Raw genomic sequence first — 72089 nt, 5'->3', positions numbered from 1 at the left:
TGCTGAATCAAAGTTGAAACTCTGTTTTTTGGGACCCTAAGGAAAATGGGGCTGACAGTGGCTAGAGAGATGAGAGAGACTGAAGAGTTTGCCTTTGAATTAAGCCTTGGTGAATGTGAATGATCTTTCATTTCTGATGGTTTTCAGCATTTGTTATTCTTGCATGGCAGCATTTAATTAAATACAAGGTGAGAGTCTTTTAAGATATATGATTTGTTTCATGCCCAATTTTGCCAGCCATGGTAGAGTGGGGGGTGGGGGGGAAGTCTGGTCTCCCTGGCAGAGAATAAACTCCTTTAGTGCAAGCCCTGTCATCTTTTTCTCTTGTATTCCTCAGGCACACAGCATGTGCTCAGTTAACCCTGGTTGGGTCATGGGCACATCATCGTCATCATCATCATCATCACGGTTCCTTCAAACAATCTCAAGTGGAAGAACCCAAGACTTCCTTTAAAATAGGGAGTGCTGTTTACAATCATAGTAGATAATGTGGTGCATTTCAAGATACTACCGTTCTCTTTAAAGCTACTCAACCACTAGAGTCTGCCTAATGCCCCCAGAGGACTCTCTGCAGAAGCCTCTTTAGAGACATTGAGATCTTGGAACCTAAATCTAGAACCAGAGTAACCTGATGTTGGTGGCCTTAAATCAACCTCTTTCAGAGCCCAGCTAACTCAGCCCTACGGTCTCGTGTAATCAAAGGGGAGGATCTTTTAGAGCAAATGGGCAAAGCCCACGTGGGATCTACGAGCAGTCCCTGTTACCTCTAATTCCAGACTGAGGCTGTACATGATCACAGAAGCATTTTTCTCTATTCTATGTACTCGGTACTCAGTTGATGCTTGTTCTGTTACGTGGTAAGCTGTTTGTGGCCTCAGGAAACTCTGGCCTCTTGACTGATGATTTTTCCTAGGAGTTGTTGTAGCCAATCTTCTAGCTTGATAAAATTGTTGGAAAGGATGGATGAACCATTCACGGGTGATCCCAGGCAGGAGGATGTCAGTGCTGTAGTCACCTCACACTGGAGTGTCAAGGCCATATTAATCTCCAGCTACATGAAGTTTTCTTCTCAGGAGGCTCCTTGCCTCTCTCAGTCTTTAGAAGTCAGCAGAGCTAGATTTGGTTTATTAGATATCAGTATATAATGATTCTTTCTGCTACTCACCTTGCACAATGGGCCAGAATTGAGGGCTGGCCACTGCAACGTCTCCTCGTTGGCTCCAAGATTCAGCTATTATGTCATGCAGCAATGCCCTTTGGATCAGGAAAGCCTCACTGTCTAAGGACTTGATTTTCTGGACTGCTAGCTTGTGTTCAAGGATGTTCATTTCCTGAGAATGGCACTGAGCAGTTTTAGGAAATGCTGATACAACTGTAGCAATTTTTTCCAATTTGTTCTTGACAAAGAACTCTCTTCAAAATTGAGTTGGCTTCTTTTCTCCTTTTTTTTTTTTTTTTGAAAATGCTGGTAAACACAATTAGCCTCATTAACCTCAGTTTCTGTTTCATAACTGAAAATTAGCCTACAATCACTGGTTTGCTGGAAAGCACAGTTATAATTAGTCTTTGACTGATACGAAAATTCTTCCTCTTCTTTAATTTCTCTGACATCTCAGTGCACGTGAAAACATGTCTGAACTCTCCCACACCGACCCTGGGGAGGTGAGTAAAAAATAAATCCAGTATTTAAATCCAGGATCTCAAGCTGAAACATGAAAACCAATATTCTTGCACATGGAATCTGGAGATGAAGAGGCATTTGTTGAAGAGGCAATGATGAGAAGGTAGACTCTGTGAAGTGTATTCCCAATGCCGCTTCTAGATGTCTAAAGACGGTGCTAGTATGCTAATGAATCTGTCATTCATAGGCAAAGTAATATGATTACTTACAGAAAAAGGATCTGGGGCAAAGTAGTTGCTCCCTTGGCACAGGTGATATCTCAGCCCTTTAAATCCATTTGTTTACCAGCTTTTCCATACCTTTCTGCGGGCAAGAGAAGAAGTCACATTTCACAGTCAGTCTTGGCAGTCGTTCCTTTTCAGGCTAGCTCCTGAGGACTAGACCTTCAGGTCTTGTGATGGGACAGCTGGGAGGATTAGTCTCCTGGAGAAACTCCATTGCCATCATTCCTGCAGTAGCTGGTAGCCTAAAAAGGGGTCCAGTTCAGGAAGGATGGGGATGTTCATTTCCTTTTTATCAACAGACAATCTGCTGAGATAAAGGGAAGGTAATCTGAAGTAGGTCAACATGGTCTTTGGGTCTGAGTTTAACAGAGTGTTGTCTGGGAAGCCAGACCACGACGGGCATCCATTTGGTGGAGTCCATCAATCTGGATTCATCACTGAGACACATCCAGCCCACATACTGATGTGTGCCCTTCTGGGTTGTTGTTGTCTGTGGGGACAGCATGATAGAGATGACTATCTCAGTGCTCAGAAATCCTTCTGTGTGTATATGGGGGTGGCTGTGAAGGGCAGCAGGTCCTTAGGCTGAAGCATGTGTGACTCCAGATAAGCTCATGGTGTAGTAGTACCCAGAATGGGGAGGTGGGGATCTATGTGTGGCAAACATCTTTTTTTTTTTTTTTATTGATCTCAGTTTCCTCTTGATGGAATGAGTAGTTTGGAGGTTATAATCCCTGACACCCATCTAGCGCTGGCGCTCATTGAGTAGATACTGAGCAAAGCCATAGTCTCCAGCCTGAACAAACAAGCATTGGACTTCTTAACATGGACACGATTCCTTCCTTTGTCCCCTTTACCTCCCCCCCCCCCCCCCCCCCCCCGCACTACTTTGTTCTCTTAACTCTCACTTCTTAACACGGACATGATTCCTTCTTTTGTCCCCTTTACCTCCTCCCCGCACGACTTTGTTCTCTTAACTCTCACTAAAGATACTTAACTTCCAAGTTGTCTTTCTATAGACCTAACAAATGCCCCCCAACAAGCATGTGCTCAAGGACTGAGTTGTTTCCCTGCCAGTGTGGACTCTGGCCGGAGGCTGTGAAATGGAGTTGAGCCGTTCTGTCTCAGTGCCCAAACTGCAAATTAGAAATCTTATAATTCAAATTGAAGTTCTCCTGTGTTACTCCCTGCACCTCTTATTAAGCCCCATAATAGTGAAATAAAAGAGTCACTAAGTCAGGAAATAATCCAGGGCAGTAAAGTAGCTTTTATTAGGCACCTAAGGCATCAGATGCAAATAAAGTGATGAGAGAGGAAATTAATATTATTTTCTCTGTGCTTGTTGGAGAAAGTGGCGTGTGACCCTTGACTGAGTAGCAATATCTCTGAAACATCTTCCTTATTCTCTTCAGCACTGTTTATGCGAGAGGCTCTGTCTATTCAATAGCCAGGTTGGAAATGATCAGGTCGGGCAAGATAACTGGGTCTAATGACTGAAAGCTCCACGATAGAAGTGTCTGAGTTGACAACTCTGTTTGAAGAATTCCCAAGAATGGGCAATTTAGGAGCCACTGATTTCCAAGAATGACACTGAGACGCTTCCTTGCAGAGACATGTTTTTGTTTAGCTATTCCCCACCCGATTCCACCTTATCTGGCCTCACAGCCATATGCTTCATCCATTTAATTTTCTGTTCATTTCAAAGAAGCATTGCATACCGGCAGAAAGAGAACAGAGCTTGAAGGTGGTTATTTTGACAAGACACTCCGGAATAGGGACCTCCCTCTTCCTCTGGCATTCATTTCTTGCATGCTTCTTTTGGGTAATTAAACACACAAAGGTCACCTAGCATCCTGGCAATTTCAGGAAGTGGGAGGGGGGAAAGTAAAGTAAAAGCAAGCCATCAATATGAGGAAGTCAACACTGCGTTTCTGTTTTTCTTCCAGTTTCTCTAGAAAGGGATGAGTTATTTATTGATTATTCATATGCCACCTACTTCCCCAAAGATTTTTGAGGCAGTCCAATGTGATAGCATCTCAGTAACACCCGTGTGCTCCTAAATTGAGTTTCTCAGCAGCAAAATAACAACAACAAGCCAATACAAACGTCTAACCTGAGTGCTTCTGAGTTCCAGTGAAATCAAAAATGCGTCTCAGCAACAATGTCTGTATTCACTTGTTCCAGCTCCCCGTTCCACCATCCAGTCATGCTGTCTTTATTTCCAGAAAGTATTTGCCTCCTTGCCCTGCTCAGTTGCATGTGTTAAAACAGGTGAAACTACAAGGTTTGACTCTTTCCATGTCTTGCACCTCTTTGTCTCAGCCCAGTGAGGAGTGCAAACTGCATTCCATAGCCCCAATGTCTAAGGAGCCTTGTATCAGAATGAACCCTCTTTCAGTAGGGCTGCTTGTCTAGAGAACAACCACCCTTCCAAATCCATTCTTGTTGCTGATCTCATGATAGGGGTCATTTTGAAACTCTGAGCCTTTTTTTATTGAACTGAGTTATTGCCATCCTGTGAACATATCTTGGGCTTTCTGACTCCATGGTATTATTCATGCTATTCCTTTGGCCTGAAATCCTCCATGTTTATACTGCCTGTCACAATTCTCCTCGTTCTTCATGGCTTTGTTGAAAGATGACTGCCTCGTGAAGCCTTTGGTATCAGTTATGAATTGTCACAATGAAGCTGAGTAACAAACATCCAAACTGTGGTAGCAAACTGCAATAAACATTTATTTGTCCTCACAAGTCTACAGGTCTCAGCTGGGTTCACCCACATATCCGCAGACCGCTCTGTGATGGCAGAAAGTTCTGCTCTTCTTGGCTGGGCTCTCACGTGTAAGGGGGGTGGCTGGCTGTGAGGTAGTCTAGGATGGCCTTAGCCGAGACAACTGTGCTTTCCTCCACGTGGTCTCTCATCCTCCAGCAGGTTAGCTTGGGCTTGGTCTCATGGTGGTGACAGGGTTCTGAGAGAAAGAGGCAGTGTGCAAGGCCGTTTGAGGCTTGGGCTCAGAACCGGCGCGCTATCCCTTCTGCTCCTTTCTACTGGCCAAAGAACGTCACAAGAACAACTTGGTTTCAAGAGTGGGGAACTAGACTCAACCCCTTACTGAAGGAACTGCAAAATCACATTTTATCGGGCATTCATAGGAGGAATGAAGAGTTTGGGAAATTTTTGCAGTCAGTCGACCACAACCTTTTTTTTTTTTTTTGACCACAACCTTTTTGATTGCCTGGTTTGAAGTGGTTTTGCTTGCGGTTTAATTTTACTGTTTTGATAGAAATTTAAAAACAGAATATAATTTGGGCACCTGCTTTATCACCTTTTATGAGTCCCTTAAAGTCAGAGGCCATGTCTCCTTTATTCTTTGGGTCTCAAGTTGCTTAATTCAGTGACTTGCCCCTTTAAAGCATTAGGCTTGTTTAAGAATAGAAACAGTGTACAAATAAGGCAAGATAGAAAGCATAAGCACCCAGAATTTAAAATGTGGACTGACCTCAAAAGTTAACTCTGTCATCCTGTCCTGTAGTAGTATGTAAGCTGCTCTAAATGGAAAGCCAATAACACAATTGTCTCAAAATGCAGAGAAGTTCCTCCCGCAATGAATGCCTGTTGCAAACAATGCACCATCCATGCACCCTAACACTCCAGCTTTAATCTTCCAATTTCTTAGCAGACAGAGAACAGCCATTTCCCATTTTCACCTTAGCCTCCACTGTCTGCCTTCCTTTTCTCACTGTGATTCAACTATACCTTTCCATTGGTGACAATGACTTCTGCTTAGCATCCCCAGTAGGGAACAGCGCCCGAGTGCCAAGAACAGTGCTCTGCACATAGTAGGTGCTCAGTTCTGCTTGTTGAACACATAGATGTAGGAGATTCCTTCCACCTGAGTGTCTCCAGGTCCTAGCGAATTGAACGTTTTCTGGCTTCTCTGATGTCTTTCTTGCCTTCCTTCCTGAAACATTGCTCTAGAGGAAGTCAGACCACCTCAGATGGTCAGTGGAAATTGAGTTCCCATCCACTCAGCATCTTCCACTCAAGTTTTTGTCCAGAGTTGTATTTTAGGAAGATAAAGCCAATCTAGTGGGAGAAGAGGGGAGAGGAGTGAGTTCTGCTCTGAAGAGAAGGAGAAGATTGATTCTCTATTGATTCATCCTTTTTTTTTTTTAACATCTTTATTGGAGTATAATTGTTTTACAATGGTGTGTTAGTTTCTGCTTTATAACAAAGTGAATCAGCTATACATATACATATATCCCCATTTCTCCTCCCTCTTGCATCTTCCTCCCAACCTCCCCATCCCACCCCTCTAGGTGGACACAAAGCACCGAGCTGATCTCCCTGTGCTATGCGGCTGCTTCCCACTAGCTATTTATTTTACATTCGGTAGTGTATATATGTCCATGCCACTCTCTCACTTTGTCCCAGCTTACCCTTCCCCCTCCCCGTGTCCTCAAGTCCATTCTCTATGTCTTTATTCCTGTCCTGTCCCTAGGTTCTTCAGAACTTTTTTTTTTTAGATTCCACATATATGCGTTAGCATATGATATTGATTTTTCATCCTTCTCCAAAGCTCTTCACTCTGCAGAATGGAATTCAATTAATATTTCAGGTTTTTAATGAAACTTCTTCTCATATGACTCTTCCTGTTGCCATTTATTTGAGTTCTAGGTTTGTGGAACTCGGTAGTAAAGAAGGTCTTTTATAATCAGTATATGTCCTCGTGGTTCTCCTGGTTTGGTTTAATTCCCCAGTCATATCACTGAGAAAGAGGAGACTGTTTTTCCTTTCACCCAAAGAACAGTTTTAGAGAAGGCTTTTTTAATCTAGAATTCTGTGCCCTTTACTGTTAGTCATAGGTTAGTATGTTTTTAGTCTCAGTGTACAACACAGATTCTCCCGGAATTATTTTTTTAAATTAGCCCCTGCAATGGTTAATTTCATGTGTCAATTTGGCTGGACCATTGGATGCCCAGATATTTGGCTAAAAATTATTTCTAGGTGTGTCTGTGAGAGTGTTTCCAGATGAGATTAGCATTGGATCTGTGGACTGAGTAAACTAGATTATCATGGTCAGTGTAGACCTCACCCGACCCTTCGAGGGCCTGAACAGAACAAAAAAGTGAAAGAAGGGAGAATTCTCTCTCTGTCTCTTTCACTCTCTCTCGCTGTCTGACTGCTTGAGCTGCGTACTGGTCTTCTGTCATCAGATTAGGTCTTGCACCAGTGGTGCTGTCTGGTCCCTTCATGCTATTTATCCTCAACTGTCAGCACTTCTGCATCAGCAGCGGTCAACACAAATAATTAAATCGATAGCCCTGCCTGCCTTCTTACTTTTCAGGATGGTCTACCATTCTCTATGAATTTCAAGATTCTATCTTTCCTGAATTTGAGTTTTCCCTGAAATTTAGTCCTTCCTATCAGAAGAGGACAGTTTTCCACGTTGCCTTTTAAAATAGGAAAACATTTCTCTCTCTCCAAATCATTTCTTTTCTTTTCTTTTCCATATCTGAAATTTTATATCGTACTTTTAAGACCGGCAGACATGATTACTAAACCCACTATTTAGAGTGATACATTACCGGCTAAAATCTTTACAAGGGTTTGTTTCAGCATGTTTGGAAATGAAATAAAAGGTAGACTTAATGTAAAATTTTATCTATAATTATTTATTCCTAATAATTTCCCAGAGATTTTACCAAATTATACAGACCTCTCTGTTTTTCTCTGCTTGTCCTTATCACTTGAGAGAAAGCGTTATTCTTCAGACAGTTAAAACAACATTCATTGAGCAACTGCTAGGTGACTGGTACTTGCATTAGGTACTGAGGATCCAAAGATGAATGCCCTCAGGTTGTGCAAGGAACATTTGTGTGTCTTCCTGTCGCTCCCATCAGAAGCCTGGGGGTCCTGACTAGGAATGCTGGGTGAGCCTTTCCCACTTTTCTTCTGCTCCCTCTGATGGCACAATGATGTTTTGAGCACTAGACGTTCATCTAGTTACTGAATAAGATATTGAACGGATTCCTTTCTTGCTACGAGGAGATGATTTTAGAGAGAAGTACCACTGTTTTTTCCCCTGCCACTTTTGAATACTAGGCTGTGGTCATTCCCAACTTTATGTTTTATCACGATCCAGGTAGTATAATCTTTATACCATCACCTATGTATGCTCCCTTACTTTTTCTGACTGTGCTTTCTCCCCTCTTGAAATTTAGATTTTCTGTTCCCCATCTGCCAGCCTTTCCCATGAACTCTCAGGCACAGAATTTATTTCAATTTTCTGTAATCTCGCCTTCCAACACCAATAAAAAATCCACCTATCTCTGTGAGGCCCTGCTGACCTTTGCTTCTTATCAACTTGACGTATTTTTATTTTTTGCCTTTAGTTTTTAACATATCTTTGCTTCATTTCTCTGGCCTGGCTTCCTTTTGACCAGCGTTGTACCCTGGCCACCTACTTTTGACTTCTCAGACCCACACCTTCCCCTTCTGTTCCTTTGCAGAGGCTCTTCCACCCCCAGGCTCATGTTCACAGCTCACGGCTCCTGACTTTGTCACCAGGGTCTGCTATCTGCCTAACTGCCTGGGTCCCAGCTCCTCCGGGGCTTGTTCTACCTCTGGGCCCTCCCCCTCCTCCCCCTCTTGCCTGTGCTCCCCAAAGTACTCTTCCCTGACCTGACTGTGCAAAGCAGAATTTCCAGAAGTTGGAAAGCCTCTTTACCTGCCCCACCCCATCGTCTGTCCCTGTGACCCCCTCATTGCAGTGAAGCACTGGAAGGGCTGATTTGCTGGACAGGACTGAGAAATATTTGTGATGCCTCTGGCCTCTGCCAGGCTCAGTGTTTCGTCTCCATTCCCCGCTCCCCACCTTCTCTTTATCAGCTCCTGGAAAACTATTGTGCCCTGCAAAGAGATTTGTGTAATATTTTATTTTGGTAGCTCCAACCTTACAGAAAAGACATAAGAATAGTAGAAAAACCTCCTATAGAATCTTGACCCAGAACCCCATTCAAATTTTGCTCAAGGTCTCTGCAACATCCCTTATAGCAGAAGGTCTACACAGGATCAACCATTAATGTTGTCAGTCTCCCTGTTCTTTCAACCAGCTAGTTCCTTAGTCTTCTCTAACCTCCGTGACCTTGACATTTTTCTCTTTTTTTTTTTTGTGCGGTACGCGGGCCTCTCACTGTTGTGGTCTCTTCCGCTGCGGAGCACAGGCTCTGCACGCGCAGGCTCAGCGGCCATGGCTCACGGGCCCAGCCGCTCCGCGGCATGTGGGATCTTCCCGGACCAGGTCACGAACACGTGTCCCCTGCATCGGCAGGCGGACTCTCAACCACTGCGCCACCAGGGAAGCCCCCTTGACATTTTTGAAGATTGTCAACCAGTCATTTTGTGGAATGTTCTTCAGTTTGGCGTTTCCCGTGTGTCCTCAAGATTAGGCCCCAGTTATGTATTTTGTGGAGGGAGTATCACAGATGCTGGAGTTCTTCCCAATACTTCCTGTCCAGTGGCCCATGATGTCTATTTGTCTTGTAACTGGTGTGAATTTTGATAATGTGATTGAGATGGTGTCTGCCAGGTTTCTCTATTGCAAGGTAACTTTCTTTTTCTTTCTAATTAATCAATACACTGTGGGTGACGTTTTGAGGCTATGTAAAATCTTATTCCTCATCCAGTTTTTACCCACAAGTTTTAGCACACTTCAGCACATTTCTTGCCTGAATTACTCACTACTATGATGGAGATGGTGTTTTTTCCAATATCTTGGTTCCTTCTACATTTATTAGTTGGTTTCCTATCCTCGGAAAGAACTTTCTCTTTCCATTCATTAACTTATTTATTCTTTTATTTATATCAGTGTGGACTCATGGCTTCCTATGTTATTCAACCTGTTGTAATTCATTCTCAGATTATTATTTATTTTGATGCTCACATTGTCCAAGTTCAGCCAATGGAGGCCCCTATGTATGTGAACTTTTGGCATGTCCCCATCATTCTCTTTGACCATTTCTTTACTTACTGTCATAAAAAGGTATTCTAGACTCATCTTGGTTTTTGTTTGACCCAGTCCTGGGGAATCCGTAATTTATATATTTATTTATTTATTTATTTATTCTCTATCTTTCTAACTAGATAGAAAACCATGAGTGCTCACTGATACTTCCAATTCCAATCCAGCATTACAGGTTCATTCCACCTTCCCCCGTCCTATATGTGTACTTCCCGTCTCTGAATGTGAGAAACCTGGGTCCCAGCATCTCCATTCTCCTCACCTGGCGCTATCCCCCTGGTTACCCTTGCTTGGGCCGGCCTCCTTCAGATCACCTACATATTTGGGCCCACCTTAATGGGTTTTTTTGTTTTTTGCTTTTTTTAAGATGTTGGGGGTAGGAGTTTATTAATTAATTTATTTATTTTTGCTGTGTTTGGTCTTCGTTTCTGTGTGAGGGCTTTCTCTAGTTGTGGCAAGCGGGGGCCACTCTTCATCGCGGTGCGTGAGCCTCTCACTATCACGGCCTCTCTTGTTGCGGAGCACAGGCTCCGGACGCGCAGGCTCAGCGGCCATGGCTCACGGACCCAGCCGCTCCACGGCATGTGGGATCTTCCGGGACCGGGACACGAACCCATGTCCCCTGCATCGGCAGGCGGACTCTCAACCACTGCGCCATCAGGGAAGCCCGAGGCTTCATTTTTAAATGGATTCCCAGGATCTCCGTAGATTTCCCATTCTCTGGAAAAGACAATGACTAACTGCACCTGCTTTGAAAGATTCTACCGGGAAGTTAAACACATCATTTCTGCTCATGTTTCTTTAGCCATAGAAAATCACATGACCATGCTTCCCAGGAGCTGGAGAAGGCATCGCTACCACGTGTCTTGAAAGAGGAACATATGAAGCAGTTGGATTGTCCCCCACAGTGTCTTTTGACAGGGGACATCAAGGCCAGTGCTCCGACTTTGGCTTTGCCTTTTGCTACCAGCCTGATCTTGTGTTGTTTCCATTTCTTTATCTGCAGGGCAGAAAAACCTAGCTCATGTGGTTATTATTAAAAAAATAATAAAAGCCCTTTACAAAATACAATACTATAAGAATGCATGAGAGCATCAAAACTACCATTTCTAATAGTAATGTCCACAAATGGCAGATAATCTCCCTGGGAGCTGTGTAACTCAGTGGATTCCATATTTCAGGGGATGATGAGAACATTCTTTTTTTTTTAATTATAAAAGTAACAGATGCTCAATATTTTCCTATATGTTTACTTAACCTTAACCTTTAAATATTTTCATATAGTTAGTTATAAATTCTTTTTAATATCTTTTTTCAAAGCCCACTTATTGTTTTCTAATTAATTAAACATTTATCTATGCCTGGGCATTTAGGTGGTTCTCACATTCACAATATTCATGCTTATTTAACTCTGCTGAAGAGGAGAGAAGAATTCCTTGCTTTCACCATACCAGTCCTGGACCTCAAATTCTCTCCTCGTTCTTCCTCTGTTTTGCTCCGTATTACATGTCTCAGGGTCAGCTGGCTGCTGGCTGAATTCACCTAGTGAAGGCTCTACTAACAGGAGATTGCAGGACAGGGGAAGGAAAAAGCCCAGCTGTTTCTCTCTTTCCACTCTCCCTTGGGTGCTTTCTCAGCAGCAGCCATGGCTTCTCCTCAGCTCCCCTCTCACCAGACAGGCTCCCTCCACATGATGCAAGCCCTTGGCTCCAGTAACACCGTCCTCCTCCTGTCTCTCTTGCCCAGGTGTGACAGTGGCTTCCTGCTGTTGCTAATCTCTGGGTTACCCGCAGCATCTCCAGATTGGAGCTCAGCTCCTCCATCACTTGCATTATGAATTCCAGGCATTAAATTCTCTGTATTGGAAATACTTGAAGAGGTTGGTGTTATCCTGTCTAGACTTTCATTTATTCCCACATTGGGACATTACAGTTACCGTCACATTTTCTTTCTGCCCAATCCCAGCTTGTGATTATGGACTATTTAAACTCAAGAAACAAACCTATTAAAACTAGTTCAAACAAACACACATAAAAGAGGTAACCATTGGAAGAACAAACGAGCAGCACACATTACTCATAAGCAAGAATTACAGCCGGGAATCGCAAAGAAGTACAATTCAAAACTGCCCTCCTTCATCTTTTCTCTCTGCAGAACAGAGTAAACAAACACCACAGAACAGAAGAAACAGAGTACCTCAGAGGAAGTGGTACCCACAGCCCCAGTTCTACCCATCTTCTCCAGCCCAGTGGTCAACATGAGCTAAGCAGATCTCTGTTTCTCCATTTCTTATTATCAAGCCTTGCTTGTTACAGGTGCCCAAACCTCATGCAGTCATCTGTTAGCAGGAGTGGGGTGTGGACAAGGTCACACCCTCTGCTGCTTCCTCAGCTGGGGTAGGGGAGCACCGATTCTCTGAGAAAGGCCATGAGAGGGGCTGGCCCCTTGACTAGCATGTCCTCAAGCCTATTACTTAGTGATACTAAAAGCCATATGGACTTTCTGTTTCTGGTGATGTGGCATATCAGTGCTACAGAGAAACGTCTCCTAATACAGGACACCTAAAACTGCAGGATAAATTATAAAACAACAACAACATCTTTTTAGCTCATGGCTGAGCCGGCAGTAAAGTTAGGAAAACCATTGGGATATGAAATGAAGAAAAAAATTCCTCTATGGATGGGAGGAGTGAGGGAAATGGCTCAAGAGATGTATAGATATGGGCATTGGTGATCTTTTATTATATAAGCTTGGTGGTGAGTATAAGTGCATTCATTTTATTACTATTATTTAAACTAAATTAAATAGGTATGTTTGTTTGCATGTATGATATATTTAATGAAGTAAATAAAATATAAAATTATATAGGTATAAACTGGAAATACTTCTAAATCTCAGTTCATAACTGGCCAAAGCTTAGTTTTGAAAGAATAAAGATTTTAAAATGTATTTCCCTTGTTCTATTTCTGTTATTGCTGCTACAGAAAACCATACACAGCTGCAAATCTCCAGGTTTTTTCTACTCTAATATGCAAATTCTTTGTAGAATGGTTGCTATGAAATGCCTCCTTCTGCTTACTGCTGTGGTAGGAGGTTACTATCAGTTTTCTTACCTTTTGATGAAAAGAAAGTCAAAGAAAGTCAACCTCCTTCCCTGGAGGTCCAGCGGTTAGGACTCTGCACTTTCACTGCCAAGGGCGCAGGTTCAATCCCCAGCTGGGGACTAACAGCCCACAAGCCACGCGGCGTGGCCAAAAAAAGGAAAAAAAAAAAAAAAAGTCATCTGTGAGACTCTTTCTTATGCCTTGAAGGACTTGGTTCCATGATCATTTGCTGGACCAAATCGTCAAGCACACCACTTGGCCATAGCAGCTGTGGATGAAATATGTTCATTTACCATCTCACTAGGCTTTTGCTGTTTAATAATTCCTATTCCAAGTGAACTCACTAGGCAAGATGTGTCCTGGGTCTCTCCATGAATCACTTCATCTTGGTTTCTATTCTGCTCCCTTTGTTTGTAATCTAAATGTCCACCCCCAGCCCCACAAGGTCATTCAACCTCCCATCCAGTCCCCTTTTGTATTTTCAGGAGGCCGTTGCCTCTTGATCTCGCCAATAACTGGAATATCACAGAACCTCTGCTTTTACACTAATTTGTCAGAACAGTGGGTTTCCCATTTTAAGTGTTTATTTTTTAACTCTCTCATCACTCATCTCTGCACTTCTGTTAACGTTAGCCACAGTAGGAAGTCAGGTCAGGCTCTGTTCTCAGTCATGGTCCCTGACTCTTCAGTTTGGGTCTCCAAGTGTCCCTCAAAACATGGCATCTTGGGTTTCCCTGGTGGCACAGTGGTTGAGAGTCTGCCTGCCGACGCAGGAGACGCGGGTTCGTGCCCCGGTCCGGGAGGATCCCACATGCCGCGGAGTGGCTGGGCCCGTGAGCCATGGCTGCTGGGCCTGCGCGTCCAGAGCCTGCGCTCCGCAACGGGAGAGGCCACAGCAGTGAGAGGCCCATGTACCGCAAAAAAAAAAAAAAAACATGGCATCTTTATAATGTCCCTGGGATCAGCCTTCCCCAAGGGTTTACCTCTTGCCACTTGTTTTCATATGGCATTTGCAATCGGGTACTAGAGAGAATCATAATAGCTAGTGAGAGTTGATTGTTAAATATTCAGGAATTTTGTAATCCAGTTGTTAAACTAGTTGCAGCTTGAAATTAGTCATGGTGGGAGCATTTATACCATGGAGATTGGCAAATACTATAAACCAGGGCTTCCCTCGCCTCCCAGAAAGCCAGTTTACCAGCACAACACTGCATTTGGGTAATTAAAATGAAAATAATGAAAATAAAGGAGTATTTTTGTGAACATGGATAATCGGGAAATTTTTATTCTTGAGAACACTTAGAAAATGTTCTTTAAAAGTTTCAGTCAAAAAGTCACCCAAGGGCTTCCCTGGTGGCGCAGTGGTTGAGAGTCCGCCTGCCGATGCAGGGGACAAGGGTTCGTGCCCCGGTTCGGGAAGATCCCACATGCCGCGGAGCGGCTGCGCCCGTGAGCCATGGCCGCTGAGCCTGCGCGTCCGGAGCCTGTTGCTCCGCAACGGGAGAGGCCGCAACAGCGGGAGGCCCGCGTACCGCAAAAAAAAAAAAAAAAAAAAAAAATCACCCAAACACGTAAAGATTTTCTAGAGGAAACAAAAAATGCTAAATGTAAAGGGAAAGAGTCAATAAACTAGACTACCAAAATTTAAAACTTCTTATTAAAAAATATTGTTAAGAAAATGAAAAGATATGCCACAGACTACAGAACATATTATCTAGAATATATAAAAGCTTCTACAAATAAATGAATTTAAAAAGACAGACAATTCAATAATGAAATGGGGAAAATATTAGAATAGACACTTCTCAATAAAAGATCTGCAAATGGCCAATAATCACACGAAGAAAGGCTCAACACCATTATCATCAGGGAAATGAAAATTAAAACCACAATGAAATGCCATTTCACATTTACTAGAATAGCTGAAATCAAAGAATGTGTCCAGGAGGTGGAACAACCAGAACTCTCATACTCTGTTGGTGGAAATGAAAAATGTTGTAACCACTTTGGAAAACTAGTTGGCAGTTCTATATAATGTTAAACATACATCTACCTTTTGATCATGCCTTTCTACTGCTATGCAAGAGAAATTATAACATACCCTCAAAAAGGCCTACACAAGAACTTTTATAGCAGCTTTATTTGCAATAGCCCCAACTGGAAACTACTCAAATGTCCATCAACAGGAGAAAGGGTACACAAATACGTTTATATAATGGAATACGACCCAGCAATAAAAATGAACAAGTCATTTATGCATGCAGTGACTTGTTGAGCGAAAGAGTCAGACACCAAAAGACTATGTACAGTATGCTTCTATTTATATGAAGTTCAAGAACAGACAAAGCTACCCTTTGAAAAAAGAACAGTGGTCACCTTTCAGGGGATAGAGGTAGTTGGGAGTCACTGGAAGATGACAGAAGGCAACTTTCTGGAATGATGGAGGTGGTCTATGTCTTGTTTAGGGAAGTGATTACACAGGTGTATACATTTCTAAAAACTCATTATCTGTGTGTAAATCAACTCAATAACAAGACATAAAAAGAACACAAAAAAGCCCTCTCCCCAAATAGTAACTCAAAGAAGGCAACCAAAATGAAGCAATCTCATCAAGTCTCAGGACAATGAAGAAGTAACATTTTACCTGGTTTAGTGATGGAAAATACATATCATCAGATGATATCACACAGAGCGTCAGACCTTAAGACAAAAAGAACAGAGAACAGAAAGCAATTTAACCTTTTACCATTACACGTTCAGCATGATGGTACACTAAAGCTTTCCACCAATCATTTTATTTCAGCTTAATGGTAACTCAGGAGTAGTAGTTTAATTCCTGGCCTTAAAAAAAAAAAAAAAGAAAAGAAAAGAACAGAAAAGCAGTTTGGCCTGTTTACTCCTATTGGTGGAAATAATAAATCTAATCAATCATCACAGCCTCCCACGCTCCTTGGCTGGCATTAGGCTGTTGACCGACGGTGTAGCCACCAGGCTTGGCAAGCCCTACACCACCAGGCCTGCTAATTGCTGCACAACCCAAGTAGATTTGAAGAGAAGAGGAGAGGAGAGGAGCTAGGGAGTTGAGGGAGTCTGCCTAGGAATCACAGGGATGGCAGAGGCAGCTAAATCAGCATTGCTTAAACTAGATGTGGTTAGTCCTCCCTGCCGTGTCCCCATCAGCAGAAGCAAGATTTAGTGGTCATGGGACGTGGTATCCTCCAGCCCTAGACTTCTGGGTTAAGCTTTGATTTTACTATTCAAGTAAGATAGCTCCGGACTCTTGGCTGCAGTCTGTCTGGCTCTGGGCTCTCGCTTCAGAAACCACCATTCTGATCCCACCCACATCCCAGCATCATGCAGGCTTCTGACCCACTCAAAGCTGAGGCTTGTCTCTCCTTTCAAACCCAGCCTCGTTCTTTAGGCTCAGACCTCCTACTTGAACAGGTGTACACAAGGGAACAGTTGCCTGCTCCAAAATGGAGTTGCCTGAAATAAGTATTACTCAACCTTTTCCTTGAGGATGTAGTTGAATAAACTATGTTTAATGAAAAAAAAAAAAAAAAAAAAGAAGTAAGATAGCTCCAGCCCATCCCTCATTTTGACTGCCACACCCCTAGTACCTTCCTGGACATTTCTGAAAATGCCTGGGTGGTCCCCATGTGTCCTTGAGTCACCTGTGAGCACCCTCTCCAAATCTGGCTCACCTTCTCAGTGCCCTCTGGCATCTGGGGTCCTGGGACCTGCAATTTGAGCACAGCCCACCCAAAGCAGGGTTGTCACCAGGTGTACCCTAAACGAAATGGTTCGTCAAGCTGTCTTGAAGGTGGGGAAGCACAGAGAGGGATTGTAGCACATCCTGGACACAGAACCACACTGGCTATGGAACAGCAGAGTTGCTGAACACCTGGCGTTGGCCTCCCCATCATCACGGAGCCCTTTCCTCAGACCTGGCTTCCTCATCTTATCCCTGGGACCTATGTTTACCTTATTGAATCCCTGCCCCCACTCTGCTCTCCTCTCTCTGTGACAGAGGCTGCCACAGAGGAAATGAAAACCTCATTTCACATGAGAACAAGCTCTCAGTCTCAGAATTGCCTTACTGTGTACAGTACGTTAAGTCCCTTTGTCTTGACAACCCCATTCCAGACCACGTTCTTGCCTCCCTAACCGATACCCCTTTAAACAAAAGAGCGGCACCGGCCTGTCCTCACTCATGACTTCTGCACAAGTAGTCGCCCCTACCCATTAGAGTGAAAAGCAGCCTTCAGTTTCATAAAATAGCATTTTTTTCTTCCCTTTAATTCACTTATTAGACGCTTTGAGTTGATTTTCCTGGTGCCATTTGGGCTAGATACTTGTGGAAGCCCAGCCTTCTCTGGGCCTGGGTTACACCGGAACACAGTGTAACCTGGGTTAAATGAACAGGTAGGAGAGGATACAGCTAATTCGTGCGCTGCCAGCGTGTCCTCTTGCCTGGCTCTGGAGCCATTCTTTGCCTTCTTAGTTTTCAGGCCTGACTTTAATTTCTCTATTTTATGGACGCTGAGAGTAGATGAGCTAGTGTCTGCTTCTGGCACTCAGGGCCTTTCCTCCAGGCCAGCGGGGCCCATGCATACGAACCAAGCCGAGGGGCATCAGCTCTGGGCCGCTGAGATGCCACCACTCAGCAGCCCACGAGCAGCCCACCCATTTGTATTAAATGCTTTTCAGCTGGTCTATCGTTTTCACACCAGCTCTCCTGTCCCATCCAATGTGAGGGTCCCCGTGGAGGAATCAAGATTTTCCTTAACTCATCGAACGCTTCCTGACCACTGTTTTCTGAACCCTGGTTTCCCAAAGCAGGTTTGGAATAAGCTTTACCAATTTTTTTCATGTAAAATAGGAAAACGTCGAGGCCGGTTTCTCTTCGCTCCAGCATCAACCGCCCTTGTTTACACTGCGGCATCCTCCAGGAGGCTTGTGACGCGTAGGTGAAGCTGGGACAGGAAATGGGAATGGGCTTCTTCGTGGCTGTCTGGCTTGGCCAGCCTGCAAGCTTACAGGCTGAGGCCAACCATAAACAAACCTGGATTAGCAGTTTCAAACAGGCTTAGCAAAAAGAACAAATGTTTGTGATAGAAGAAAATAGTACTGATTGGAGCATTTTGCCTTTAGACATTCTCCCATGTCTTTGTCTTTCATTCCTGAGCCTTATACAATAGTTACAAAAATGCCAGGCATGAGCATGAGCCTGTGAATTTCCAAGTTTACTAGCCTACTGTCTTTCTTTCTTCCACTGTAAGGAATTAAGAAACTGGAGCTGAAAATAAAAATGTTCGCTAACATTCTCTACACCAGTGCATCAGCAATGACTTTTCCCCCACTTCCCCCCCACCCCCCGCAAGTAAATAGTGCTGAGAATTGCAGACATCCAGCTCAGCTTAAGGCAACTTTTAAAGCCTACCACCAGGTCTCCACCAAGATAAGCAGGCCCCATGCTGAGATGCTCCACAGTCAGATACAAGATATGACTGGGACTGATGATAGGAAAAGAGGAGAGATGCTTTTACAAAAAGAATATAATTTGGCTCCCTGAGAAAAGGAAACGTAAAATGCAGGCGATGTTCCCTCTTCTCTCCCTTGCTTGCGGCCCTGGGTGGAAGCATTAATAGGCTTAGTGCTTATTAAGGTGAAATCAAAAAGAGAGAAAGACAGAGGAACTGCCTGAACAAGATTACTAGAGACTCAAAGTTTGAGAGTTTCCAGCTGGCTCATTTATTTCAAGAAGGAAATTTAAGGAGTGCTGGAGCCCCTTTCTACCTTCATTCAGCTTTAAAAGGAAGAAGAAAAGCAAGAAATGTAGAAGGTGTGATCCAAAATGATGGAAACTGTTCCATTTTTCACTTCAACAAGAATTTATTTTACTTATCTTTTGAATTTTATTTTATTTATTTTTTTAGACAGCACATTCTTATTAGTTATCCATTTTATACATATTAGTGTATACATGTCAATTCCAATCTCCCAGTTCATCACACCACCACCACCACCCCCACCCCTTTCCCCCCTTGGTGTCCATACATTTGTTCTCTACATCTGTGTCTCTATTTCTGCCCTGCCAACTGGTTCATCTGTACCATTTTTCTAGGTTCTACATATATGCGTTAATATACGATATGTGTTTTTCTCTTTCTGACTTACTTCACTCTGTGTGACAGTCTCTAGATCCATCCACATCTCTACAAATGACCCAATTTTGTTCCTTTTTATGACCGAGTAATACTCCATTGTATATATGTACCATATCTTCTTTATCCATTCGTCTGTCAATGGGCATTTAGGTTGCTTCCATGACCTGGCTATTGTAAATAGTGCTGCAATGAACATGCGGGTGCATGTGTCGTTTTGAATTATGGTTTTCTCTGGGTATATGCCCAGTAGTGGGATTCAACAAGCATTTACTGAATGCTTATTACATGCCCAGCACCATGCTTGAAATGGGAGCCGTTAAAGACTTAATCAACGGAATATTACTCAGCCATAAAAAAGAATGAAATAATGCCATTCGCAGAAACATGGATAGACTTGGAGATTATTATACTAAGTGAAGTAACTCAGACAGAGAATGAAACTATCATATGGTATCATTTATATGTGGAATCTAAAGAAATAATGATACAAATGGACTTATTTACAAAACAGAACTAGACTCACAGACATAGAAGACAAACTTATGGTTACCAAAGGGGAAAGGAGGGGTGAGGGATAAAGTAGGAGTTTGGGATTAAAATGTATATACTACTATATATACAATAGATAATCAACAAGGACCTACTGTATAGCCTGGGGAACTATACTCAATACCTTGTAATAACCTATAATGGAAAAGAATCTAAAAAAAGAACATATATATATATATATATATATATATATATATATATATATATAACTGAATCCCTTTGCTGTACACCTGAAGCTAACACAATGTTCGTAAATCAACTATATTTCACTACAAATTTTAAAAAATAGACAATCATAGATTCTGCACTTAACGTCTTTATAACTTAATCTCTGTAAAGATGAACCAGAGCTCCTTGTGAAAGAAGGCTTTCCACTTTCTGGACTGCTGAGACAGTCGGACCCTACCAACAGTTAAAAGGTCCTGTTGTGGGTCATTTCTGAGTCTCTGCAATGGGGTAGCAGTGAGTTTAGAATCCAGTTGACCCATTCTAATTTTGGAGTTGTTTATCTTTGCCTTTTTTCCCCCGACATCCTACATCTGAATTGTTTACACCACATTGGCATCACTTATGTAGAACGCTAACCAAATTTGTTTCCCACATTCGAGCTCAGTGTCTCCATATGTGTTGTTATAGAATCATCTGGTTCTAAGTCACTCAGACTCTCTTGGCAGAGGCTCAGGGCAGTTGAAAGCTAGTACGTGCTTGTTTCAAGTCCTTCTGGTTCAGGACTCCCTGTCTGTCAGTCCAGGGTATCTGCTTAGTATCTCTACATGTTATATCTCTAAAGATGCCTTGTTGAAAAAAAAATCCCTGGGTATACTCACCAGCATAGCAGTCAGTCTCTTCCAGTTATTTGGCTTTGTTTTATGTTGAATGAATACAAAGCTTTCAGAAATAGTGTGTATTTTAATTCAAGTTCAGAGCAGACTGACGTCAGGAAGATCTGCTAGAATTCTTCCCTTTGAAAAGGAATCTGGCTATGTGATACTACAAGCAGCTGTAGATGGCCATGGTATTCATGTTGTCTCTTTTAAGTGTGTGTGTATGGGGGGCGGGGGTTGGGAAGTTGGAGTGGAAATGAAACTAGACATTTCTGCAGAAATTAAGCAATTACTATTCACTGATATAATGTCAATTCATAAGTGACCCCTTCATAGCATCAAAGCACATCACTTGGAAATTAAAAAATCACCACCTCACTGAGCAAGCAGATGTATTTACTTAGGTGAAGTATCCGAGAGTCCTGTGACCCTTCCAGCTGACCCAGACTGCCAAAGACAGGGCTCCACGCGCCCATCAGCCCGAGGAGGGACTCAGGAACCTCCATCGCCTACAACCCATGGGTTCTGACAGCAAAGTGAATCACTCACTTCTGGGGAAGACAATGACTTGTTTACTTTTCACTGAATTGAAAATTGAAGATATTTCATAATAGGATCTGGGAAAAATTGACAGATGTTTCATTCTACTGTGTTCTTCTGGCAGGTCTACAAGATATAATGCTGAGAAAGGCTAACAAATCAAGATAGGTATGAAAAGCTTAGGGACAAAATTCATAAAAACTCGAACGGCAGGAGTTTCTCTAGCTGCTCAGATATGAAATTTCCTTATTTTTGATGCTTCCAGACAAGCTAATATAAACTGTAGATCTCACTTTTACTCATTTCTCCTCTCCTCTTCTTTTCCTCCTTCTCTCCTTCATTTCTGCTCTAATTTTTCCAGTCTAAGAATGTCTAAACCTAGAATAGGAAAACGTATTACCTAAATTACTCAAAAAGGATGATCACATGAATACATAACCACAATTTTGAATGTAGCTTCAGCTTGAGGTCTTGTTCACTTGGCCCAAGGAAAGGTACACAGGAACAAAGCTTGGGATGCTTTAAAATAACAAATTCATTTTGCCAGGGACAAGCACTGAATGGAAAGCTTTTAGCTTATTTTCTTTTTCTTCCGCCCCAGATTTTTGAGGTGTTAATGAACTGTGGTACTGAGTAGAGGAACAGTGGTGCAGACTTCGTGTTAGTGATCTGTTACTTTGGACCACTGTCATTATCACAGTGACTATAATCCCAGTTGTCATAGCTATCTACCACTGCATAACATCACCCCAAAATGCAGTGGCTTAAAACAACAAACCCATTATCTCACAAACTCCGCTGGTCAGGAATTTGGGAGTGGCTCAGCTGGGTCTGGGTCTGGCTCAGGATCTCTTGTGAGGTGGCAGTAAGGATGTTGACTGTAGCTGCAGAGAGGGAAGGTTTGACTTGGGCTGGAGATTTGCATCCAAGATGGCGCACTCATGTGGCTGCTGGCAGGAGGCCTCGGTTCCTTACCCTGTGGAATTCTCCACAGGCTGCCTGAGAGTCCTCATGCCATGGCAGCTGGCTCCCCCCAGAATGAAAGCTTCAAGTGAGAGAGGGAAAGAGAGCAAGCATGAAGCCACAGACTCTCTACAGTCTAGTCTCCAAAGTCACATACTATGTGCTTTATTTTATTTGTTGGAAACAAATAGCAGAGTCCAGCCCACACTTAAGAGGAATTAGTCTCCATTTCTAAAAGGGTGGAGTAGCAAAGAATTTGTGGACTTATCTTAAAATCACTTCACTGGTTGAGTAGAATTTCTAATTTGTGCAGTTGTTAGGGAGATATCAACAAACACCATGCATTAAAATGAAGAAGAAAAGGAAGAAAAAAACAGAAAACATTAACTCTATTCCTGTCATTCTTTATCCTGTCATTCACTTCCATCTGAAACCCCATCCCCATCCCTTAAGCCATTCTGACATTGCTCACGGCTTTAACTAACTTCTCCCTAACTCCAATTGTTGATCTTACAATCGTTGAGATATCACAACATTCTTAACTTCTTAGGAAAAAGGGCCCAACATAGGCAGAGCACCAGGTACCCTTGATGCCTAGAGTCATTTGAGAGCTGAAAATCTATGAATTCAGAGGACAAGCTAATGTGATATGTAAGGAGGAGAGAAATTCTCCAGTTCTCCCACGTTTGTGATCTTCTCTTACCTGATGTCTCCTAGTGTTCTGCGAGGCTTCACTAAGGCCTCCCAGAGGATTCCCTTAGTTCCTTCTAATGACAAGAGCAGGCAACCTCCGTGGGGTCAGCATATCTGCTTTCTCACTCATCTCTCCTTCTGCAGCTCCTCTGAGCTTCCTGGGGGCAATGCTTCCAGCCTCTGTTGAGGAATAATCATGGTACTACATCACTCTTTGCCCATTATTATCCAGACTCTGCCCATGGACATCTTCACATCCCACCAGGAAATCTGTCCTGATCAGCCATTCACTGACTTCCTTTCATGCTTACAACAGGCAAGAAAAGTGGCTCCAGGGACCAGCAGCTCACACAGTGCAGCCAGTCGTAATGGCCTTATCACTCGGCTACCTGCTCTTCCTTCCCAAAGGGAACACCAGTTAGTGTATGTGAGCCAGAGAGTCTGGCTGAACCATCCTATTACTGTTTTATGTAAAGCACTTACCGAATTCCTAGAGGGAAGAGGAGTCTCCAAGGGGGCCTTGTCTCATTAAACTGTTGCTTGCTTGCCAAGCAGCCAGAGAGGATCTGAGAGGTGGTGAGCAGAGAGGCAAGACCTTTGGGGGGCTTGCTGATGCTGATGTGCTAAGCTTTGGGCACATGGGCCATGTAAAGGGGAATAACCTCAGAGGGGGAAACGAGAAATGTGCTTTTCTCCTTTGTCCCCTTTAATGAGGTAGAAGAAGAAACAAAGACATTTTTATCGAGTGATAAAAATACACCCAGTATCAAAGTTTCTAGGTCCGTGTACCTAAAAACTCTTTATGATTTGTTCTTTCCTTTCTTTCTTTCTTTTTTTTTTTAAATAAAGAAAATTCTTCTTCTGTCTCTGATCTATAGAATTCTCTACTTAGCCCCAGATAGATAAAGAAAATGGCTTCTGAAAATGTGGTCTTTTAAAAGCCTGGAGAAGAAAGAACAGAAATTTCTTTAAAAGGCTTCTGGCCATGACATCTTTCAACTCTGGTTTATAGGAACCATTCACAGGAACCCTCTGGAAGATGGCTTTTTGCTAAGACAGCACCACAGAAAACAAGCTAGCTCCCAGGTTGACAGGATGCTGTCTGCAGAGAACTTGGGGATTGCATTTGCAAAGCTCTCCAGAGCAGACTGATGCATCTGGATGCAATGTATACTGGGTGTCAAATCATTGGGGACTTCATTCTATTGCCAAGGCTAAGTCTGCAGAAAGACGAGAAGGAAGCCCTCGGCACTGTGGAGGACAGTTGGGGTAGGATGATTTCTGAATCTCATTCTGCTCCAGAATGGGGCTGGCAAAATTCTACTCCCCCTACCCCCTACCAAGCTGCTCAACACAGGGGGAGTCCAATTCTCCCTTCTCTAATGTGGGAGGTTTAAGTAAACATTTACACTAGGCAGTCTGGGGAGGGGTGTGTGTGTGTGTGTGTGTGTGTGTGTGGTAGTACGTTGTGCCCGTATAGTAGCACCACTTTCAAATATCTGAGAACTCCTGGATATCTATGACCTCAGAAACATCAGGCTGTACTTGGAACAAAATGCTTTGTTGATTTTCCTTTCCCAGGATGTAATTTCTTCTTTTGGTGATGGTGCATAGAAGCACAGTAATTAGGGCTGAAGAGCCATAGTCCTTAGGGCTGAAAGCAAATATTCACTTGCTTCTTTAGGGCATTTAGTAGAACTCTTTTGCCCCACCCACTTTGAAGGGAGCTGTGGCCATCTGACTTGCTTTGCTCACTAAAATAAGGATGGAAATAATTGTACCATCTCCTGTTGAAGCTTTAAGAGTTACTACCTAATTCACCACCTCTTATTTACCTGACAAGGTGACTGGCAATGGTCAGGTGATGGTGGCTTCGAAAATGGAGATGACTTGGAGCAAAGCCCCTGTCAGCCATCGATGGACATATAAGGAGAGTGAGAAGCAAGTGTTTACTGTCATAAGCTACTAAGATAATTGCCTTGCTTGTTAGCGCAGCACAACCTACGCTGTTCTACTGGACTCTCACAATCCCTTCTGGGAAGAGGGGAGATTCTAGCTGGAAAGAATCTGTGTTCGTAGCTTATAGAAACACCTCTCTAGATGAGGGTTTGAAAAAGTCCTTCTCACTTCCAGTCCAGGGAAATATATATTATCGAGGATGTAGGAAAGAACCAAGTTTCCATAAAACTTTAGCTATATATGATTTTATTGTGGGAGAAGAGAGAATTAACCAATTTTTTCCAGTGCTTTATTAAAGTTTATGATGAAACTGATCTGCCTTTCTTCCTAGGCCCGTGGGCAACCTATAACCCCTATAATATATATACATATGCTACTCCCACTTTTTATCGGAATGTATTTTATCCCTTGAACAGGATTGGGTTGTAAGATCATGAGCTAATCACGCTTCAACAGTGATGAAACCTGGCAGCACTCTTGTCTAGAGCATAATTATTTTCTTAATGAACTCTTACATCTGTCCTCTGCAGGAAATACTTTGGAAAAGATCTACTTCAGGACCCTTAAGACTAAACAAAGTGTTGCAGGAAGTGGCCTATCACAATTTTATTCTCATCCAATGAGAGGTAGGAAGTACAGTGTGTGTGGAGTCTCTATAATAAGGTTCCGTATTCAAGATATGATTGCTTTAAAAATAGGCAAAACCCTTGGATATTCACGGAATTATCAGCCTGAGTTTCCTAGAGCAGAGCTTAAGGCAGGGTTTAAATGCTAAGGCTTCACCGGGGGTATACAATTCCAGGGCACAGAGAGTAAGGCAAGGGGAGCAGACAAAGCAAGTCAAAGACAGTGGTTTCTGAGGCAGCCACAGCTTCCTGAGAAAGCACAGCTGGTTGCTCCAAGGGCTCTGGAGGTGCTGTGAGGAGCCCCTGGGCCTCAGAACGTTCTGTTGAGGGGAGAACAGGAGTAGTGTTTTTCCGGTGGTTTCTTTCTGCCTCCTCTGCCACTTACTGGTCAGGTGTGGTCTCTCTGGGTATCACCCCATCCCTCAGCCCCCAAACACACACTGCCAGGCTGTGTCACTCAGCCCTTCTGGGAGAGGGCCAATGCCTAGCCTCGTGCCCTGGAGTTTCATTAGTGCCCCAGAATGGGGAGGACCTGAGCCTTTATGCCTCTAACAAGTTCTGTATAGGGCCTGAGCTGCTGCCAGTGGTGATAGGAAACAGGGCGGCATCAGCCAGGGCTCTCCACTGAGCAAAATCCAAGACCTGGGGACATGTGGGGCAGAGCGAACTTGGGAGATGAATAAACTGAGTCCATCAGTGGTATTTGGTATCTAAGTAAAAGAAGTATATGTCTATGTGGAGACCATGATTAGAGTCCTTGAAATTTTCTTATATGTGGGCAGTTGAATCCTTGTAATTATAGATGATTGCCAACTTGTTTTGGAGGGCTGTGGACCTTCTCAGCAGAAAGCAGCTGGGATAAGGTTTAAGATTAAGGTATTACAAGCTGTTTCAGAGCTAGTATACCTCGAATGTCCAGATTGCTAGAAATCATGGGGCCCAGTTAGGCTACTGGAAACTTTGAGAAGGTGAGATCTGAGTCAGTTCTGCAAGAGTGCTCACTAAGTCCTCTGTGGCAAACTTTGCAAAGACAGAGGGCCAGAGAGGGCACTCATCATGCTACAACCAAGTGGGGCTTGCTAGCACACACGCATGCACACACTCAAATAAACACACAAAACCAAGGCATTAGGTTACTGGGCACTGAAATAATTTGAATAGTAGGTTATGCCTACTTGATACCAGAAATCTTCCAAATATCCAAACTGTGGGTATCATATACAGCAATGAGTATGACTTCTTAGAGTGCTTTCCAAGATGCAAGATGATCTGGAAGTAAAGGTCTGTACGGTCAAGTACGTTTGGAACTGCTATGTGCATTGCCTTGTCTTGGAACACTTAAGTAGCGTGAAGGCTCCAAGATGTCTTACGGTAAAGCAGCCTGTGTAACCTAGCCTTTCCCATACTTATTTCATCACGCACCACTCCTTTTTGCATAACAATTATCCACCTTCCAAGAAACTTGAAATCCTTGGAGAACACTTTTTTAAACCCTTTTAAGAAAGGCAGTGTGGTTTGGTAGGAATTCAGGTGGCTGAGAGCCTGAGAACCGTGCCCTAGGACTGCTTTTGACATTAATGCACTGTGACAAGAAAATCGAATCACATAACCACACCCTTCCTCAGTTTCCTTGCTTTTCAAATAGAGGTATGTTACAAGGTAATATGTAGTAACAAGGCAGGATGTTACAAGGTCAGCAGAGAGACCAGATGAAGGAATGGTTGTGTTTTGGAAAATCAAAAGGAAAGAGAAAACAAGGGAACGCTCTACTCTTGAAATGAACGTTGTTCTCTATGGTGGATTCAATAAGAACCCTCCTTTTTTTTACAAATGACTCCTGTGCTGATCGGAGCAGATTTGGCCTTTGCCAACAGGCTCTCACAGAGCTCTGTGAGTGCAGAGCCAAGAAGAGCAGATGTTGAGTGGTTGCCAGAGTGAAATGAGGAAGCCCCGCTGCCAGCTTCCCCCCAAAAATGTAGGTGCTTAGACCATATTATCCAAAACCAGTTCTTTGAAGGCACTAAGTGCTGAATAAATATCACTAAAATACGTGTGTGGGGGCTTCCCTGGTGGCACAGTGGTTTAGAGTCCGCCTGCCGATGCAGGGGACATGGGTTCGTGCCCCAGTCCGGGAAGATCCCACATGCCGCGGAGCGGCTGGGCCCGTGAGCCATGGCCACTGAGCCTGCGCGTCCGGAGCCTGTGCTCCGCAACGGGAGAGGCCGCAACAGTGAGAGGCCCGCATACCGCAAAAAAAAAAAAAAAAAAAAAAAAAAATACGTGTGTGGATTCTCTGCTTTGGAGCTAGGAAATGAATAATTGAGTTCAGGGTCCACCCCATCACATATCTCTTCCTGCATGTGCATATCTTCCTGTATGTTCCTTCTGGGTAGAAATGGAAAGAAGAGAGTGTAAATCACAAACCCCTAGAATGGCAGAAAAGGAAGGAAATCTGGGGCACATCGTCTCCTCTCTCCGCTTGACAGAACAGTAAATTGAGACCCGAGGGCTACACCAGCCAATCCCGGTCAAGATGACGATTGCGGGGTGGAGCTGGACAGTTCCCCTCATCCCAAGCCAGTCCTCTGCCACGACACCATGACACCACAAGTCTCATTTCTTCCTCCCCAGTGATCTGAAAACATGACTACTGGAGACCCACTAGCGTTTAAATATAAATGAACCACAGGGCACGTTTGTTAGGATTGCATAAAACCTCCAAAGAGCAGCTGTACAGCAAAGCAGTCTACCTACCATTTAAGCTGGCTTTTCTAGAAGAGACTTATGTGGAAAGTCCTGGAGAGATGGGCTGAATCAGGCTGGGTTCCTTAGAAGCGGAGCCTGACACAGGGTAGGGCAGGCAGAGAAGCTTAGTGACGGTGTGGTTTGGTAAGGCCCTGCCTTGGTCTGATCTATGGGAGAAAGGTTCTGGAGCACATGCCACACAGGACAATTGTCCCCTTTTAGGCAAGGAGGTCGGCTTTCTCTATGCCCGTGTGTATCAGGCACTGGCAGTGGGCCTCTAGAGAGGGTGCGTATCTTCCTGGGCAATGCAGCTCCTGTCCTCTGAGGGTGGTTTTCTGGAGAAGAGGGCAGCTATGGGTCATTAGCACAGTAAGTGGGATCGGGGCACCAGCTGGTTAAGGGGATCTGGGCCCAGGCCCCTGCCCCCCACTCCCACCCCATAGCATCTACTGCAGGAGCAGAGTGTGGATGCGGGAGAGAGAAGAAGGTTTAACAGGGCAGAGAGAAAAAGTCTGGTCTATTGTCATTCCCTTGGACATGGGCGTTTGCTCAGACCCTTCAAGTCTGGACAGAAGAGGCAATCAAGTGATACCATCAGAGGAATGTGTTTTTCTTTGTTTCTTTCTGTGGTCATGGTCAGAGAGCTAGGTCCCTCTCAGCTTCACATTTCCTTTAGGGTTTCTCCTGCATTTCAATTGTAATGATCTAAGCAAAGTCAACAAGAAGAAGGACAGGTGTGATGATATCTCTTGATGCCTTGGCAGCCATCCTTGACCCTCACGCTCCTCAGAGAAGCCATCCAGAACTTTCCCATTCTGCAGAGTGACAGGACAACAATGGCTAGTACTCATGGAATAAAAATGGGGAGTGGGACACTCCTACTTTGATAAATTGGAAGTGTTTTTCTCGTGCCCCATCTCAGTTCTCTTTGGTATGTGAACTTGTGGTTCCAGGACAAATGAGATGGCAGTGTTAATTTATTTGCACAAAGGTCTCTAGAATTTATTTGTCAGAAGGTCTCTAAAAAACAAACACATTCTTGTCATACTGGGGAGAAAATATTAATTCTTTGTTTTGGAGAGCTTGAGCCATGATGCTGTGGTATAACGTTTTATTGATGGGAAAAGCTTTAGGGTGATTCTTGCCCAGCTTCTTCATTTTAAAGTGGAGGAAACTGAGGCCCAGAGAAATGGAAATGATTTAACCGAGAGCACAGAGTTAGTTCATGGCAGAAACTGTAAGCAGCATTAAAAAAAACAAACAACGACAAACCAGTGAGGCTTCTATTGGGCACCAAAACGCCAAAGCTTGTGCTGGGAGCCAAACATACCAAGTTGACTAGGACTCAGTGGGTCCCTCCAGGAAGGCACAATGCAGTAAGCACTTTACAGCATGTGCTCCATTTGAAGTACACAGAGGTTCCGGGGGGATCCTGGGAATCCGATACCATAAGATCGACCTGGGGAATTTAGGGGAAGTCTTTTCAGAGGAGGGGATATTTATGTTGAGTCAGATTTTGAAATTCATGAACGGGAGAACGAAGAAGGGTAAAGAAGACACCCCCACCATATGCACAGGCTGAATGAAGGCAGAGAGAGGGGAAGGAATGGCACTTTTCAGCTGAAGGTACAAGTGAATCTGAGTAGCTGTACAGGAGTGCTGGAAGGGACTCCAGGCGAGAAATGGTGTGGGGGCCCCAGGTGTAGAAATTAAGCCCAGAAGGTGAGGTAGGAGAGAAGGGAATGAAGACTGAACTCCCAAAGCACACTTGCCCTATGAGCAGTGATTTGAAGAGCCAATATTAGGACCTCTTAACCACAAAATCTCTCTCTGATCCTATCCAGCATCCTTTTTAGTCACCGTGCTTAAAAGTCACTGTTAGGATGTATTCCTTTGGGTATTGAAGATGTCTTTGCCTTAAGTAAGCCCTATTAAAATGTCATGCCCCCGAACGAGATAAGAATAATCCGTCAGGTAATACCTCCAGAAATTTGTTGACAACTAAATGACAGCTAGCTGAAAACAAGACCTGGAGGAAAGAAAACAGAAGAGGCACATGCTGGGAGGGAGTTGGGTGCTGAGGGAGGAGAAGGTGCTGAGAAAGGGGGATTCAAAATTGTGCCTGTGGCTGACCCTTCCTGAGAATGGTATGTGCAGGCCAGATATGGGGTCAAAGTGAACTTTATCTGAACTTGAGACTGATGGGTGGTGCCCAGAACCCCAGTTCTGAAGGGGAAGTAACCTGTGTAGACAGGAAAGTGTCCCTTCAGCCAGTGGCTTAGGGAATGAGAGTGCAGCTTCTCAATATGCCCACCTGATTTGGTTTGCAGGAGGAAAGAGGGAGGGCTGGCTCACATAGACTCTAGTTTCCCTTCTGCTTACAGGGAAACGTGATGAATGTAACTCCAAATTTGGATATTCTTAGACTCTGTTGGGAATCTGCAAACTGCTATAGCATTGACATTAAACTTGCTTCAGTCATCTCCACGATATGCATTGCACTTATCTCCAAATTTGGATGATATTGTCTGCCCATTCGATAGTAACAAAAATGTCACATGACTATTAAGTGGCAGAGCAAAGCCCTGAAGCCATTTCTGTTATTAAACCATGAGTAATATCTGCCAGTAGTAGCCAACCCCAAGATGGCGTCAGTATTCATGTCTGTGTTAGAGACCCCTCCCGCAAAGAATAGGGCTGACCTATGTCACCGTTAGGATACTGCAGAAAGGATGGAGTGTGATTTCTGAGGCTGGGTCGTAAAAGACAGTGTGGTTTCCAGCGTGTGTTCTTGGATCACTGGCACTGTGGGAAGCCAGCTGTTGTATCACAAGGATTCAGGCAGACTAGGCTAGACCAGTGTGGTTAAGACCTAACATCTCCTGCCAACGCCCATGTGAGTAAATCAGCTTGGTAGTGGATCCTCTGGCTCCATCAAGCCTTCAAATGACTGCACTCCCAGCAGATATCTTGACTGCCACCTCATGAGACACCCTCAGCCACTCTCAAATTCCTGACCCCAAAATACTATGGATGATAAATGTTTATTGTTTTAAGCCTCAAAGTTTGGGGGTAATTTGTTACACAGCAGCAGACATCTAATATATTGCCTAATACAATGAAAGTTGGGATAAAATGTAGGAGGACCCTGAGAACCAATACATATTACTTTAGACTATAGGAAGGATATGGATTTCTTTAAATTTGTCACAATCCTAAAAGGTCTATCCAGTGATCTAGTGGCCTGGATGGGCCAGCAAAATAACAGGGGAATGTTCTGTAGATTTATTCCTCACCAAAATGACAGGTAGATATAAAGGAAAACCTGTTCAGACAGGCACTGTCGGTCTGATATGCAAGGAAAACTATTGGAGTTACACTCAGATGAAAAATGAAGGGAAGCAATAGTCCCATGGAGAGTCTAGAGACTTAAGTGGTATTACTGTGAACCTGATTGACTTCTTGCTTTCTCAGAAAATGGGAAATGAAATGAAAACTGGGGGGTGAATTACCCCTAGGGAGATGTAGCAGATTTAGTGAGAGCATGATTAAGATAGCACACCCTTGGGGCTTCCCTGGTGGCGCAGTGGTTGAGGGTCTGCCTGCCGATGCGGGGGATACAAGTTCGTGCCCCGGTCCGGGAGGATCCCACGTGCCACGGAGCGGCTGGGCCCGTGAGCCACGGCCGCTGAGCCTGCGCGTCCGGAGCCTGCGGCGGGAGGGGCCACGACAGTAGATAGCACACCCTCACCCTAACTAAAACCATGAATTTGGCTAATTCACTCCTCCTGCCCCTCTAGGTAATATTCCAGCTGACCACAATAGAGACAGCTCCATTTAAAGAGTATCCTTAGACAGAAGAGAAAGAGCATAGACCTCATGCGTTGATTCTCATGGTGCGAAAGGGAGGGAGGCACACAAACAAAGGCAGCTGGTCAACATTCCTTCTAAATTTAATAAGAATACCCTTTTCATGTGCTCTGGTGTGATTACCAATCATTCTCTCTCACTTTTCCTGCCAGAGATATGTGATCCAAACCTGGCCAATCAGAATAAATATTTATGAGACAGGACTGATAGCTTCAAAGATGGGCATGTGGTTGAATCTGGGCCAATCAGTCTTCCCTGGAGCTTCTCTGCCAGTGCTCGGAAAAGAAAATGCTCTTTTCTTAGCTGCGTTGCTAAACAGTAGAATATGTCTTGAGTTGGCAGCAGCTGTCAGGGCAGTCACTTGTAGAGAGCTTAACCAATAGATGGAGACTTGAAGACATCAGGTGAGATCCCAGATGATCCTAAAACTGCATTGCCTTTGGACTTTTCAGTGATATGAACAAATAAATTCACTTTTACACTAAGCTAGTTTGAGTTGAGTGTCTATCGTTTGCAACCAGTAAGTACAAATCAATTCATTACTACAGGAAACAGGAGAGTTCACAAGATAGTCTCTTAGAGTCTTAGAGAAATAGAAGATGGCATAGTTCTTCTGGAAGAAAAAGAAAACCTGCAAAAAAAAAGGAAGATCAAAGAAAAGATGGTAAGACAGCTGAAAAGTTGAAAAGTGACCTGGCCGAGCATAGAAAAGAAATGGAAGAGAAAACTATTGCAAAGAAGAAAGTCACATAAAGAAAATACAAACAGCGAAAGGAAATCGAATGCAAACATTGTTAGAGGCATGGATAACAAGCCTGAGGGAATTATCACTTTAGAATCACAATATAATTTAAAAAATAAAGTGTCATCAATAAAATGAAAAATACGAAATGCAGACAAAAGATAATCATATATATATATGTATATAAATATACATGTATTTTTACATGTATAAGATAGCTGTTTATTATATATATTACAGATATATGGCTGGTGTTCATGAATAATAATAATAGCTAATATTTATATAGTACTTACTAAATGTCTGGCATTTTCTAAGGCTTTTATTACCTCATTTAATCTTTATAAAAGCTGTATAAAGTAGGTCTCCAGTTCATGGGTGTTATGGACTGAACACCTGTGCCCCCTCACCAAATTTACATGTTGAAACCCTACCCCCACCTGCACCTAGTGTGGCTGTATTTGGAGATGAAGCCTGTAAGGGATTAATTAAGGTTAAATGAGGTCATGAGGCTGAGGCCCTTAATGGATTACTATCCATTAAGAAGAGACCCCAGAGGGCTCTCTCTCTCTCTCCACCATGTGAGCACACAGTGAGAAGACAGCCATCTGAAAGCCAGAAAGAAGATGCTGATGAGAACCCAACCTCGCTGGCACTCTGATCTCAGACTTGCAGTCTCCAGAACTGAATTTCTGTTGTCCAAGCCGCCTAGTCTATGGTATTTTGTTATGGCAGCCCAAACAGACTAACACAATAGGTGAGGACGACAAGGCCCAAAGAGGTTAAGTAACTTATCCAAGGTCACTTAGAAGGTAGGCAGCAGAGCTGAGATTTGAAACCTGAAGTCTCAAATGTTCTCAACTGCTATGCTATACAGCCTCTCATATGTGATACAAAACAAATGGAGTCTTAAAATATTCAGAGATATAATTTAAAAAATTTTATTGAAATGTTAGCAGTAATAGTGAAATATGGCATTTACTGTGTGTCAGGCTATACAAAATAGCACACAGTGTCAGCAGAAAAACTGATAGAAAGTGATCTACATCAAAGTAACTAGTGATAAAGTTTAAAAACAGAATCTTGTGGCATCCAAGCAAATCATAAGAAAAAAAAAAAATCTAAGAAGAAAAAAAATATCTAAGTGACCTTAAACTTCTCCATAACATTTAATGATAAACTACAGTTGAGCACTCATGTGAAAAATCCACATGAAAAATAATTTTGATTGTTTTATGTTTATGTTTACCTTAATTTACACTTTTGGTCCAAATATATTGACATATTATATGAAACTACATCTAATGTTTAATTCTTTGTCTCACTACTGTCAATATAATACAACTTATATGAAAATCTCAACTATATAAATATAATGTGATTTGGCTTAAGTACAAAAAATAAATACATAATACTTTGTAAGTTACGTATGTCTCTTATTACTCATTTATACATCAAAACACATCAGTAGGAGCAAAAACAATTATATTCACTTGTCTATGATAGTTCCCAACTTTTAGCCATATAAAAAAACTATAGTTTTACATATTTTTCAGTTTGGTATTATGAAGGTATATTTATCAGGGTAGGAAGACAAAGAGAATTTCATTTAACAGTTAGCATTTATAACAAATATTTAGGCACAGGGTAAGTGAGTTTTTGTTTTACTGTCGCCAGAGACCTCACCAGACTGAATAACATAATAATAATAATGAGATGGAGAGAAAGAGTAGGATGCTAATTTCCTTACAAGTTATAATAAAACATCAATAAACACTGTTTAAAGTTAAAACAGGGAGTTTTTTCCCTTTTAAATGATTTTGTCTCTTCATGTTATCCATAATCTTCACTTTCAAATTTTAGGCATCTTTTAGATATGTTAAAAAATTTTATCTAAAGATGAATGTTTTGTTGTATTATATTTGGTTATATTCTGCTAACATTTATAAAAATTAAACTTAAAACATTTAATACAAATAGCTCGTATAGTAACTTCATTTTTGTGAAACATGTCTCCCACCTCCTTCTATCTGTATGTGAATCACTGGAATTATGGTCCCTAAAATTCCCTGCTGCCTCTGTTAGAGGCTATTTCTTACTTAGCTCTTTGTACACTGTATGCTTGCTTTTTCTTTTCCCCACCAGCAGCAATCGTTTTCCCCAAAATAAATAAATAAAACGGCATGTGTATATATGTGTTTAGAGAAAACAAAGACAATCAGATTAGCTTTGCCTACCATGGCACGGTAATTACTTGGTGATTTGTTGAATTGGGGTTCGCTGGCTTGATGAGATCAGCCTATGTCACCTATTTAGATTCTGCTTGAGGTGACGTGCATCATCCTTGCTGATTTGCATAGCACCATATGTTGCTCAGACTGGATCTTTGCACGGTATGAAATAATTCCTTTTGACAGGAAAACCACTATTACAGCAGGTAGGCCAAACTGGGGGAAAACTGTAATCAAATTAAGGAAGCAGTAATCATACAATTAGGTTTACCCCACCACCAAATGCCGGCACTTATCTGTTCAGGATATCTAGAGAGCACTTGGTTGGGAATGGCTTGAGGGCCACTTAGAACATTACTGCAGTGTGAATGTGAGACCTCCTGAAGGTTCTTACTCGTAATCTGTTTAGTCCTTATTGGTGGCATTAAGTCCCGAGTTTTGCCGTACTTTGAAAAATGAACATTTCGGGCCATGCCTCAAAACCCGAAAGTATAGCCCCAGGATGAAGGATGCAACTACAAATTGGCTTTTCTGTTTAGCCTGATGGGCTCATGCATTAGTTTATTAGTCACATGTTTAAATTTTAGTGACACAGGTTAATGTTTATTTATCTGGCAGAAAGATACAGTTGCACACTCTGGGATATAATGTTCAGATGATTCTTCCTACCTTCCGACCCTGCCCCCTCTCCATCTCCCTTCTGTGCTGTCAACCAGCAAGCCAGTTCAGTAAGCTGCAGAGCAAGGATGTGATTTTATAGTTATCTCATAGACACGCTGCTCAAGTGGGCTGGCCCCAAGACACTAGTAATCCCTTTACATTCAGAGACCTCACCTTTTCCTTGATCAGCAGGAAGCACTTGACTCCTACATTCCCTAGAAAATTGCTGCTTTTCCCCCTTCTCCTGAGCAGACCAGAGACCCCCAAGCCAAGTTGAATGCCTGAGATGAAAATTCACTCTGGAGATGACAGGATTCCAGAGGTCAGAGTTCCATGGGACAGCTCCTCTGAGAGTAAGGGAAACTTCTGTTTTTTTTTTTTTAATTTATTTTATTGAAGTATAGTTGGTTTACAGTATTGTGTAAATTTCTGCTGTACAGTTATATATATATATATATATATATATATATATACTTTGTCATATTCTTTTCCAGTATGGTTTATCATGGGATATTGAATATAGTTCCCTGTGCTATACAGTAGGACCTTGTTGTTTATCCATCTTATATACAAAAGTTTGCACCTGCTTCTGTTCTTCAGGATCCTGAACAATTCTGAAGGAGGCCATGTTGGCGGGAATGCTTTTTAACGTCTCCCGAAGTTAGAAGGAAAAAAATCAGAGTGTAATTGTGGAGTCTGATGGCTTTTTTATAACCTGGGTCTTTAGGAACAGTCAATTAAGGTTTACCTGCTAGAGTATTTTGCAAAACAAATCAATATCTCATTTATTCAAAATTAAGAACTCATAAGCTTCTAATACAAGGGTCAAAAAGCAGGGAAGATAGGGCTTCCCTGGTGGCGCAGTGGTTGAGAGTCCGCCTGCCGATGCAGGGGACACGGGTTCGTGTCCCGGTCTGGGAAGATCCCACATGCCCCGGAGCGGCTAGGCCCGTGAGCCATGGCCGCTGAGCCTGCGCGTCCGGAGCCTGTGCTCTGCAACGGAAGAGACCACAACAGAGAGAGGCCCGTGTACCGCAAAAAAAAAAAAAAAAAAAAAGCAGGGAAGCAGTGTAGCCATGAATGCTTGGGGGACTAGGAAAAAAAAAAATAACATACATTTATGATTCTAAATATACCACAAGGTTCAGGGTGTTGTCACACTGCACTGCGTGGCATCGGCATAATCAGATTAGCTTACTTTTATTTTAAGAGTTGTAGCCCGTAGTTAGGTTTGATTTGCATTCTGTTTCTTCTAAATCACAGGCTCTAGTCCTGAAAGCAAGAGAGCAAAGAACTCTCCTGGAACTCACAGAGCAAAGAACTCTTCAGGAACTCACAGAGGCTGGAGAGAATAAGCAGGCTACTGGTCTTCTTTGACATGGAATAAAAAACAGAAAGCATGACAAGAGTGGAGACTTTCCTTATTGACCTTCCCATTTGTGGATTTTGAGTGGGTTTCTCCACCAAGGAGTTCCCCACCAACGCTGGGAAAAAACAAAACAGAACAAAAGACCAACAATCCAGTTCCTCTTCCCCTCCCTATCCTGTAACTGTAAGAACAGCAACCCACTGGCATTCCACAAATGGTCAGGGCTGCCCATTCCACAGCCACATCCCTGATTGGCTCATCATATCAGTACCTTTAGATACAAGCTCTCAAACTTGCCTGGGCATTTGAATCACCTGGAGGGTTTTTTAAAAACACTGATGCCTTGGTCCCAGCCCCCCACCCCCCAAATTCTGATGTAGTTGGTATGAGGTGCAGGTTGGGCACTGGGATTCTTAAACCCCCTACGTGATTTTGATGTGGAGCTAAGTTTGAGAACCACTGCCATAAGTCAGCGGTTCTCAAAGTGTGGTCCTCGGACCAGCAGCATTGGGATCCCTTGGGAGCTTGTTAGAAAGGCAAACTCGCTGGCCTCACCTCAGTCAGACTGATTCAGAAACTGGGGGTGAGCCCAGCAACTTGTGTTTTAACAAGATCTGTAGGAGATTCTGATGCCTGCTAAAGTTTGAGAACAATTGTCTTAAGTAAAGAAATCCTTTAGACAAACTGTGTTGACACCATTTGTGGAGTAGCATTAACATCTCCCCAATTGTGTTTTTCAGGAAGTGGCGAGATCGGATGGAAAAACTATGGGCTTTGGGAGTCTGGCCAGACCTGGGTTTGTGTCTCAACTCCAACCTTTGTGAGCTGTGTGAGCTTAGACAAACATGCAATTTAACCTCTCTGAGCTTTAGTCTACTCAACTCTGAAACAGTGGAAATTTTATCTAACCCATAATGTTGTGAAAATTAAATAGGCTAACAACATCTAGAACTGACTCATAGAATACTTTTATTCAGATCTGAGTTCCCTGCCCTTCCTCCCTTCCATTCCAAAGTTTAACGAGCAATAGGAAAAAGTGATGAAATCTCTCTGAGCTGGGAGTCTTCACTTTCTCACCAGTTCCTAAATATTCTTTCCTATCCTCTTCTGACTGCATCATTTATTTTCACCTGAACCAGCAACACAGCATGGGACTTCACCATCAGGCAAGTTTCATGAACTGGGCTCCAGCTATTAGGCCAATGAAGGAGAGTCTGCCTGTGCCCTCATTGGTTGATGAGGGACAAAAAGCATGGCCGTCACTCAAACCCAGGGAGACCCTTCCACAGAGCCCCAAGGGCATAGATATTTATTCTCAGAGGCACTCTGAGTCCTTAGAAGTAGTTCCCTCTTTGACTCAGGCAAATTGCTTAGTTTATTCCAATAATTCGCCTGTTCTGACTGGTTTGTAGAATTCATATTTTAACAGAAGGGATTTAGTTTCCCATTGTTGCCCAAGGAAAAGGCACCTAAGCACACTCCAGGACAACTGGGTCCATGCAGTGTAATCGCTGATAAGAGCAGTATCGACAATTAACATCTGAATAGGTCATTATTCTTTAACTCCAGTTCATTCTCACAAGTCAGTGAGAGAGGCATAATTATTATTGCCATTTTACAGATGAAAACACTGAAGCTCAGAGAGGGTAAGAGACTTGTCCAAGGTCATGCAAATAGCAAACAGGGGAGTCATCTTTCTAAACTACCCTCCACATTCTCTCAATTACTGTGCTGCTATAATAATGATAATAAATAATAAGAACAATATAAACACAAAGAGCACCTGAGAGATGCATAGACTTGGCGACCAGAAACAGGTGCCCAAATATTTATGTACAAACTGCTGGATCTAGAGTAACTGTTTCTAAGTCTCTCCTCTCCACCTACCGCTCGCTCCACTATCAGCCCCCTCCCCTCACTGATTCCAATATTTTTAGTCCCTAGAATAATGAGATCGATTTCATGGGAATACCTAATCATATTTTCCAATTTATTTATTTATTTATTTTTTGCGGTACGCGGGCCTCTCGCTGCTGTGGCCTCTCCCGTTGCGGAGCACAGGCTCCGGACGCGCAGGCTCCGCATCCATGGCTCACGGGCCCAGCTACTCCACGGCACGTGGGATCTTCCCGGACCGGGGTATGAACCCGTGTCCCCTGCATCGGCAGGCGGACTCTCAACCACTGCGTCACCAGGGAAGCCCATATATTTTCCAATTTTAAAAGCACTTGCTTGAAAACAGAGAGGAACTGCACTGAAATTACCAGGTGCCCCAGAACCACTCTTGTTGAAGGAGCAGCAGTATTAGTAGTGTCCCCGGAAGAAGTGAAGTATCTCAGGGCTCACCCCACACCTACCCAATCAGAGCTCATGTTGAACCAGACCCCCAGGTGATTTGTCCTCAGTCTGTAGCTCTGAACCAACTCCCAGGTGATGCCAAACCCTCTGGTCTGTGGACTCTGCTTCCGTGGCTGGGTCCTAACACACGTGTCTTTCCCACTTCTCATTCCAACACTCTCCCAGCCTCCAGTCTCAGTGCTGTGGCTGGGTAGATGACACTGATTTCTATCCTAGGACCTTACACCCACTCCCCACTTCTCCTGCCAGCGCCCTCCACTTGAGCCCAGGGGGAGCGCAGGGGAGGTTCATTAAGTCCCTCCAGGCAGCAGCCCTGCAGAGAGTTACCTGGGGTTTACAGCTGCAAAAGGGGTGCACTGTTTCACAGTGGGAGTCCCTCAGCCCACCTGCACGTGGCGGTGGAAGAACTTACCTATGAAGCTGGTCTCGGTGTCTCGCTGTACTCGTGGCTCGGATAAGCTCCAGCTCCGGTGGATCTCATGTCATTCAGGAGGATGGATGGTTCTAAAACCACATCAGGTGGATATGGCATATTTTATGGAAGGTTTTGTAGAATGTTCTCACCACACACACACAAAAATGGTAATTATGTGAGGTGATGGATGTGTTAACTAACCTTAATGTGGTAATCATTTCACAATATATACGTGTATCAGATCATCACATTGTAAACCTTAAACTTACACAATGTTGTATGTCAATTATATCTGGTAAAGGTGGTAAATTTATTTACTGATTTAGGGATGGTCTGTATGTTCAACTTCTATCTACACAATGACTCATGGTCTTTTATTTTCCTTAGTTTTTACTTTCTTTTCAAAAGATGGTTTAGCTTTTCATCATGTTATCTGAGAGATTTAGTCTCATAAAAGAGGTGGTTAAACTGATTATTAATATTTTTCTTTCACATATAAAATATAGATACATATATTTACACACACATTGTATACAGATACACACACTTGCAGTTTCTCAACGTGTCCTTTCTTACCTTGGAACATTTAATCAATAAGATCATTTTTTTAAGATCACTTTTAATTTAAACAATTTATTCTCTTCTCAGTGCTGTAGTTGTTGTCCTTAAATAGTAGATCTAAATATTACAGATTATTTTTACATTTATGAAAAAAATCATTTTGAAACGTAGAAAGGAAAGAAGAAAAAATTAAACATAGCATTGCTTTAAACACACTGGAATCTATGACTGTTATTAAAAGTTTTCACCTCATTAAGGGATGCTGAGTTACACTACAATTCAAACTGGAGTTTAAGTAAGATCATCGAATAGCGTCTTTTGCTTTAATAATTTTTTCCCTTCTTAATAGTACCATTTATGGTGAAATGCGGTATTCACATTTCTGAGAAATAAGTTGAAGGAAGGAACTTGCACAAGATGGTTACAAATGATGCTTCCACTAAGGATGTCCATGCCTCTCAAGATTCCAGTTTACAGTTTAAGCACTTATAACCCAAAGGGAAAAAAGATGGGGATGCTCAGTCTCAGCTTCCAGACTGAAACAGGACTATTTTGTCGATGCCCCGAGGACCTCTACAAAAGCCTGTAACTGGAGCTCGGGAGTACGTACTACTCACCTCTTCCCACCGGGACTGAAATACAAACTCTGTAAGTGCAGAAGTAAGGTAGATGGAGCAGAATAAAGAAGACTATTTTGCATCACTCTTCCACTGTTTTCACCTTTCCTTTTGCTAAGTCGGCTGTCAGTAGCTAACCGATGTTTTATATTAACTGTTTCTTCATTAAAAAAAAAAATCCTATCTATATAATGTGCCCATCTCAGGCTTCACCAGCCAATAAGCACAAATTGAGTTTTAATACACAAATCGTAATGGCTCCAAGCCCCTTTCATATTTAACTGCCCACCGAAAGCCACTCTACGCCCAGGGTAATTGGTCTTGTTATGGCGCATCACTGCTGCTTTCTAAACTTCTACTCTGTTTCATGGACACTCTGCAACCCTGCCTTGTTGTTTCTGGGGAGGGACCCTTCTGATTCTAGAATACAGCTGCTGTCTCTGTTGCTATTGCCTGAATCCTGCAGGAATTGAAAATCAACGGTTCTCCACTTCAGGGAAGGTGGAACTCCTGACCGGGTGCCAGAGATCCTTATCACTGCTCCTGCAAAGTCAGAAGCTGAGGGTGGGGCTGGGAAAGTTGAGGGTGGAAGACAGGATTTCCTGCAGAACTTCAGCTTGAGCCTCAAAATATCACAGCAATTAGTGATCCAGCTCTTTCCTCCTCCCAGCCTGGTGGGTGTGAGCCTAGATCAGGAGCCCCCAGGCTAGCCGTTCCTCAGAGACACGGCTCTGAAGGTAGAAATCTGCCTGCATCCCTACAGCAGTGAGTACTGCCTTCACCTGTCTGAGGTTGAAGTGCGTGACAGACGTGCTTACTTTTGAAGTCAAAGGTAGAAAATGACTTCATTTTCCGTTTGAAAGGGAGTAAGGTTCCCAGAGCGAGATTACATGAGCAGCCCTCAAGGACTTAGGGATATATTCTTTCAAAGTATAAACACACACACACACACACACACACACACACACACTGCTAGTGTAACCGGATATGACTAAATTGAGATGGCAAATTCTTTGACAGGCTTCCCAAGGAGAAGTGGGACCTATCTGTTCTCTCCCCACCCGTCCCCGTGACTCTGGCTGGCCTATGTGTGACTAGGAAAATGAGTACCATGGAAGTGAATCTACGCTGGATCTGCCCCTGGCTTTTACGAGGGCTGGCAGCCTCTGCCTTGACCTCTTGGAACCTGGCCCCAGCATATAAGAAATCTGACTACCTTGCTTGAGAAACTATGTGCGGAGGCCCTAAGACTCCACGGAAAGGGAAAGGGTCCAGCTGAGTCCAGCCTTCCAGCCATGCCGGCCAAGGCCCCAGGCATGCAGCCGAAGCCTCTGGCCCCTCCAGGGGAAGCCAGTCACCAGCTGAATGCCATGAAGTGACCCCAGTCAACTCGACACGTGGCAGAGGAACCGACCAGTTCCTGACCTATATAAAAACGGTCATTGTTTATTTTTAGAAATTTATTTATTTATTTATGGCTGCCTTGGGTCTTCGTTGCTGCGCACGGGCTTTCTCTAGTTGCGGCGAGCGGGGGCTACTCTTCGTTGTGGTGCACGGGCTTCTCACTGCGGTGGCTTCTCTTGTTGCAGAGCTCGGGCTCTAGGAGCGCGGGCTTCAGTAGTTGTGGCACACGGGCTCAGTAGTTGTGGCGCACGGGCTTAGCTGCTCCGCGGCATGTGGGATCTTCCTGGACCAGATCAAACCCGTGTCCCCTGTGTTGGCAGACAGATTCTTAACCACTGTGCCACCAGGGAAGCCCCTGGTCATTGTTTTTAAGATGGGGAATGTTCTGTTATGCAGCAATAGATTCCTGGATCCCTGGATAAGGACAAATTCTATAGGAGCGTCTGAGCTGTGTTCAGAACTCCATTACCTTTCAAGACCTTGGCCCTGTCCCTTGTCTGTCCCTCCTCACTAGACTCCTTTCCACTGGCTGCAGACCCTCTGGGATCCTCAGATACATAGACATAATGGGACCAACCAGGGTCATCAGAAGAGTTTCGCCTTTTCTTCTACTAGTTACAACTACAATATGCAAAGAGAGATCCTCAAAGAATTGGAGACTCATCCTCTGTCCGAGGTGGACGTGAAACTGGAGATAAAATGTAAATATTTTCAAAAATTTTCTTCTTAGTATTTGAGAGGAAAGAAAATGTTCAAGGGTGTAAAGTGCATGAATAATTAGGGTGCTTGAATCCTTCCTTATTTTTACTTTGTAATCATTATATTTTCTCTTCACCAAACCTCAAGTCCTGAGGCCTGCACTGCATTTCATGATATAAATCCAAATGTTCCCAATTATTATTCTCCGTTAGAGCGATTTTCTCCTCATTTTCTCTTTCACTGAAGAGAAAATGCTAAAATTAGCATTCGTAGCTGGAATCCGTAGCTCACTCGGTGTGTTACTCTAGCTCTGAGTCACATGCCAAGAACACCTTTGCAGTCTGGTTCCCAGGGTGTCGGCATTGATGTGCTATGCCAGGGCATCGGTGTGATGCTCAGAGATGCATAGTTCTTTCTATTCTAAGAGGCTACATTTGACTGTTTATAGAGCAGCAAGACACAGCCTAATCTTTACCTGCTGACAAATGAATGTGGGGGAGGTGCTTCTAGATTCATGTCACTGACCTCAGGATCAGTGATCAGCTGAGTTTGGGTGCCGCTTACAGCAGCAGTAACTTACTGGACCCCCAAATGGCCTTTTCATTAGATTTGGGCCTGAAGAGGCCTTTTCTTAGCTGGCTAGAAGCAAGGAGGGTTTAGGAATTTAACGTGTCAAAATTACCATGTCCCATTTATCAGGGGATCTTTATTTTCTGATCCTCTCACATCAAGTTTTGGAGTATTTGTGAAATGTATAGAAAGAAATCCAGTCTGAGGGAGAACTGAATGGGCTAGTTACGACTTGTTGTTTCAAGTTATAGAAAAACTAGGGTGACCATATGATTTATTATCCAAACTAGGACACTTTGAGAGCAAAAGGAGGCACTGCCAATAATTAGTCCAGGACAACAGGTATAAACCTGGACTGTCCTGGGCAAACGGGTCACCTTCCCACCCTTAAGATACCCCAATTGAAGTTGTCTTGAGCAATCTGGCCTGCAAAACAAGAACTCCAGAGGTCAGGTGGGCTTTGAGGCTGTCCAACCAGTTTCTTCTAATGTGTCCACTCTGCCTTCTAGATGATAGCTTTATCCTAAGGCTGGTTCTTCTGTGGTCATAGGGCGGGCGCCAAGAGGAAATGGAGCTCCATGCTGCTGCTTTCACATCTGGCAACGGGGAGAGCACTTCTATCCCGGCCTTACAAGCAAGGAGTTTGAGGTTCAGACGCTTAGGTCACGTGCCCACTGCTTATAAATGACACGGCCCAGGAAATGGAATGCCTTGATTGGTTTTCATCAACAAGGGTCCACCATTTGGAACTGTGAGTGGGTCAGTTTCTCACAAATACTGGGGCCCTTTGGGGATGAGTGGCTTTTTTGTTTTTCATTAAAATCTGGGTGGTATTAAGAAAGGAGAGGGGAGGCATACTGGAATATAGCAGTAAATGTCAGCCCTATTGGAAACAAACCTAAAATTTAATAATTTTAGGCTGTGGGTAGTTAAGAGGGAGATTTCCCAGGTGTAAACCCAGGCTTTACCACTTACTACCCATGTGCTCTTGGACAAGTTGTTTTACTTAAACCTCATTTTCCCAACTTGGAAAATGAGATAATAATAGTATCTGACTTCTATGGTTGTTATGGGGTTAAATAAGATAATATAACCAAAGTGCTTATGACATTGTCTGGCACACAGTAAGTGCTTAATAAAGATTTGCTTCTATTGTAAAGGTCACTTAAGTGACTCTTCAGAGGGATGGTCATGGGAATTTGTAAAGAAATCCTAAGGCATCAGCAATAGAGAAATCCGTTCACTTGGCTGAGGAAGAAATAATAAAGGCAGCAATAGGAGCTAGAGGAAGTAGCAGAGTGAGGGCTGCATATGGGAGAGGGAAGCAGGACCACAAATAAGCAGAGGAATAAAGTCGGGTTTCAGAAAATTTTAACTGGTTCCCATCCAAGGTGAGTCTGTCATCCTTAAACATTAAAATAGACTCTTATAAAAGCCTTTTGCAATGATTCATGGTCAAGAAATTCTCCCTTATATTCAAGATAAATCCTTCCGGTTGTCACATAAGCCCGTTTTATGTCTTTACACAGGATAAAACATGGATAAAGATTTAACAGACATGGAGAGCTAAGATGCAGTTAAGAGATGTTGTAGAGAAAAGTGACAAGGCTTAGTGACATCCATTTTTTAGTGACAGGAAGAAAAGGATAGTGTCAGAAGCAGGCCTGTAATGGTGAGCATGAAAGATGAGGGAGACAATGGTATCTGTGACAAAGAGGGAGCAGGGAGAGGTTGGTCTGCTAGATAAGGAGTTGGATTTATAAATAAAAGATTGTGGTATTACCAGGGCTTTGATAGTAAAACCAAAATGGTGCCAGAATAGTAAAGAAGACATTTTTTTCCCCTTTCTCTCCCTTGCTAGATAAATAGGTAGTTAAAACAGAGGGGAGAAGGGAAAATGTCAACAATGAGAACTTTTAGCAATCTGTACACATCCTGGCAAGGTTTATAAATTAGAAATCATCAAAAATGGATATTGTCAAATCCTACTTTTTGGCATAGGGGGAGTGGAGGGGGGATTGGTGGCTTTTCCTTTTTTTAATTTATTTTTTAAAAATTTTATTGAAGTACAGTCGATTTAAAATGGTATGTTAATTTCTGCTGGACAGCAAAATGACTCAGTTATACATATATATATATACTTTTTCATATTCTTTTCCATTATGGTTTATCACAGTATATATATTTTTAACATCTTTATTGGAGTAAAATTGCTTTAAAATGGTGTGTTCGTTTCTGCTATATAACAAAGTGAATCAGCTATAAGTATACATATACCACATATCTCCTCCCTCTTGTGTCTCCCTCCCACCCTCCCTATCCCACCCACCTAGGGGGTCACAAAGCACTGAGCTAATCTCCCTGTGCTATGTGGCTGCTTCCCCCTAGCTATCTATTTTACATTTGGTAGTGTATATATGTCCATGCCACTCTCTCACTTCATCCCAGCTTACCCTTCCCCCTCCCCATGTCCTCAAGTCCATTCTCTATATCTGCGTATTTATTAGTGCCCTGCCCCCAGGTACTTCAGAACCATTTTTTTAAAAATTCCATATATATGTGTTAATATATGGTATTATTTTTCTCTTTCTGACTTTCTTCACTCTGTATGACAGACTCTAGGTCCATCCACCTCACTACAAATAGCTCAATTTCATTTCTTTTTATGGCTAATATTCCATTGTATATATATGCCACATCTTCTTTATACATTCTTCTGTCGATGGACACATAGGTTGCTTCCATGTCCTGGCTATTGTAAATAGTGCTGCAGTGAACATTGTGGCACATGACTCTTTTTGAATTATGGTTTTCTCCGGGTATATGCCTAGTAGTGGCATTGCTGGGCGATATTGTAGTTTTTTAAGGAACCTCCATACTGTTCTCAATAGTGGCTGTATCAATTTACATTCCCAGCAACAGTGCACACCCTCTCCAGCATTTATTGTTTGTAGACTTTCTGATGATGACCATTCTGACCAGTATGTGGTGATATTTCATTGTAGTTTTGATTTGCATTTCTCTCATGATTTGTAATATTGAGCATCCTTTCATGTGTTTGTTGACAATCTGTATATCTTCTTTGGAGAAATGTCTATTTAGGTCTTCTGTCCATTTTTGGATTGGGTTGTTTGTTTTTTTGATGTTGAGCTGCATGAGCTGCTTGTATACTTTGGAGATTAATCCTTTGTCAGTTGCTTCATTTGCAAATATTTTCTCTCATTCTGAGGGTTGTCTTTTCGTCCTGTTTATGGTTTCCTTTGTTGTGCAAAAGCTTTGAAGTTTCATTAGGTCCCATTTGTTTTTGTTTTTATTTCCCTTTCTCTAGTAGGTGGGTCAAAAAGGACCTTGCTGTGATTTATGTCATACAGTGTTCTGCCTATGTTTTCCTCTAAGAGTTTTACAGTTTCTGGCCTTACATTTAGGTCTTTAATCCATTTTGAGTTTATTTTTGTGTATGGTGTTAAGGAGTTTTCCATGTAGTTTTATATGTAGCTGTCCTGTTTTCCCAGCACCACTTATTGAAGAGGTTGTCTTTTCTCCATTGTATATTCTTGCCTCCTTTATCAGAGATAAGGTGACCATATGTGTGTGGGTTTATCTCTCAGCTTTCTATCCTGTTCCATTGAGCTATATTTCTGTTTTTGTGCCAGTACCATACTGTCTTGACTACTGTAGCTTTGTAGTATAGTCTGAAGTCCAGGAGCCTGATTCCTCCAGTTCCATTTTTCTTTCTCAAGCTTGCTTTGGCTATACGGGGTCTTTGGTGTTTCCATACATATTGTGAAATTTTTTGTTCTAGTTCTATGAAAAATGCCATTGGTAGTTTGATAGTGATTGCATTGAATCTGTAGATTGCTTGGGGTAATATAGTCATTTTGACAATGTTGATTCTTCCAGTCCAAGAACGTGGTATATCTCTCCATCTGTCTGTATCATCTTTAATTTCTTTCATCAGTGTCTTACAGTTTTCTGCATGCAGGTCTTTTGTCACCTTAGATAGGTTTATGCCTAGGTATTTTATCTTTTTGTTGCAGTGGTAAATGGGAGTGTTTCCCTCATTTCTCTTTCAGATTTTTCATCATTACTGTATAGGAATGCAAGAGATTTCTGTGCATTAATTTTGTATCCTGCTACTTTACCCAAATCATTGATTGGCTCTAGTAGTTTCCTGGAAGCATCTTTAGGATTCTCGATGCAGTATGTCATCTGCAAACACTGACAGTTTTACTTCTTCTTTTCCAATCTGGATTCCTTTTATTTCTTTTTCTTCTCTGATTGCTGTGGCTAAAACTCTCCAAAACTATGTTGAATGATAGTGGCAAGAGTAGGCAACCTTGTCTTGTTCCTGATCTTAGTGGAAATGGTTTCAATTTTTCACCATTGAGAATGATGTTGGCTGTGGGTTTGTCATATATGACCTTTTTTATGTTGAGGTAAGTTCCCTCTATGCCTACTTTCTGGAGGATATTTATCATAAATGGCTGTTGAAAGCTTTCTCTGCATCTATTGAGATTATCATATGGTTGTTATTGTTCATTTGGTTAATATGGTGTATCACATTGATTGATTTCTGTATATTGAAGAATACTTGCATTCCTGGGATAAACCCCACTTGATCATGGTGTATGATCCTTTTAATGTGCTGTTGGATTCTGTTTGCTAGTATTCTCTTGAGGATTTTTGCATCTATGTTCATCAGTGATATTGGTCTGTAGTTTTCTTTCTCTGTGACATCTTTGTCTGGTTTTGGTATCAGGGTGATGGTGGCCTCGTAGAATGAGTTTGGGAGTTTTCCTCCCTCTGCTATATTTTGGAAGAGTTTGAGAAGGCTAGGTGTTAGCTATTCTCTAAATGTTTGATAGAATACACCTGTGAAGGCATCTCATCCTGGGTTATTGTTTATTGGAAGATTTTTAATCACAGTTTCAATATCAGTGCTTGTGATTGGTCTGTTCATATTTTCTATTTCTTCTTGGTTCAGTCTTGGAAGGTTGTGCGTTTCTAAGAATTTGTCCCTTTCTTCCAGGTTGTCCATTTTATTGGCATATAGTTGCTTGTAGTAATCTCTCCTGATTCTTTGTATTTCTGCAGTGTCAGTTGTTACTTCTCCTTTTTCCTTTCTAATTCTATTGATTTGAGTCTTCTCCCTTTTTTTTTTCATGAGTCTGGCTAATGGTTTATCTATTTTGTTTATCTTCTCAAAGAACCAGCTTTTAGTTTTATTGATCTTTGCTAATGTTTCCTTAATTTCTTTTTCATTTATTTCTCATCTGATCTTTATGATTTCTTTCCTTCTGCTAACTTTGGGGTTGTTTTGTTGTTCTCGCTCTAGTTGCTTTAGGTGTAAGGTTAGGTTGTTTATTTGAGGTGTTGCTTGTTGCTTGAGGTTGGATTGTATTGCTATAAACTTCCCTGTTAGAACTGCTTTTGCTGCATCTCATAAGTTTTGGGTCATTGCGTTTTCATTGCCATTTGTTTCTAGGTATTTTTTAATTTCCTCTTTGATTTCTTCAGTGATCTTTTGTTATTTAGCAGTGTATTGTTTAGCCTCCATGTGTTTGTATTTTTTACAGATTTTTTCCTGTAATTAATATCTCGTCTCATAGCGTTGTGCTCAGAACAGATACTTGATACGATTTCAAGTTTCTTAAATTTACCAAGGCTTGATTTGTGACCCAAGATATGATGTATCCTGGAGGATGTTCCATGAGCATTTGAGAAGAAAGTGTATTCTGTTGTTTTTGGATGGAATGTCCTATAAATATCAATTAAGTCCATCTTGTTTAACGTATCATTTAAAGCTTGTATTTCCTCATTTGTTTTTATTTTGGATGATCTGTCCATTGGTGAAAGTGGAGTGTTAAAGTCCCCTACTATGGTTGTGTTACTGTCAATTTTCCCTTTTATGGCTGTTAGCATTTGCCTTATGTATTGAGGTGCTCCTATGTTGGGTGCATAAATATTTACAATTGTTATATCTTCTTCTGGGATTGATTCCTTGATCAGTATGTAATGTCCTTCTTTATCTCTTATAATGGTCTTTATTTTAAAGTCTATTTTTCTGATATGAGAATTGCTACTCCAGCTTTCTTTTGATTTCCATTTGCATGGAATATCATTTTCCATCCCATCACTTTCAGTCTACATGTGTCCCTAGATCTGAAGTGGGTCTCTTGTATATATATATATATATATGGGTCTTGTTTTTGTATCCATTTTGTATCCATTTAGCCAGTCTATGTCTTTTGTTTGGAGCATTTAATCCATTTACATTTAAGGTAATTATCCATATGTATGTTCCTATTACCATTTTCTTAACTGTTTTGTTTTTGTTGTTGTAGGTCTTTTCCTTTTCTTTTGTTTCTTACCTAGAGAAGTTTCTTTAGCATTTGTTGTAAAGCCAGTTTGGTGGTGCTGAATTCTCTTAGCTTTTGCTTGTCTGTAAAGTTTTTAATTTCTCCATCGAATCTGAATGAGATCCTTGCTGAGTAGAGTAATCTTGGTTGTAGGTTTTTCCATTTCGTCACTTTAAATATGTCCTGTCATACCCTTCTGGCTTGCAGAGTTTCTGCTGAAAGATCAGCTGTTAACCTTATGGGGATTCCCTTGTATGTTATTTGTTGCTTTTCCCTTGCTGCTTTTAATATTTTTCCTTTGTATTTAATTTTTGATAGTTTGATTAATATGTGTCTTGGCATGTTTCTCCTTGGATTTATCCTGTATGGGGCTTTCTGTGCTTCCTGGACTTGACTATTTCCTTTCCCATATTAGGGAAGTTTTCAACTATAAGCTCTTCAAATATTTTCTCAGTCCCTTTCTATTTCTTTTCTTCTTCTGGGACCTCTATAATTCGAATGTTGGTGCATTTAATGTTGTCCCAGAGGTCTCTGAGACTGTCCTCAATTCTTTTCATTCTTTTTTCTTTATTCTGCTCTGCAGTAGTTGTTTCCACTATTTTATCTTCCAGGTCACTTATCCATTCTTCCTCCTCAGTTATTTTGCTATTGATTCCTTCTAGAGAATTTTTAATTTCATTTATTGTGTTGTTCATCATTATTTATTTGCTCTTTAGTTCTTCTACATCATTGTTAAAAGTTTCCTGTATTTTCTCCATTCTATTTCCAAGATTTTGGATCATCCTTACTATCATTACTCTGAATTCTTTTTCAGGTAGACTGCCCATTTCCTCTTCATTTGTTTGGTCTGGTTGGTTTTTACCTTGCTCCTTCATCTGCTGTGTATTTCTCTGTCTTCTCATTTTGCTTCACTTACTGTGTTTGGGGGGTCCCCTTTTCACAGACTGCGGGTTCATAGTTCCCATTGTTTTTGGTGTCTGCCCCCAGTGAGTGAGGTTGGGTCAGTGTGTTTTGTGGGCTTCCTGGTGGAGGGGACTGGTGCCTGTGTTCTGGTGGATGAGGCTGGATCTTGTCTTTCTGGTGGGCAGGTCCACATCTGGTGGTGTGTTTTGGGGTGTCTGTGACCTTATTAGGATTTTAGGCAGCATCTCTGCTAATGGGTGGGGTTGTGTCCTTGTCTTGCTCTTTGTTTGGCATGGGGTGTCCAGCGCAGGAGCTTGCTGGTTGTTGAGTGGAGCTGGGTCTTAGCGTTGAGATGGACACCTTGGGGAAGGCTCTCGTCAGTTGACATTATGAGGGTCTGGGAGGTCCCTGGTGGACCAATGTCCTGATCTCAGCTCTCCCACATCAGAGGCTCAGGCCTGACACACGGCTGGAGCACCAAGGTCCTGTCAGCCATGTGGCTCAGAAGAAAAGGGAGAAAGGAAAAAAACAAAGAAAGAAAGAAAGAAAGAAATAAAAATAAAGTTATTAAAATAAAAAATAAATTATTAAAATAAAAGAATAAAAAAGCAATTTAAAAAAAGGAAGAGAGCAACCAAACCAATAAACAAATCCACTAGTGATTACAAGTGCTAAAAACTACACTAAAAAAAATGGATAGACAGAACCCTAAGACAAATGGTAAAAGCAAACTTATATAGACAAAATCACACAAATAGCACACACATACACACAAAAAGAGAAAAAGGAAAAAAATATATATATATAAAAGGAAGAGAGCAACCAAATCAGAAAACAAATCTCCCAATGATAATAAGCTCTAAATACTAAACTAAGATAAGCATAAAGCTAGAAAGAAATTAGATGCAGAAAGCAAATCTCAAGCCTACAGTTGCTCCCAAAGTCCACCTCCTCAATTTGGGATGATTCGTTGTGTATTCAGGTATTCCACAGATGCAGGTTACATGCAGTTGATTGTGAGGCTTTAATCTGCTGCCCCTGAGGCTGCACGGAGATATTTCCCTTTCTCTTTGTTCACATAGCTCCTGGGGTTCAGCTTTGGATTTGGCCCCGCCTCTGTATGTAGCTCGCCCTCTGGCGTCTGTTCTTCACCCAGACAGGGCAGGGTTAAAGGAGTGGCTGATTAGGGGGCTCTGGGTCACTCAGGCCGGGGAGAGGGAGAGGTACGGAATGTGGGGCGAACCTGTGGCGGCAGAGGCCAGTGTGACGTTGCAGCAGCCTGAGGTGCGCCGTGTGTTCTCCCGGGGGAGTTGTCCCTGGATCACGGGACTCTGGCAGCAGCGGGCTGCACAGGCTTCCCAGAATGGGGGTGTGGATAGTGACCTGTGCTCGCACACAGGCTTCTTGGTGGTGGCAGCAGCAGCCTTAGCATTCCATGCCCGTCTCTTGTATCTGTGCTGATAGCCGCAGCTCGCGCCCGTCTCTGGAGCCTGTTTAGACGGTGCTCTGAATACCCTCTCCTCCTGCACCCTGAAACAATGGTCTCTTGCCTCTTTGGCAGCTCCAAACTTTTGCCTGGACTCCCTCCTGGCTAGCTGTGGTGCACTAGCCCCCTTCAGGCTGTGTTGAAGCCGCCAACCCCAGTCCCCTCCCTGCGCTCCGACCGAAGCCCGAGCCTCAGCTCCCAGCCCCCTCCCGCCCCGGCAGGTGAGCAGACAAGCCTCTTGGGGTGGTGAGTGCTGGTCGGCACCGATCCTCTGTGCGGGAATCTCTCTGCTTTGCCCTCTGCACCCCTGTTGCTGCGCTCTCCTCCATGTCTCTGAAGCTTCCCCCCTGCCACCCTGCCCCCACCAATCCCTGCCAGTGAAGGGGCTTCCTGGTGTGTGGAAACTTTTCCTCCTTCACGGCTGCCTCCCAGAGGCGCAGGTCCCATTCCTATTCGTTTGTCTCTTTTCTTTTGCTCTACCCAGGTACGTAGGGAGTTTCTTGCCTTTTGGGAGGTCTGAGGTCTTCTGCCAGCGTTCAGTATGTGTTCTGTAGGAGTTGTTCCACATGCAGATGTATTTTTGACGTATTTGTGGGGAGGAAGGTGATCTCCACGTCTTACTCCTCCGCCATATTGAAGGTCCTCTGGGGTTGGTGGCTTTTCTTTGCTTCTCAGTGACTTTGGTAAAAAAAAGTGATATGTTTTTGCACCAGTCAACAGTCAAGCGAGCCTCCTGCCTTATAAATACGTTCTGAATTGTTCACGTGTGTGCAGTCATTTTAGATTTTGTTTCCCTATAGATTTTCTGGGATATGAGTCTTTCTTATGAATGGTTTCAGTGAAAGATAAACTAGGTTATCCGAATTTTGGTTATTAATATAATTGCATTAAATGTAATTTCTCAAAAAATTAAATACATTTTCATTGCAAGAAATTATCTGAGGTTTTTTAAGTACTTAATTTAACTTGCTATACACATAGCATCTGGTCATGATTTTTCCATCAAAAATAATAAAGAATAAGGGCTTGCCTCTGAAGTGTGTACTTTGATTTGTAAATAGAACTATCTAGTGATATAATTGGTAGAAAATTGAAATCCCAAAGAGTATTGTGTTCCGTGAAAAGGAGAGACTATGAAAAGAATTTTTTTTCTTCCTTTTTGGTTCTCCCAGCATGCTTTGCTTGTGTCATAAACTATGGATTTTTCATATATAGTACTTACCTTATCTCCATTATCAAACTCTCCATTACCAAAAAAACATAATTTTTTACAAACAGTAGTTGCTCAAAAAATGATTGCAAATGAATGAATCTATCATACTTCAGAAAATCAATTCATAGTCCTGAATATTTTAATGAGAAGCATTGAAATATTATGTGTATTGATGCAAACTTATGGACACAGTAAAGTTGCATTTTATATTTTAAAATAGATCTGGTCCTAATTTATACATTTAAGAATTTAATTCTTACTTAACCACTTGACCTACTACTGTCCACTATTCTCAATTATTTAACAACTTAAACTAACACTTAATAAGTATGTATATGGAAACACCCTAACATAATGCAGGTGTCTTCCTAAGTGCCAATTATATGCCTCAACATTCCCTTCAATTTGAATGTGTTAGTAAGAATCTAATTACACTGGTTAATAGCTGATGGCATTACGGAAGGTTTCTCTCCTACATACTTATTAGACCTCAATAAGTGTTCCTTTACAATCTGTCGCTATTCAATTACCAAGTAATAACTGTCTTAATGAATCTAATTGAAATGCTTATTTCAGACTCCTGTCACACACAAAGAAGGAGGCATCACTTGGAGTGCTTCCCCTGGATGGAACCTGACTTGTTTATCCAGAAAGAAGTGACTTCACTGGGAAGAGGGTCAAGGGGCAAAAGCTTTTGCAGAGTTTCAAGGGCATTCATTTCTCCATCATTCAAGTATCATAAAACTTAAGCCCTTCCCCCAAAGCTTGCTACTCAGGCCCATGCCTACATGAATCTTCACCCAGTCTTCAGCTTGCATTTTCCCCTTACAGTGAGAAATGTTGGTTTAGCTTTCCTCAATGAAGACAGAATAATAATAAAAATGTAAATACCAATAGCTAATATGCATAGAGTACTTCCTAGTGCCAGAGCTGCCTAAACACTTTACATATAGAAACTCATTTAATCTCCACAAACTCCCTAAGAGGGATATATACTGTTATTGTACCCATTTGACAAATGAGGAGACTGAGGCTAATTTATTTTTTCGAGAAGGACAAATTTGCACAGCTTATAGGCTAATACATGGCAAAGATTGTGAAGCAACCCCAGGTCAACTGGCTCCACTGCATAAACACACAAAAGCAAGACGTGAAATGAATGTTAGAGCTTAGTTGATGCAACCTCTTGTTACTCAGGAAATTGAGGGTTAAGCCTTACACAGCAGAGAAGGGTCTAGTTCCTGCCCTCCAATCTTGTGCACTCTGACCTAAACTATGCTGCATTGTTTAAAAACAACAAAATAGTTACGAAACCAAAACAACAACAAAACCCCTTGAGTTAGATGTTCTATTTAACACTCCTTCCTGCCTCCCTCCCCCTTTCTGTAATTGTTGTTTGGATCAGCAACTGGGTTTTAAAACTCATTTATCTCAAGGTGATGATAGAATTTGTTTGGAAGAATGTATAAGAGGACAGCCCAAAACATACCACAGTGTTTATTTTTCTTAAGGAAGAAATTTCAATTGTATTAGTCCAAACAGGGATGTGAGGTTGATGCAGGGAATTGCAGATCACTGATAGTTTACAATTTCTATGCAGATTATGTGAGGCTGTGCCATTGAAAACCACCCTTGGAGAACTGGCTTGGCTACAGAGCTGCTGACACACGTGTACTAAGCCCAGAGACTCACTGAAAGTCAAGTTAACCTCAGCAGGATGTGGTCCTTCTCAGTTTGTGTCCTCATAGTCATGGTGATGGGCAGTTATCACATCAGGGTTCAGCTCTGGGACATACGCTGCATGCATGATAGTGTGTCCAGGAGACCCCACAGTGATTGCAAGGATTTCTGCTAGGAAAATGTCTCTATGGAATTTACAAGGATTTTAGACACACACACACACACACACACACACACACACACACACACACACACACACAAAAGAAAACCTATCTGACAAGAATAACAACACTTTATATAAATTAGCTAGGTTTGCTGAAGCAGCGCCTTATATACAGATGCAGTTTTTCTTCTTTACCCGTGGTCCATCTCAGTGGTGATTGGTGTCATTGCTCCAGTTATAAATGGCCAGAAATGGGAGTTCTCAGGCCTGTTCCTGACCCACATTGTCATCTGTGCAGCATTCTTCTCATTTTAGTCTGTGATATTTTCCTCCAGTCATCTATGCTTGTCCATGCTGATTCTAGGGGCTTGCTTTAAGACTCCTTTTGCATTCACTCAGGAACAGTTTGTAAGGAGCAAAGGGTCCTCATATCTACCCAGTGAAGATAGCAGCAAAATTACAGAGACTTTGGGCTTCTCTGGTGGCACAGTGGTTGGGAGTCCGCCTGCCGATGCAGGGGACACGGGTTCGTGCCCCGGTCCGGGAAGATCCCACATGCCGCGGAGCGGCTGGGCCCGTGAGCCATGGCCGCTGAGCCTGCGCGTCCGGAGCCTGTGCTCCGCAACAGGAGAGGCTGCAACAGTGAGAGACCCGCGTATCGAAAAAAAAAAAAAAATTACAGAGACTTCTAACAGAACAATAACTTCTTTTCTGTGGAAAGAAAACAACACTACAGGAACACTATGGAACCCCACTTAAACTGGGAAATTTAAGCTCAGTGCATTCCCACCAGTTTCTCTAGGTGTTTTCATACTGCTCAGCAGTAGACACTCACTAAATGTCCATTGAATGAATGAATGCATGCTTGCAAAAGCGTACCTGGGTTAGAGAACTATCATAATTATTACAATGTGTGCACTCTAATTGCCATTATTTGTTTATTTATTTATTTATTTTTGCCTGCATTGGTTCTTCGTTGCTGCATGCGGGCTTTCGCTGGTTGCGGCGTGTGGGCTTCTCATTGTGGTGGTTTCTCTTGTTGCAGAGCACAGGCTCTAGGCGCACGGGCCTCAGTAGTTGTGGCATGCGGGCTCAGTAGTTGTGGCACACGGGCTTAGCTGCTCCACAGCATGTGGGATCTTCCTGAAGCAGGGATTGAACCCATGTCCCCTGCATTGGCAAGTGGATTCTTAATCACTGCGCCACCAGGGAAGTCCTCTGATTGCCATTTAAATTTTTATTCCTGGCCCCAAGGTAAGCCTTGAATCCAATGGTGGGAAGTGGGGGAGGGGGGAAAATACTTTGTTCATATTTTAATCTCCAGCAACTGGAAGACTGTATATGGTCCATAATAGGCCCTCAATGAATTCTTACTTGAATGAATGAATAACCAGATTACTGAATGCACAGTATTGGCTTCTAAGTATGACTTAGGGAAATGATAGGAGATAATGAGGACCCATCACTGAAGCCATGTTGGGAAGGTCCTGGTATACAAATAAGGAAGTTGGGATTTATTACTTATTCTTTTTGTTATAGGAAATGACTGAAGCTTTTTAAGCAATCAGGGAGTAATTTAGTAACCAAAATCTGTTTTAGAAAATCACGCTGATGGTCACGTAGAAGATCAGTTGGGGGGTGAAAAGACTGACGTGCACCTAAGCTTTTGTTGCTTTCAAAAAGTGATAATGAAAACTTTAATGACCAAAGGGCTTTTCAGTCCAGACATAGATGTGGCTGCCTTAACTCTGTTTTGTATTAACGGAAATAAATATACTTTACCGACCTTACACAGTCTAAGAGTGCTGTATAGTTTTAGAAGACAAGTCCCTATGAAATTAGTGTAAACACATTTAATGTATTCAATTATCTATCATTTCAGGAAATATAAAGTCACAAGGAACTTCTAGATCCTTAATGGCCACCAAGATTATCTTGAGACTAAGAATAAGAAATGCTCCCCTTCTGAGGAGTTTTTAACATCACTTTGGGAAAGAGAGTGCTTTGATTCCTACGGTCCTTTAAAGTGTTGGACATCCAATTGCATGATTTTGTAGCCACTCTAAGTTTCGAAGGGTTGGACTTATAGAAGCAGATTGTTTTGTTTCTTTCTGCCATCTGTGTTGTGGGCCCCTGATGGTCACAACTTAACATACAGTTTCAGTCAACCACTTGGGATTTTTTCCATCAGAGTTAACTGAAATGTGTTGGCCTAGAGCTGAGGCTACTTACTTCAGGTCCATCATCCTGTGCTTTTTGCACCTCTGAAACATACAAACACCTCTTGGTTACATATCATCACAAATATTGATTGGTCACTATGACAATATATGGCTGTAAAATTTTTACAGCTCCTTCCATCAAGCAGTGGGGGTCTTTTCTCCCCTCCCCGCTGGATCTGGGCTGACCCTTTGACTTGCTCTGACCAAAGGAAATGACAGACATGATTCTGTATGATTTCCAAGTCTCTACTTGAAGCGGCCTTGGAGCGTCCACTCTCACATTCTTGGGACTCTACACCTTGAAGCAAGCCTAAGATAGCCTCTTTGAGGGAGAGACATGGAGAAAGACAGACAGAGATCCTGTTACAATAGAGGTCCAGTCATCCCAGACATCCCAGATGAGGCCCAAGGTATGTGAGGCCATCAAAGACTAGCCAGCCTCACGGACAGCTCTACCGGCTGATGGATTGCAGATGCATGAGAAACTCCAGCCAACACCGTGTGGAGCAGAGGTGAGCTGTCCCAACTGAGCCCTCCCCAAATTGCCAACCTATAGAATTGTGGAAAATAATCGTTGTTGTCAGCCATTAAATTTGGGATGTTGTGGTAGACAGAATTTTAAAGATGGCCCCCTGCCCCGCCAAGATTCTCATTCCCTTCTTATTTAATCAAATACTAATATAGGTACTGCTGTGAAGGGATTTTTCAAACATAATTAAAGCCCCAAGTAGTTGACCTTGTGATAGGGTCCTGATGCAATCATTTAAAGTGCTGAAGTGAGCACTTTAAAAGCAGCGAGTTTTCTTTAGTTTTTCTTAAAGGTTTTCTTAAAGATAGAGTGGCGCCACCTGACAAGGAATTACTGACAGCATTTAGAAGAGTGGCTCCAGCCAGCAAGGGAGATGGGGCCTCAGTTGTATAACCAAAACTGAATTCTGCCAACGGTCTGAAAGAGTTGGAAGCAGATTCTTTCCTAGAGCCTCCAGGTAAAAGCCCAACTCAGCGGAGACCTTCTTACAGCCTTGTGAGACCCTGAGCAGAGAACCCAGTCCAGCATTCCCACAACACTGACCTATAGAATCATGTGCTAATAAGCATCTAGTTTGTGCTAATTTGTTCTGCAGCAATAGAAAATTAATACAAGTAATTTATTTCAGATGACGAATACACATACTAACATTTTCATGACACACAAGAAAGACATAACATAGAGCAGGGAATTTTAATTCTGGCTGAACATCGAAATCTTGTGGAGAGCACTTTGAACATACCAATGCCTGGGCCCACCCCAGAGATGCTGACTTAATTGATTTAATTGTTCTGGGATGTGGCCCAAGCATTGGTAGTTTTGAAAAGCTCCCCAGGTGATGCTAATATGCAGACAAAATTGAAAACCACTAATATGAAACAAATTATGTATGGGCAAATAGATAGATGAGAGAGATTTCCACCTCATCACCCCTCCACTGTGAGATAACTACCTTCAGCATGTTGGTGACTCTATCAGTTAGGGTGCTTTCAACTGGAAGAAACAATATCCCATCAGCCGTGGGACAACAAGAATATTAATCTCTCCCTTAATAGGAAATTCAGATATGAGGGGCTTCAAAGTTGGTGAGTTCAGAAGCTCTATATAACCATCTTTCCTCTGCCTCCTTCAGCATGTGGGCTTTTCTCCCAGTTTACTTCATGGTACCAAGAAGGTACCTGCTGATTCATGCACCATATATCACTTGCCACCATCCAAAGGAGGGGAGCTTCTCCTCATGTATTCCCTTCTATTAGGGAAGGAAAACTTTCCCAAAGCCTTCCCAGACTTTTGCTAAGGTTCTGCTGGCCAGAACTGGGTTACATTTCCATGTCCTCACTGTCAAAGAGACTGGAAAAGAAGTACTTGGCATGTTAAGCCTCTGTAGTGGGAGGTGGGCTCTCCTAGCAAGTTCGCAGCAGGAGAAGATGGGTGGAAGGTTACTGGGTAGACTACCAACCACCTTGATTCTTTCATGCACACCCTTATGCTCATATAAAGATACATGTTTATGTATCTCTATATACATGTACACACATGAGTAGAATTATATCATAGATGGTCTTTACTGTGGTCATTCTCCCTCTCACATTCTAGTATTGTTATTATAATAGTTTTAACTTATTCTGTTTTAGTCCAATAACAAATGTTCACACCTGGTGTTTATCCTTTAGTAATTTTCTCAATGCATACATAAATCATCAAAAATGCATATACTAGGACTTCCCTGGTGGCGCAGTGGTTAATAGTCTGCCTGCCAGTGCAGAGGACACGGGTTCGATCCCTGGTCCCGGAAGATTCCACATGCTGCGGAGCGACTAAGCCCACGTGCCACAGCTACTAAACCAGCACTCTAGAGCCTGTGCGCCACAACTACTGAGCCTGTGCTCTAGAGCCCACGAGCCGCAACTACTGAAGCCTGTGTGCCACAACTACTGAAGCCTGTGAGCCTAGGGCCCGTGCTCCACAACAAGAGAAGCCACCGCAATGAGAAGCCCGCGCACCGCAACAAAGAGTAGCCCCTGCTCACTGCAACTAGAGAAGGTCTGCACACAGCAACGAAGACCCAACACAGCCAAAAATAAATAAATAAAAAATAAAGTAAATTTTAAGAAAATGCATATACTTATGTGTTGGAGAGGGGGTGTCATGGTTTATTTACCAAAAGAGGATCATATTGTATATTACAGCAGTTCTTTCAAGCCAAATACATGCAAAACACAGGTATTTTTCTTACTAATCTCTAAATATTATCTATTACTGCCCAACTTTTCTCAGTTTTCCCTCTCATTCATCTCTCCTTTCCACTCCTTCAACTTTTATCAGAGTCCAATAAAAACTGAGTACAAAGTAGCTTACCTCATACTTTGTTGTTTGGGATGTGAGGGCAACATAGTTATGAAGCAAAATATTTTCTAACTACTCCTCTATCTTTCAACTAGTTGCTTGCACTTAGAAAAGTTTTCTGGATATTTGCAAACGAATCAATGGACAAAGGATTAATCTCCAAAATATATAAACAGTTCATGCAGCTCAATATCAAAAAAACCCAAAAAACCCAATCAAAAAATGGGTAGAAGACCTAAATAGACATTTCTCCACAGAAGACATACAGATGGGCAAGAAGCACATGAAAACCTGCTCAACATCACTAATCATTAGAGAAATGCAAATCAAAATTACAATGAGGTATCACCTCACACTGGTTAGAACGGGCATCATCAGAAAATCTACAAACAATAAATGCTGGAGAGGGTGTGGAGAAAAGGGAACCCTCTTGCACTGTTGGTGGGAATGTAAATTGATACAGCCACTATAGATAACAGTATGGAGGTTCCTTAAAAAACTAAAAATAGAATTATCATATTTGGTAATTGACCCAGCAATCCCATTACTGGCCATATATCCAGAGTAAACCATAATTCAAAAAGACACATGCACCCCAATGTTCATTGCAGCACTATTTACAATAGCCACGTCATGGAAGCAACCTAAATGCCCATCAACAGATGAATGGATAAAGAAGTTGTGTATATATGTGGTACATATATACAATGGAATATTACTCAGCCATAAAAAGGAATGAAATTGGGTCATTTGCAGAGACGTGGATGGACCTAGAGACTGTCATACAGAGTGAAGTAAGTCAGAAAGAGAAAAACAAATAATGTGTATTAATACATATATGTGGAGTCTAGAAAAATGGTACAGATGAACCAGTTAGCAAGGCAGAAATAGAGACACAGATGTAGAGAACAAACATATGGACACCAAGGGGGGAAAATGGCAGGGTGTTGGTGGGATGAATTGGGAGATTGGGATTGACATGTATACACTGATGTGTATAAAATGGATAAGAACTAATAAGAACCTGCTGTATAGCACAGGGAACTCCACTGTACAGTAGAAATTAACACAGCATTGTAAAACAACTGTACCCCAATTAAAAGTATATATATTTAAAAAAAGAAAGAAAAGTTTTCTGGGTCTCCTGATATTCCCATGTAGCTTTTAAGATCCTTTATCCTCTTTCTACTTTCCCAGTGAAAGCCAGTAATTAATTTTGTCCCTCCTAAGCTGCTGGAAGGTGCATTCTCTCCTAGGGGAATGTAAGACCTTGGGATGATGTTTTGCATTTCCAAAGATGCCATATTTCCCCATGACTTTTGCTACCCAAATGGTAGAAGTTCCCTATTGCAGGATAGAGAGGAATTCATTCTTTCCAGACTCTCTTCTTTTCCCATGTCTATTGCAACATGGAAGGGAGTTTCTTCACAAAGCTCTAAAATACAACCATTCTGCCAAAGAGTTTTGTTTTGCTTTGTTACGTTGTTGGTTGTTTTTAGTAGGTATGGCCTTTTCTGTTATTTTTTAAAATTATTATTAATTAATTAATTTATTTTTGCTGTGTTGGGTCTTCGTTTCTGTGCGAGGGCTTTCTCTAGTTACGGCGAGCGGGGGTCACTCTTCATCGTGGTGCACGGGCCTCTCACTGTCGCGGCCTCTCTTGTTGTGGAGCACAGGCTCCAGACGCGCAGGCTCCGTAGTTGTGGCTCACGGGCCTAGCTGCTCTGCAGCATGTGGGATCCTCCCAGACCAGGGCTCGAACCCGTGTCCCCTGCATTAGCATGCAGATTCTCAACCACTGCACCAACAGGGAAAGTTATCTTTTAATCAGATGTGAACAAAACCAAAGCGTTGTTAAACAAATTTATATACATAGTAAACCTGAGTCCTCTCTGTCTAAACAACTCCCTAAATATACTGATGTCTGAGTAAAGGAGAGAAGAAAAGAAGCAAAAGATCTGATCATCGGAAAAGACACAAAACCATTCAAAAAAGATTACAACAGAATTGTGACTCCTGGTCACCTTCAATTCAGGGACAGGGCAACAACTTTGTCAGACCAGGGCCTGATCAGAGTCTAATAAAATGTGAATAACGCCTAGAGCAGCCAGGGTTTCAAAACGTTGTAACCAATGTGTTTTCAGTGTGCCCAGGCCACCCATTTTAGATTTAGAAATTAAAATGATTCAATTGAGGTGATTTCATATGTAAAGATGAGGAAAGTACTCTTCCTTTACAAATAGCTCTTCATTCCCTGGCATTAGGTGACCAATCTAAAACCAAAAGACGCAAGTCCAGTTATGTGATTAATTTACATTTTTTCAACAGTGGGGGTAATTTTCTCTTTAGTGGTTTCATTCTCCCTTTTGCATTGTAAGCTTATTTTCAGAGAAAAAGAACTTCCCACTGAATTGTCTTGGCTATTGATACTCTATATAAGTTAGAACAGCAGAAATGCCAATAAAAAATATGACGTACAGCTAAGACCTTAAATGCCATGTTAGAGGTTGAATTCCATTTTAGTCTGGCTACACTGGTTAAGATTACCCAAAAAACTTCTTCAATCCCTTTAAGGTGGTCCATGCTACAATAGAGAGGAGGGGACAAAGTCACTTCTTCAAAGGGAGAACTTGTTCAATTCAGAAAATTCACTTAAAAAAAAGGGATGGGGTCAGTGGGAGGGGCGAGGGGAGGAACCACAGGGAATTTTGGAAAGGGGTGTGGCTTTTCTGACAGCCTTAATTGGCATGCTGTCACAGAGGAGAGCATTTTGCTCTACTAATTATTTTGTGTTTTCACGAGTTGTCATTGCCGTAACAATCTCATTGTCCCCAGAGCTACCTGTTCTCTATTCACGTGCTTCCTAGCTTTCTGTTATTCTGGAATCCAGGGAAGAGAAGACAAAGGAGAAAATGGGTCTTTACAGGTTTCTGTGTCTGTGCCCTTTGAGAATAAGACCAAGGCTGACACAGCTTCTCCATTCTGAGGTCCTGCTCTGGACTCTTAGCATCTACTCATGCCCTGCTCAGCTGCTGCCCAGGCCGCTCTGCCTGAGTCTTAGTTCTTTCCTCGGAAGCCTCTTTTCTGCCTTTTGGGATTTTCACAATTTTCATATTTCACCACATCAGTCCTAGGATCTCCAGCTGAAAATGAAATACGCTGTTTAAACACCTTGGAAACCAAAGGACGCCAAGGTCAATAACCACTGGGACATCTCTCTCCCAGCTAAATCAAACCTTCCCGGAGTTTGTTTCTAGCGGTGGACCGATGTCACCTTTTCTTGAGACCAGAAAACTAATCAAAGTCAGGGGCTGTCTCCAGGAGGTTTTTTTTTCCTTTTTTAAAACAAATTTAGAAGAATCTAAATTAAAGACATTTCTCCAAAATATATGTTTGAATGGGGCACGTTTCAAAATGTTAGTTTTAATGGTTACAGCCAGTTTTTAGTATTTTGTGTGTTTCTTTCCAGCCTCCCTTCTACATGTATACTTACATTTAAAATAATTTGAATTCCATCGCTTTCTTCAGTTAAATTTTTTACCATTTTCATTAAATAAATTTATGGTAAATATTTATGTAAATTATGCCAGCTTCAAGAGTTCAACTGTTTCTACCTCTCTGGAGATGGGTTGCATAGGTAATTGGAAATAATAGCTTAATAAGTCCCAGAATTCAGATGGGCTTATTCAGGGGGCAGCCTTCACTTGGTCAGTCTGAGAGGCTGTCATCAAGTCAGGTTGAATCTTAAGGTTTGACTTCAATTTTATGAGTTGCTGTAGGTACGTAACTGACCAACAAACAATCCAGATTGCTTAGATCAGCTAATGGTCCTGTCTCTCAACCTGAGATGTCCTTGAATTTTGGAGCCTAAGTCAAATTCCAAATGCACACTAACGCCTGAGGCTTTCAAGTTTGCAAAATTACCCCGTTTCCATTTCCTTTTTACACTTTCTAAAGCTCTCCCAAACCTATGGCATGCTCCATTCAGAATGTTAAAGAATTCTCTAATCCTCTTATTTGGGAACCTGATTTGCAAATGCTAAGTGGTATATGCTTCTGCTATGTTTATTAGCATTAACGTTTGCAATTGTCTGGTCAGTCTCTGCCACTTGACTTAGAATAAAACCCTGAGGCAGTCATCAAATTTGCTCCATCAACAGACATTTTCTATGTTCTTATTCCAAGCCTCACAGAAGGCTAGGCAGCTCAGATCATCAGAAAACATTTTCCGTTAAGATAAAGCGTGATTCCTATAGGTCTCCCAACCATAGGGAAAAGTGGGAAAATTATAACCGTGTTTAACTCCCAATATGCAACCCCAGCTCAACATGAAGAAATTCCAAAATAAGAAATAAAGTGAATTCGCCCCCAAAGACTCTGACAGTCCACAGATGTAGATCTGGCAGGATGCCCAGAAACTTAGATGGGTACAATTTGGACACATCAGGTTAGTTTCTTTTAACATCTCTAAATTCATCCTCTCTGGTTGCTTTCAGCCTACAGTACTGCATCACCTCAATCCAGGGATTTTTTTTTTTTTTCCAAATAATTGATTTGGCATGTTCTTTATGATAGCCAAGCACGTGACTGATTCACTAAATGTTTCATTTTTCACTTGGTATTTGGCACATACCCCTGGATACTGTAATTATTCTACCCTTTTTGTCTCTCCTCATTATACATGAAACACTGGAGAGAGGCCATCCTTTCTGACTGAACACTGATATTCTCTTTCAGCCCTCTCATGGAGAGTGTTGGTTTGTGCCCAGGGCCTGAGTGTGAGAATATGTGAATTAGCCCTGATTTGTGAATTGGCTGTCATCTATATTTCCATAGCTGCCACAGCCCCGCTGATCTCAATTTCTGCACCTGGAAAATGGGAATGACAAATGTTATTCCTTTCCAACAAAAAGCATGTTGAGAATTAACTCATAGAGCTCGAAAGCACCAGGAAAATGTAAGAGGAAACCGTTCACCAAAGCCAAGTGCTGACCCTCTCTCAGGTCCCAATGGATGTGCTCATCATTGTTTCTAAACAAGAAAAAAAAAAAAAAAACCAAAGACCCTCAAACTAGAACTGTGATTGATCGGTTGATCAACTGTGAGCTCAGTGTTTATGAGACACAAGGGTAGATATACAAAATGTACAAGGCAGATCTCATCTTCTAATCAGAGTCAAGTGTCCCTTGGAGTTGTTACATTGAGAGCAGCAGTTTGACCTCTGACAGTTGTGGCAGCAGCAGTGGTGGCTTTCCAGATCAGTGCTGTCCAATATAGTACTTCAGTGGCATTGGCTACTGAAGTACATTGGCTACATTCCAACTGCTCAGAAGCCATATAGGCTAGTGGCTACCATATTGGACAGCACAGAGTCTCCACCAGCATAGAAACTTCCACTGGACAGGGCTGTCTGACACTGACAAATCTTCCCTCTCACAACTTCTCCAACTGGCCCTAAGTCAATCTTTACAGTAGCTTCAGGTGAATCCATCTCACACAAAGGAATTAACAGTGCATATGAAACAAATGCCGTATTTTCATACTTTCCTTCACCCAAACCCAGCACAAGAGGCTAAGATAAGCCAAAGTGTATGCTACACAGAGATTTATCAACCAATAATCAATACCTAATTCTAAAAAGAGTTATATCATGGGACAGGGTCTAGAAATAGTCTATTTTCCTTAATATACGAGTCCCAGTTGATTCATGGTCTGAATATCCAGGGTTTGACTGCCCTCCCTCAACCTCTCACCCCCTGATTCCTCTGTGAATTAAAGATTGATTTTATTATCCGTCCATTCCCTCCTTGTTTATGGTATCACAACTATTTGATAAAGAAGGCAACGTTAGCAGAGATTTAAGTGTTTTGCATGCTATATATGCAAAAAGGGTAAACATCAAATATAGACACAAGCTAAATGGCTTAAAATGCATTGTTTTCATGCCTTATTTTATTGCCAATCTCATATATACCTCACATCTAACAGGGAACAGGGCTCACACATCCATAAAAAGCTTACAGACCAAGCTATTGAAAGAGTAACATTTAAGCGTAGCATTCATAAAATAGCTAATGGTGCTATAGAGTTGACAGATACCATAGAAGTGTCAGAGAAATGGATGTTGAACCATCTCCTTTCAAAAATGAGAAAACTGAAATCAAGAGAGGGAACCCTCTTACACTGTTGGTGGGAATATAAATTGATACAGCCACTGTGGAGAACAGTAGGGAGGTTCCTTAAAAAACTAAAAATAAAGGTACCATATGATCCTGCAATCCCACTACTGGACATATATCTGGAGAAAAACATGGTCCAAAAGGATACATGCACCCCAATGTTCATAACAGCCAAGACATGGAAGCAACCTAAATGTTCATCAACAGAGGAATTAGTAAAGAAGGTGTGGTACATATATACAATGGAATATCACTCAGCTGTTAAAAAGAATGAAATAATGCCATTTGTGGCAACATGGATGGACCTAGAGATCATCATACTGAATGAAGTAAGTCAGAAAGAGAAAGAGAAATATCATATGATATTCTAAAAAGAAATGATACAAATGAACTTATTTACAAAACAGAAACAGATTCACAGACTTAGAGAATGAACTTTTGGTTACGGTGGGGAGAGAAGGGTTGGGGGGGAGGGATAGTTAAGCAACAAGGACCTACTGTATAGTACAGGGAACTCTGCTCAGTATTATGTAACAACTTAAATGGGACAAGAATTTGAAAAAGGATACATGTATATGTGTAACTGAATCCCTTTGCTGTACATCTGAAACTAATGCAACATTGTTAATCAACTATACTCCAATGTGAAATAAAAGTTAAAAAAAAAAAAAAAGAGAGGTGGGCTTCTCTGGTGGTGCAGTGGTTGGGAGTCCGCCTGCCGATGCAGGAGACATGGGTTCGTGCCCCGGTCCGGGAAGATCCCACATGCCGCGGAGCGGCTGGGCCCGTGACCCATGGCTGCTGAGCCTGTGCGTCCGGAGCCTGTGCTCCGCAACGGGAGAGGCCACAGCAGTGAGAGGCCCGCGTACCGAGAAAAAAAAAAAAAGAGAGGTAATAGTGCTGCAGTTACTTGATGGGTAGTGGAGTCGGGATTTGAACCCAGCTCCCAGACCTGGACGCAGGGCTATTTTGGACCCCTTGTTCTTTGCCCTCCTCTGATAAGGAGGATGAAGGAGATGAGCTGGGAGGGGAGGAGAAGGGAGAAAGTTGCCTTCTCTCAGATGGCAGAAAGGCGAGTCCTCCTGGTACCTGGCCAGCACCTAGGCCACACAAGGCCCACTACTTTGCATGTGAGACACCCTTTCTTCTAAGCCTGAACCAGCATCTCTTGTGTTGCCATTTCCCAGAGTAACCTAAATGCCAACCAATGGGATCTCTGGAACCAGAGTACGGGTGGTGTGTCTTGGTTAATTCACTTTCTTTACAATGCTTTCCTTATGAAAAGCTCCAAGTTCTCTAACTCCATTTCTCTCAAATGGCATCTAAGCACTTATCTCGAGGATTCGTAGATGTGGTTTTAGGGGTCTGTAAATCCCCTGAAAATGGAAAATGAAATTCAGCTCTCAGTCCGTACCATTCATTAAATTATCAAAGATGTCCATGATTGAAAAAGGCTAAAATTTGCTATAAAGGAAGAAGAGAAAGATGTGCTTTTTAGAAGAAAATCACTGAACCCAGGAAAATTTGTAAAATGGCCAGAAGGTATAATAAACAGCCACTTAATAGAAATAGACCATAGAAATGAAAGAGAATACAATGCTCAAGAAGCCCAGGGAGAAGCAAGGCTGAAGATACATTTCCCTTAATTGTCTCTTCCTTCATTCGTCTAAGCCCAATGACAGCAGCCACTAACTCATGCCACGCTAAGGAAAGAACTAAGCGGAATCATTACTTTACCTCCCATTTCCATATGTGAGGAACGTTATCTCTTACTACATTCTGATTCAATTGAAACAATGGAATTGAGAAATGCCCTATACCAAATAGCAAGCAATGTTCACAGGAACCTGATTTACCAGCTATAATTTTAAACTAAAATATTAAAAATTTCACAGGAGAACACACATCATGAATGTTAAAAATGCCTGTTGAACTAGCGATACGTGGACAAGGTGAGCCACTGGGATGTTGGCCTGAAGCATTTGACTGTTGCTGTGGTACAGTTCATCTGGTTTTCTGAATTATACGTTTTTCAGGGGCTCTGCCCAGCCTTCCAAGATGAGAATGGTGGGGTAACCACGACCTGACGGCAAGTATTCCAGGTAAGAATATTTTGGTATATTTTAAAAGAAGCTCTCAAGGATGTTGACTGACTTAAAAATATGTTAAAAACACGATACCTTCCAGACCTCTTCAACATCAAGAGGCAGGATATAATGATTTGTATATTTTATTTTGACTTTACATGCGGTGTTAAAAACCCAAAGTACATATTATTTACACATCCACAATACAAGTTTACAAGATATCTATACATGTTAAAGTACTCTATAAAACAGTATAGAGCCACTTCACTTTAGGGTTACTTTTTATGCCGTACCATTAAAAAAGATACAATCTGTGTTTACCTTTGCACAAATGGATAAAGCATTTTAAAATTAAATTAACAGGATACAGACTAGATCTTATGTTAGAAATTTCAACATAAATACTGATAGAACTCACATTACAAACTACAAGGCAGCACGATGTTAAAATGTTATCCGGGTTCACATAGAGTTACTGTTCCACTTTCCGCACGCTGGGATTAATATCGGTAAGGTGAATTCGAACAGGTTTGTCAGCGATGGACTGAGGAGTGTTTATCGTTGGTTGGTTTAATTTATTATCAATCTGTAATACTTTCGTTTCAAAGCTGAAGTGTTTCAAGAACAGAAGTTTTAGCTTTTGAGCTTCCAGAGACCTCAGGGAATTGTGTTCTTTATTAAACAATATTCTCAAAGGAAAAGAATGACTGCATCCGTATTCTACATTCTGCATCAAAATGCTCTGGTCTTCTGCAACCCATCTCCCCCAGGTAACAGATATCATCACGGGAAAACAGTTGAACTGATTTGTCTGACCTTGATACTTTCTAGATGAGGTTCAATAAACCGTGGTGTACAGCCTATTAACCGAAATCGTCATCAGGGTTGCACATAATCAACTCTAAGTGGCTTCTGCAAAACTACAAATAAATGACTCTGTATGGTTTCCGCAGGTGTCACATTACCCAGGAAACCTCATTTGACTTCACATTATCACTGTTTCATCCTTAAGAAAGTAGGAGTGGAATGTGTATCATGGCAAAGGATGTAATGCAGCTATTTGGATAGATTGTTTTACAATTGACTGTTCTAGACTGTTAGGATTTTTTAAAAGTCTTTTCAGGTGCTGGTTGAAAAACATTTACAACTGGCACTCAGTAAATGATGTGCTATACTGAAAACACTTGACATATTTGAGTACTTCTATCATTCTCATGAATAAGGCACAAAATGCACAGATTTAGGTAAACTCACATGTAATATGTACAGTATACTGTCATTACCTGCATGACTTAGGAGAAAATTCTCACATCACACAACATAGACAACATGATTGCACCACTGTTAGGTTTTCACAGACTGTTTCTGCTAAGCCAATTACAACCCTCTCACATCCCCTTCTTTTGTCTTCTGTTGTGTGTGTGTGTGTGTGTGTGTGTGTGTGTTTGTTTGTTTTACCTTGGGGTTAGGGGGAATTAAAAGAAGGGGAATTTTACTACATGGGAGAAACCAAACACAATCAAGATAAAACCTCATTAGTGTGTCCAAGGTTGAGTAGAGTGATTCCGGCTCGGATTCACAGTGGACAGGTGAATTTTACTACTGAATACTGGTGGATAAATCAAGGATACCTCTTATCATCTCCATCTCCTTAAGCTGGCAAGACTGTTATAGAAGTTTTAGTGAATAGCAGCACAAAATTACTTAGAACTCTTACATTCTGGCATTGGGTAACACGTAAGTCAAGTTAATCATTTTGACTGTCAAAATCAGCCTCGGTTTTACTTCTTTCTCAAAGCTGAACCCAATGGACTGCTGTGGGAAGAAGTTATTGTCTCTTGTTCAGTAATGTGCGATGTAAATAACTCCATAGCACTAAAAGATGCAATGGGCACCTAAACAAATCCTAGTGGGGACAGAACACACACACACACACACACACACACACACACACTTACACGCACACACACATGCACACGCAACACAGTTCCTTGGTGGCATGAAAAAAAATGCCACACATAAAAAAAATGCTACAGTTTGGGTCAAAGACTGAATTTTTAGCAAATTGTTTGGTAATCTACAACTTCTTTTCTTTGAGACATTACCATCGTTTTTTGACATTTGTGCAAGAGGCAAGGTGAATGCATACATATTAAAATGTTCACATTTAATGGGAAGACCACACAGAATGGCAGTCTAAGTTGAACCCATTTTCAAGTATTTACTCACAGACAGATTCTTCTGAGCACTGTATCAGCTCCTTATACTGGTTACAGGTAGCCCCTCGGAGCCACATATCTCTTTAGTTTCAAACAAAAGAAATGGAATGACCAGCACCTTCCTTTGTTTTCAGACAAGTACACAGAAGCCTTTGCTGCAGTAGCTACGTATGGCAAGTTCTGATGTTGCCAAAGTTAGGAAGAGTTTCTTTGGCCACTTGGTTCTCTTAAAATACAAGCGAGTCTCTTGTCTTAATGTACCCTTACAACATCATCCTCTCAACAACACGGACAGGATAAAGCCACGTGGGGAAGAGCACACTTGAGGCCTAGTAAGTGTATTTGTTCAGTGGTCTGACAGATGTGGTTTGGGGAACAAATGAAGGCTTTGGTGGTACATCAGGTTTTAATGATGGTGTCCTCTTTAGTCCCGTCCTGGGAAGGGTGCCATTACTGGTGTAGCTGCTCTGTCTGGAGAGGGAAGGCTGCAGATGAACACTTACTGGTGTTCCCTGAATATAGTCCACCTTCGCCCCTGCGGGGGTGGGCATGTAGCCCCCACGGTTCATACTAGGCTGTCTAGATAACAAAACACCATTTGGTGAACTTAAGTTTTTAGGCATAGCAGATATAGAGTGCCTCTGGGAGGAATTTTTATGATAACCCCTCTGTCTTTCCAGAGAAGTCATTGGGACGCCAGGAGTGGTGGGGACGTCCACTCGCTTGGTTGGGCTATTTCTGGGGAGAGTCGAGGGAGGAGAGTAGAGTGATGCCTCGCGATGAGGGACCTTGGGCGGGACCTCAGACATAGGTCCCACGGGATCCAGCATTAGGGTCTGGTGGGCCACTTGGATGTCTCCCATGATGGCTTTGGGGTTACTGTTTGGGTCATTTAGATGCTTCAGGAGATCGTTGAGGGTGTTTCTGGAATCCACAGAACGCCGGTGATCCCTTTTACTGGATGACTTTGTAAGAGGGTGGTCAATGTTTTGAAGTTTCTTTTCAGCTTTGTGAGCATTGGAGTTTGAGAAAGATGTGTTGTAGTCATGGGTAGCATTAGGAAGGACAATGGCACTGGGGATATGTCCATGACTTAGTGGGGAAT

The 72089-nt window shown here is 42.2% G+C and overlaps 1 protein-coding gene across 5 annotated transcripts in view; it reads right to left on the bottom strand.

The window, feature by feature from the left end:
• Positions 1–70223: 70223 nt before the first annotated feature.
• SEMA6D (semaphorin 6D) overlaps positions 70224–72089 on the bottom strand; it is a 13211-nt gene continuing 11345 nt past the window's right edge. For all 5 annotated transcript variants that reach the window (XM_065872881.1, XM_065872884.1, XM_065872882.1 and 2 more), the window contains one exon: positions 70224–72089. This exon is cut by the window's right edge and continues 513 nt beyond it. In XM_065872881.1, coding sequence (XP_065728953.1) covers positions 71314–72089 — 776 coding nt within the window. In that variant the 3' untranslated portion in view covers positions 70224–71313.

Source organism: Phocoena phocoena, chromosome 2 (assembly GCF_963924675.1).
Source record: "Phocoena phocoena chromosome 2, mPhoPho1.1, whole genome shotgun sequence".
NCBI classification, from domain to species: domain Eukaryota; kingdom Metazoa; phylum Chordata; class Mammalia; order Artiodactyla; family Phocoenidae; genus Phocoena; species Phocoena phocoena.
The sequence above is the reverse complement of the archived record's forward strand: the minus strand, read 5'-3'. Positions and strand labels throughout refer to the sequence as shown.